Below are 72089 nucleotides of genomic sequence, written 5' to 3'. Positions count from 1 at the left end.
GCTATAAATTTCATTCCAAACCCTGTTCTTGCTACATCCCATAAGTTTTAATAAGCTGTATTTTTTAAATTTTTCTTTAAAAAATTGTTGGCCTTAATTCTCACCCAAGGATTTATTTATTTATTTATTTTGATTTTAGAGGAGGGAAAAAAGGAGGAGAGAGGAAAGGAGAGAGAGAAACAGAGAAACATTGATGCAAGAGAGAAACACTGTATGTGCCCTGATCAGGGATTGAAACTACAACCTTGGTCTATCCAGATGACGCTTTAACCAACTGAGCTACCCGGCCTGGGCTTGTTAGGAGCTATTTTGATTTGTAAGTGGGGGGGAGGGGGAAACTCACTTAAAAAACAACAGCAATTATCTATTGTTTATAATTTTGCAACATCTGTGTCCTTTTTTAAGATCATACAACAAAATAAAAGAAAAGAAAAAGAAAAACAATCTTGAGTTCTAAGATATCTACAATGCATATAGGAGAAAATGTAAAGATGATAGGTACATTCTCATCCCACCTTATTGTTATCTTTTTCTTAAAATGACAGATAGCCCAATTCATCTAAAGACACCTGGCAATTATATAATTCTCATTTGCCTGTGTTTTCCACACCAGCTTAGAACTGTCAAAATAATTCTATGGAAAGATTTTTTTCTATAAAAGGGAAGAGAAGGAAGAGGATCTTACTTTCAGGAAAATTTAACAAATATATGAGTCTTTTCAGTATATCTGGCAAAACTATTTGTCATAAATAAATTATGTTCATAATATTTTTCTTTTTATTTTTTTCTTTTTTATTTTTTTTAATTTTTTAAAATATATATTTTTATTGATTTCAGAAAGGAAGGGAGAAAGAGCTGGAAATATCCATGATGAGAGAGAATCATTGATTGGCTACCTCCTGCACACGCTCTATTGGGGATTAAGCCCACAACCCAGGCATATACTCTTTTTTTTTTTTTTTTTTTTTTTTTTTAATATATTTTATTGATTTTTTTTTACCCCCTCCCTCCCTCCTACACATCCCCTCCCTCCCCAGAGTTTTGTGTCCATTGGTTGCACTTATATGCATGTATACAAGTCCTTCAGTTGATCTATTATCTCCCCCAGATCTTCCTCCCGTCCCCACTGTAACTTGACAGTCTACTTGTTGATATACTGTCTCTATATCTATCTTATGGTTCACCAGTTTATAATGTTCTTTATTATCCACAAATGAGTGAGGTCATGTGGTGTTTCTCTTTCATTGATTGGCTTATTTCACTCAGCATGATGTTCTCCAATTCCATCCAGGATGCTGCAAATGATGAGAAATCCTTCTTTTTTATGGCAGCATAGTATTCCATTGTGTAGATGTACCATAGTTTTTGGATCCAATCATCTACTGACGGACACTTAGGCTGTTTCCAAATTCTGGCTATTGTAGATTGTGCTGCTATGAACATAGGGGTGCATATATCCTTTCTGATTGGTGTTTCAAGTTTCTTGGGATATATTCCTAGAAGTGGGATTACTGGGTCAAATGGGAGTTCCATTTTCAGTTTTTTGAGGAAACTCCACACTGTTCTCCACAGTGGTTGCACCAGTCTACATTCCCACCAGCAGTGCGCGAGGGTTCCTTTTTCTCCGCAACCTCGCCAACACTTGTCGTTTGTTGATTTGTTGATGTTGGCCATTCTGACAGGTGTGAGATGGTACCGCATTGTTGTTTTGATTTGCATCTCTCGGATAATTAGTGACTTTGAGCATGTTTTCATGTGCTTTTTGGCCTTCCTTCTGTCTTCTTTTGAAAATATTCTATTTAGGTCCATTGCCCATTTTTTAATTGGATCATTCATCTTCCTTTTATTTAGTTGTATAAGCTGTTTGTAAATGTTGGAGATTAAACCTTTATCAGTGGTAACATTTGCAAATATGTTCTCCCACACAGTGGGCTTTCTTGTTGTTTTGTTGATGGTTTCTTTTGCTGTAAAAAAGCTTTTTATTTTGATGTAGTCCCATTTGTTAATTTTCTCTTTAGCTTCCATTGCACTAGGGGTAGTATCAGTGAAGAAGTTTTTTTGGCATACGTCTGAGATTTTGTTGCCTGTGGATGCTTCAAGTATTTTTATGGTTTCCCGTCTGATGTTTAAGTCCTGTATCCATTTTGAGTTTATTTTTGTGTATGGTGTAAGTTGGTGATCTAGTTTCATTCTTTTGCATGTATCTGTCCAATTTTCCCAACACCATTTATTGAAGAGACTGTCTTGACTCCATTGTATATTAGTGCCTCCTTTGTCAAATATTAATTGAGCATAGTGATTTGGGTTGATATCTGGGTTCTCGATTCGATTCCATTGATCTATATGTCTGTTCTTGTGCCAGTACCAGGCTGTTTTGAGAACAGTGGCTTTGTAATACAGTTTGAAGTCTGGTATTGAGATACCTCCTACTTTACTCTTCTTTCTCAGGATTGCTGTGGCTATTCGGGGTCTTTTATTGTTCCAAATGAACTTTTGGAGAGTTCTTTCTAGGTCAGTGAAATATGCCGTTGGTATTTTAATGGGGAGTGCATTGAACTTATAGATTGCTTTAGGAAGTATGGACATTTTGATGATGTTGATTCTACCAATCCATGAACATGGTATGTTCTTCCATCTGTTTACATCTTCCTCTATTTCTTTTTTCAGTGTCGTGTAGTTTTCCGCAAATAGGTCCTTTACTTCCTTAGTTAAGTTTATTCCTAGGTATCTTAATTTTTTTGGTGCGATCGTAAATGGAATTGCTTTTTTAGTCTCTGTTTCTATAAACTCACTGTTGGTGTATAGAAATGCCATAGATTTCTTGGTGTTAATTTTGTATCCTGCTACATTGCCAAATTCATTTATTAAGCCAATTAGTTTTTTAATGGAGTCTTTTGGGTTTTTTATATACAATATCATGTCGTCTGCAAATAAGGATAACTTTACTTCTTCTTTTCCAATTTGGATGCCTTTTATTTCCTCCTCTTGTCTAATTGCAATGGCTAGTACTTCCAGTACTATGTCAAAGAGGAGTGGCGATAGTGGGCATCCCTGTCTTGTTCCTGTTCTTAGAGGGAATGGTTTTAGTTTTTGCCCATTGAGTATGATGTTTGCTGTGGGTTTATCATATATAGCTTTTATTACGTTGAGGTATGATCCTTGTACTCCCACCTTGTTAAGAGTTTTTATCAGGAAAGGGTGTTGGATTTTATCAAATGCTTTTTCTGCATCAATTGATATGACTATATGATTTTTATCTTTCAACTTGTTTATGTGATGTATCACGTTTATTGATTTGCGGATATTGTACCAACCTTGCATTCCTGGTATAAATCCTACTTGGTCATGGTGTATGATCTTTGTGATGCTCTGCTGGAGCCGATTTGCTAGAATTTTGTTGAGGATTTTGGCATCTATGTTCATGAGGGATATTGGCCTGTAATTCTCTTTCATTGAGTTGTCTTTATCGGGTTTTGGTATTAGGGTGATGCTGGCTTCATAGAAGGAGTTTGGAAGTGTTCCTTCCTCTTGAATTTTTTGGAATAGTCTGAGGAGGATAGGTTTTAGTTCTTCCTTGAATGTTTGGTAAAACTCTCCTGTGAAGCCATCTGGCCCTGGGCTTTTGTTTGCTGGAAGCTTTTTGATGACTGTTTCAATTTCTTCCCAAGTCACTGGTCTATTGAGATTTTTAGATTCTTCCTGATTGAGTTTTGGAAGTTTGTATTTTTCTAGGAATATGTCCATTTCCTCCAGGTTGTTCAGTTTGTTGGAATAGAGTTGTTCGTAGTATTTTGTAACAATCCGTTGTATTTCGGTGGGGTCTGTTGTTATTTCACCTCTTTCATTTCTGATTTTGTTTATTTGGGTCCTCTCTCTTTGTTTCTTGGTTAGCCTGGCTAGAGGTCCATCTATCTTGTTTATTCTTTCAAAGAACCAGCTCTTGGTTTTGTTGATCTTATGTATTGTTTTTTTGGTCTCTATGTCGTTTATTTCTGCTCTGATTTTTGTTATTTCCTTCCTTCTGCTTACACTGGGTTTTTCTTGTTGCTCCTTTTCTAACTCTTTGAGTTGTAGAGTTAGATCATCTGTTACTATTTTTTCTAGTTTTTTGCAATAGGCTTGTCAGGATATGAACTTCCCTCTCAAAACTGCTTTTGCTGTGTCCCAAAGATTTTGGATTGTTGTGCTTTCATTGTCATTTGTTTCCAGGATGTTTTTAATTTCTTCCTTGATTTCTCTGGTAACCCAGTCCTTGTTTAATAGCAAGCTGTTTAGTCTCCATGTGTTTGATTTCTTTGGATTATTTTTATTGTAGTTAATTTCCAGTTTTATGCCATTATGGTCTGAGAAGATACTTGATATGATTTCTATCTTCTTGAATTTGAAGAGACTTTGCCTATGTCCCAAAATGTGGTCTATCTTTGAGAATGTCCCATGTGCACTTGAGAAGAATGTATATTCTGTGGCTTTGGGGTGGAGTGTCCTGAAGATGTCAATTAATTCCATCTGGTCTAGTGAGTCATTTAGGATTGATATTTCTTTGCTGATTTTTTGTTTAGATGATTTGTCGAAGGGTGACAGTGGGGTATTAAAATCTCCTACTATGATTGTATTGCTATTAATCTCTCCCTTAATGTCCTCTAGCAGTTTTTTAATGTATTTGGTTGCTCCTGTATTGGGTGCATATATATTTACCAGGGTTATTTCTTCTTGTTGGATTGTTCCCTTTAGTATTATGAAGTGGCCTTCATTATCTCTTGTTATGTCCTTCACTCTGAGATCTAATTTGTCAGATATAAGTATTGCTACCCCAGCTTTTTTTTCATTTCCATTTGCCTGGAAAACTTTTTTCCATCCCTTACCCTCAGTCTGTGTGCATCTCTTTTTCTGAGGTGGGTTTCTTGTAGACAACAGATGTATGGGTCTTGTTTTCTTATCCAATCTGTTACCCTATGTCTTTTGATTGGAGCATTTAATCCATTTACATTTAAGGTTATTATTGATAGGTACTCATTTGACGCCATTTTTATTCTATACCCGTGTTCCTTCTTCACTTCTTATTTCTTTATTTTTACAGTAGACCCTTTAGCATTTCTTGCATTGCTGGTTTGGTGGAGATAAATTCCTTCAGTCTTTTTTTGTCTGTGAAGCTCCTGATTTCCCCTTCAATTTTGATTGATAGCCTTGCTGGGTACAGTATTCTTGGATTCAGACCCTTCCTTTGCATGACTTTGTATATTTCATCCCATTCCCTTCTGGCCTGATAAGTTTCTGTTGAGAAATCAGTTGCTAGTCTGATGGGGGTTCCTTTGTATGTAACTTTCTGTCTCTCTCTGGCTGCTTTTAAGATTCTTACTTTGTCGTTGTTGTTTGCCAATTTAATTATAATGTGCCTTGGAGTCTGTCTTCTGGGATTCATTTTGCTTGGGACTCTGCGGGCATCTTGGATTTGTGTGGGTTTTTTCTTTTCTATTTCAGGAAAGTTTTCTGTCATTATTTCTTGAAATACTTTTTCCATGTCTACCTCAGTTTCCTTTCCTTCTGGAACCCCTATTATTCGAATATTATTTTGTTTTGTTTTGTCCCAAAGCTCCCGTAGGCTCTCCTCCTGCTTTTTAATCTTTTTTTCTAGAAGTTGCTCTACTTGGGTATTTTTTTCCATCTTATCTCCTAGCTCACTGATGCGGTCCTCTGCTTCATCTAGTCTACTCTTGATGCTTTCTATTGAGTTCTTCATGGTAGCGATGTCACTTTTCATTTCTTCTTGGTTCTTCTTCAGTTCCTCATGGCTCTCCTTCATTTCCTCATGGTTCTTTCTCATTTCTTCTTGGCTTTTGTCAAATTTCTCTTCCATTCTTTTTAGCCATGCTATGATCATTACTCTGAATTCTTGCTCTGGCAGGCTGCTTACCTCTGGCTCGTTTACTTCCTTTTCTGGTGATGCCTGCTTTTCTTTCAAGTGCGGACTATGTTTTTGTCTCCCCATGGCCTCTCTTTTCAGGATGTCTGGTTATGTGGTATTCCTTCTCTTCCTCAGTTAATGTATTTGGCACTTCTGATTCTCGGACCAGACAGTCTTGCAGTTCCCAGCTTTCCACTGCACCTCAGTTTTGTAAGGTAATCCTTAATTTTTAGTAGACTATATCTTAGATATTTGTGTCCATTTATTTTTGATTAATTAAAAGACAAAAGAAAAGAAAGGAAAAAAAAAAAAAAAAAAAAAAAAAAAAAGAAGGGCAGTTTGTAATTCAGCTCTTAGGTTTCAGTGTTTCCGGTTTGACCTCCCAGTCTTTTTGGTTGCTCCGGCCTTCTTTCTCTATGGCTCTAGCTGGCAGGGTGCCAGCTGGCTCCCAGACTATCTCTTCTGGCTCCGATCCCTTGTTTCCAGGGAGGCACTTTCTCCCTGCAAATTCCCCGGATATGCCCAACTAGGCTGATCTTCCCTAGTATTCCGAAGCTAGGGGGTGAAGGGGATCAGGCGCCGAGGTGTCCAGATGTTCCGCCCTTGGCGGGACAGCCGCGATTCTTAACACTCTGTCCCGTGTCCCCTGGCTTTTTAAAAAAAAAAAAAAAAAAAAAAAAATTCCCGCTTCTGGGGAAGCTTATGCCAAACCCAGCACTAGATGTCGCTGCAGCCTTCTTAGGGCTCAGCTTTGCGGGCGCTGCATGGAGGCAGGGCCGGAACTCCCCGGCTACTGTGGCAGCCTGCACCGCGGGACCGCGATCTCTCAGGCTTTCCCCGCAAATTCTGACCTTTCCGTGGGTGACCGAAGAACTCCTTTGAATCCACACGCCAGCGCCAACTCGGGCGTCTCAGCTACTGGATGGACCTCTCCGCAGTGGGCTTTCCAGGCCTCAGAGAAGCCACTCCTTTCTCACAGCGCCGCCGCCGCCGCTGCTTCTGCCGCCGCCGCAGCCGCCGCGGCCGCCGCTGTGGCTGTGTTGGCCACCGGCTGGAAATCCTGTCCAGCGGATCGCTGCCTAGCTTCCTTGAAACCTCTGCTGCCCCTCAGCTGCCAATCAACCCTCCCTGAGCGACTCAGATGTTACTTTTATCTGTTCTGGGACCAGAGTCAGAACAAGTCCGACTGTTCGGTCGCCATCTTCAAGCTCCGCCCCTTTTTCTTTTTCTTTTGAAATAAGTATGAATTCATAGAAGTTCACAGAAAATGCACAGAGGACTCCTGTGCCCTCTTCCTCCAGTCTCCTCCAGTGTTAATATCTTACACAACTACAGCACAGCATCCAAGTCAAGAAATTGATATTGATATAATCTATGGAACTTATTTAAATTTCACCAGTTACTTTGTGTGTGAGTGTGAGTGTGTGAGTACATGTGTCCCTATGCTATTTTTTTCATATGTGGAATCTTGGATAATCACAATCAACATGTTCAACTGTACCCATCACCACAAGACTCCTTTCTGTCACCACTTTATAGTTACAACCATCTTCTCCTTCCCATCCCTAACCCTAACCCCTGGCAACCAATATCCTATTCTCCATCTCTATTATTATGTTGCTAGAGGCCTGTTGCACAAAATTTGTGTGTGGGTAGGGTCCCTAGGCCTGGCTGGTGATCAGGGCCAATGGGGCCTTCCGGCTGCTGGCTGGAACCTGCCTTCATTTTGTGCTGCCCCCTGCTGGTCAGTGCACATCATAGTGAGTGATCTGATTCCTAGTCTCCCAGTCACACTCCTGAGGGGACACTTTGCATGTTAGCCTTTTATATAGAGAGATTTCACAAATGTTAAATAAGTGGAATCATCCAACATGTATACTTTTAAGATTGGCTGTTTTCATTTGGCATAATTTCCTTGAGGTTCCTCCGAGATGTGTGCATCCACAGTTTGTTCCTTTTCCATTGCTGAGTAGTATCCCATGGTATGGACACTCCATGGTTTGTTTAACCTTAGTCACCCATTAGAAGAAACTTGGACAGTTTACAGTTTGTGGCTATTAGGAATAAAGCTGCTATAAACATTCATGTACAAGTTCTTATGTGGAAATAAGACATTTCTCTGGGATAAATACCCAAGTGTGGATTTCTGGGTTGTATGATTAGTACATCATTAATTTTGAAAAATATTGCTGGGCTGTTTTCCAGAGAAACTGTAATATCTTACGTTTCTATCAGCAATGCATGAGTGGTCCATTTTCCCTGCATCTTTGCCAGCATTTGGTGTTATTGCTATTTTTAATTTTTGCCATTCTCATATGTGTGTGCTGATATCTCGCCATAATTTTAATGTGCATTTCTCTAATGGCTAACAATGTTCAAAATCCTTTCATGTGTTTATTTCCCACCAGTATATCCTCTTTTGGTGAAAGTATCTGTGTCTTTTTTGTGTGTGTCATGTCCAGTTTTATAAATAGATTATCATTTGATGTTGAGTATTGAAGGTTATTTATATATTCTAGATAAACAGTTTTAAAAATATGTTTTTATTGATTTCAGAGAGAGGAAGAGAAAGAGAGACATGTATGACAGAGAGAGAGAGATGTAAATACTGATGAGAGACAAACATCAATCGGTTTCCTCCCACACGTGCCCTGACTGGGGATCAATCCCAAAACCTGGGTTTGTGCTCTAACCAGGAATCGAACTAGCGACCTTCTGATGGATGGGATGATGTATCAACAACTGAGCCTCACCACTGGGCTAGATTAAGACTTTGTCTGATAAGTGATTTGAAAATACTCTCTCCTAACCCCTAATTTGTCTTCTTTTTTTAGTCCTCAATCAAGGACATGTTTTTATTGATTTGAGAGAGGGAGGGAGAGAAAGTCAGAGAGATAAAGATAGAGATGATAGATAGATAGACAAATAGCCTCCCATTCTAACCCTGACCAAGGATCAAACACAAAACCTGACCAGAAAGCAAAACCGCCACCTGTTCGTGTACGGAAAGAACATGTTTGGGACAAAACTCCAACCGAGCCACACTGGCCAGGATTCTAATTTGTCTTTTCATCCTTTGAATAGGGCCTTTTGCAGAGGAAACATTTTTTATTTTAATGTGGACCAATTTATCTAATTTTCTCTCTTATAAATTAGGCTTTTTGTGTGAGGTCTAAGAACTCTTTACCTAGTCATAGGTCTTAAAGATTCTCTTCTGTGTTCTTTTCTACTAGTTTTACACTTAAGTTCATCATTCATTTTTATTTCATTTTTATTTTTAATTTTTGCATAAAGTGTGAGGTTTAGGTTGAAGCTCTTTTCTTTTCTTTCTTTCTTTCTTTCTTTCTTTCTTTCTTTCTTTCTTTTTTTTTTTTTTTTGGCAATTATTCCAGCACTACTGCTTGAAAAGGCTATTCCTCCTCCATTGAATTACTTTTGCATTTTTGTCAAAAATACTGGGCATACTTGTGGGTCTATTTTTGGGTTCTCTATTCCATTCAATTGATCTATGTGTCCTTTCTCTCATTCAATGCATTACTATCGATTACTGTGATCAATACTTTATTTTATTTTTCCCCATCACCACTTATTTCTCTCTAACCCCCATTCCCTTCCTCTGCCTTGATCAGTTTTTAATATGGATCTTTCCAAATGGTATCTATTTTTTCCTCAAAAAATACTAAAATTAACTAATAATTAGATGCCATGAATGTAACTAATTTTCTGATTTCTCTCCTTATTCTAGTAGGACACTGAGTCAACTGTGATAAAATTTTATCTTGTCCATCTGGATTCTTGGTTTATCCAGACAATCAAGAGGTTCTTCTTGTAAGTGCTAATGGCATGTGATATATTAAATCTGGGATTTTTCTCAAGTCCATTGAATTCATAGAACCAAGAGTTCATACACAGAAGCACTTAGAATCATCTTTAGCACAATATAAGTGCTCAGTCTATATCAGTTGACTTGTGCTGGTTACTTTATAATAACTTGTTTTTGTTAGGTATTTAGAGAGGAGAACAGACTGGAGAGGGAAAGAGTTCTCATTTCTTCATTATTTAAATTTGCTAGAATCTTAACAAAGCTGCAAAGTAAACAAGAGTACATTACTGTTATCTTAGAGAGGAGGAAGCTGAGCTTCTTGGAGAATGACTGACTGGCCAGGGTTATAAAGATTAGTGCAGTTCCTTTTGTTTGGGGAAGGGTGTGTGGAGAGTTGATTTAGGCAAATAAGTAAGAGGCACCTACAACCAAGTTTATATCCTTCCCAGGAACTGTGGACTCTGATGGGGCTAATTCATCCAAGCATAACCTTTTTAGGTAGAATGAGGTTGAAAGGAAAAATATTTATCCATGTGTCCTTCCTGCTTTGCTATTCAGAGAAGCTTTCCCAGTTAAGATCCCTCTTGGTCATGTTAACGGAAAATCCTGTTCTCTCTTCTGAGTCTGTTTTGTTTTGTGGTTGTTTTTTTTGTTTGTTTGTTTTTGTTTTTTTGAAGTTCAAAGAGTAAAAGGATACTAACTCTGTCCAGAGTACCTGTCCTGTTTACTCTCACTTCATCCTGAAACTGGACAGCTCAGGAAAAAGAGCTGTTTGGCTTACTGTTGGCACTGTTGTTGAGTCTCAGTTCCTCTTAAGGAGAGGCCAATAGACTGTCCCGTCCACCAACCTGGAGACAGTTGCTGAGGCACGTGAGAAGCGCAGTCAGGGAGAATAGGTTTTCTGTTGTCTTCTCTGTCACCAGAGTGCTGATACGTGGTGACTCCTGGCTGACCTCTATTTCAGCCCAGAACAGGCATGTCTTTCTCCCAACAGTGCTGGCTCCTTCCAGCCTACTCTTTATTGAAATATATTTTTATTATTGTTTTCAGAGAGTCGGGGAGAGGGAGAGAGCTATACTAGTAAACATCAGTGATGAGAGAGAATCATTGAGGTGGAACCAGCAACATGAGCATAAGCTCTGACTAGGAATCAAATTGAGACCTCCTGGGTCATAGACCGATGCTCAACCACTGAGACATGCTAGCTGGGATCCAGCCTCCTCTTATATCTTAGTCTTGCTTCTCCACCTCTTAATAAGGCTCTCAGCCTTAACCAGGCAGGAAGCATCAAAATGTGACTGTGACCCAGCCAGCATGGCTCAGTGGTTGAGCGTTGACCTATGAATTAGGGGGCCAGGGTTCGATTCCCAGTCAGAGTTACATGCCTGGATTGTGGCTCGGTACCCAGCGTGGGATGTGCAGGAGGCAGATGATCAATGGTTCTCTCTCATCACTGATGTTTCTCTCTCTCTCACTCTCCATTACTCATCTTTCAGAAGTTGCTGATGTGAGAGTGGGTTTGGCAAGGACAGGAGGGACTATGAAAGTGACCCGCACTCATAAGACCCAAAGTAATATGCCCCAAACTAGAATAATGTATTTATCATGCTCTTTACTTTCTGTATTTTATGCCAGTTTGACATCTTGGGGCCCTGCTGGCTGAGGAGAGAGTGTCCCTCCTGGGGCTAATACGTGGAGACGGGAGTAAACAACATGCCTGTTATATGCAAGCCGGCCAGTCCAGAGCCCAGACTCGCGGCCACCTCGTTCAGCTACTCACACACTGTGCCAATATTTTTCCTGGCCTATGTCACCACAGGGCCAGGCATCAAATGCCTGGAGACCACCCCGGTGGCCCAGAGCCCACTGAACTTATTCAAACTAGCCGATCCACCCCTTTCCCCTGGAAATCACAATGAAGTCTGGGGCCCATGCTGTCCTCACTTCTGCCTCCTGACTCCCCTACATGGCCCTACCTACATGGTGTGATGGGCTCGTCCTCTTCAGATCGCCAACAATAAAATCTTCTTTCAATGACATTAGCTTCTCTGTGTCATCATTCAGTCACCTCCATGGATTAGAACCCCCGCGTACAGCCAAGAGAGATAGGCGCTTCTCCTCAGCCATGCCACTGAGCTCCCATCGTCAGGAAACCGCTCAGTGGAACCAAGACCCTTCACAAAATCCCACAGTTTTAATGCAGAGCCAGAAAAACCCCTCAAAGTTTTCCAACTTCAAAGCCCAGGTTTTAAAAAATATAACCTGACCCTGAGTCCCTTGACCTTCTCAGTCTTCACTCTGGAAGGATTGCTCTCAGTTATAATTCATTCGGGCTCCTGCAATGGTCGGAATTGTGTCTCCCCCAAACCCACGTGTTGGAGTCAGTGTGACTGTGTTTGGAGATTGGGCCTGAAAGGAGGTGGTAGAGGTTAACTGAGATCCTAAGGGTGCCGTCCCCATCCAGTAAAACGGGTTTCCTCTCCAGAAGCGCCTTGTTTCTATAAAATGCCAAAATGGTTTTTTAAAATATTTTTTTATTGATTTCAGAGAGAAAGGGAGAGGGAGAGAAAGAAAGAAACATCAATGGTGAGAATAATTGATTGGCTGCCTCCTGCATGGCCCCCACTGGGGATCTAGCCTGCAACCGAGCATGTACCCTTGACCGGAATTGAACCCGGAGCCCTTCAGTCTGTAGGCTGACGCTCTATCCACTGAGGCAAATCGACTAGGACCCAAAATGGTTTTTGAGAGCATTTAATTTGGGCCTTTATCCTAGGCCAGTGGTCAGCAAACTGCGGCTCGCAAGCCACATGCTGCTCTTTGGCCCCTGTAGTGTGGCTCTTCCACAAAATATCACATGTGGGCGTGCCCATACAGTGTGATTAAAACTTCGTGGCCCATGCACAGAAGTCAGTTTTCAGGTCTCAAAAGAAATTTCAATCATTGTTCTGTTGATATTTGGCTCTGTTGACTAATGAGTTTGCCGATCACTGCCCTAGGCTATCAATTGATGATTATGACTAGTGATATGTTAATGCTCTTGGTACACAATAGTGAAATAGTGCCTTCTAGTGAATTGCCAATTAAATGCTTTTAACCTCACTGCTACCCCCAAATTCACAAACTGAAATGAGTGATTCAGCAATATGTTCGACATTTATTGTTTACAGTTTTACACAGTAAGCTTTAGAATGTGGACTCTCTTGCTTCCAACTATTATAGTAACCATTAGCTAAGGGAACCATTAGTAAGTCATTGAACCTCTGTGCCACATTTTCCTCATCTGTGAAATGGGCATAGTGACAGTGCCTTCTTGTTAGGCTTGTGAAGATTTAAAGAGCAGCGAGCACGCGTGCGAGTAACTTTCGGCACTGTGTGTGTCAGACACTGCGCCAGGTACTGACTGTCCCTCGATGAACAATAGAGCTTTTCCGGAGCTTAGTGGCTGGCTAGGAAAGTGTGAAGTATTGCACAGCTTCTTGGATTCTAGCCATTCCAAGCAGCACATTTGGATACACAAAGAGAACTCAGGGCCCCTGATGGCTAAGAGATCACATCCCGGACACAAAGATACCCTCTGGCAGAAGCACCGAGTGTGACGGTCTGATCAGGTGAGATCAGTGACTGTCCTTTAGACCCAGAGGTGCTGTTTTGACAATGGTGCTGCCCATAGCTGTTAAGGCTTAAAAAGATCACAAAAGTTGCTTGAGCAACTGTGGCAGACTGTGCTATTATTGTTCAGGAGAGTCATTGCCCCTCCCTGGGAGAGTATTGATGGCACGCTTGGCCAGGTGACTTGCTTTAATCAATAAAATGGGAGCAGAGTGGCATTTGTCACCGCCAGGCAGAAGCTTTGAAAGTCAGTGTACAGTTCCCTCTTTTCCCTGCCTCCGAGGAGATGGAAGCATGTCAAGGTGAAGCTCCCCGCAGCCTGGGTCTCTCTGAGTGAGACCACACTGAGCAGGGCGTCCTTTGCACATAGCGTGCACGGGTGACAGTAGTTCTTTACTGTTAAAGCCACTGCGGGTGTGGGGTCCTTTGTCTGGTTGCTGCAAAGGCCAGCAAACCCTGCCGCACTGATCTTTCAACCTCAGGACATGATGCTGCCCCCACATTTTTTGTTTGTTTAATGTCTTTAGCGGCTCCATTGATGCTTCCAGTCTTGCTGATCCTTTGGAGGGAATGCAGAGCAGAATGAGCACAGACCTGGAGCCAAACCCTGAGGTCAAGGTCCACCCCTCTCCCCACTACTATCTAACTATGTGATCTCCATCAAATCAATTCATCAATCTGAGACTTGGTTTTATTTATTTATTTTTACAAAAATAGGAGCAATATCATATAATCTGCTCAATATACCCCATGTTTGTTCTTATGAAGTTTAACACTAATGTAGAAAATAACTTAATTCTTGCCAAAACCGGTTTGGCTCAATGGATAGAGCGTCGGCTTGGGGACTGAAAGGTCCCGGGTTCAATTCCGGTCAAGGGCATATACCTTGGTTGCGGGCATATCCCCAGTAGGGGGTGTGTAAGAGGCAGCTGATCGATGACTCTCTCTCATCGATGTTTCTAACTCTCTATCTCTTTCCCTTCCTCTTTGTACAAAATCAATAAAATATATTTAAAAAAAAAAAAAGAAAAGAAAAGAACTTAATTCTTAAGAACTCATAGGCAGGGCTGACCCTAAACCTGTGAAACTCTCAGCCCAAACCACCCGCTGAGTGACAGACATGACCACAAGAGTCAGCGCTCCTCACAATGTCGGTTTGTGTGGGGAGGTCAAGGTCTTTAGCTGGTATATCCGTACTCAGAAAACACTTGTCCATCCCAAGGGCCATTCAGAAGGAAGAGACTTGACAATTTTTTTTTTTTTTTAATTTTTCGATGGCCACATTTTCTTATGCCAAATAATATTAGTGTCTCAGGGACAAGAGCTTAGACCCAACCAGAGTTCTAATTGGAAGAATACAGAAATAACTGTGTTTATCCCAAGTTGTTCTTACAAATGCTTCATCATCACATAAATGGTTAGTAATACCCTGAGGGTTCCCCTAGCCCTGGAAGGCTGAGAACCAAGTAAGAGCAGGGGCGGTTAGAATGTCCTTCCCTGTCATTCTTTCCCGAGTATACTCCTCCTCAGTCTTCCTTCCAGGAAACCTTGACAGCACAGTCTGATTTAGATGCATTCACTTATTCAATCATTCCTTTATCAGGTATTTATCAAGTGACTGTTATGTGTTCTGGACAGTGTGAAACAGAATAGATAAGTCGCTGCCCACAAGGAGCTCCCATGATGTTCTGTGATTCCACAGGTCCCTGCACGAATCTCTATCCTAGTCTCAGTGTACAATATTCATAGGGTGAGACTACAAGATCCTGGAAGATAGGAAGAAAAGTATCTCATTAGACTTTGTATCTTCAGTGCCTTGCTTGGTGCCTGGAATACAGAAGGTGTTCACTAAAAGTTTCTTTCAAATGAACAAATATCAGGAATTAGAAAAGCAGGCTTTCCTATTTAATTCTCCCCCCCAAAAAAATCTGAAAAGTAAAGGATTAGTCACACCCCACTACTGATGGCAGCTATTAACTGGTTCATTTTGTGAAAACTTATAACCAGAGTAATGTAGCTTTAGGTGCTGCTCTGCAGTTGTTGAGAGACTTAAAGATGATCAGGGTTTGAATAAATGCAGAAAAGTAACTGCACTCTTCTAGCTAATATAAAACTGCTGGGAAGTGCTTTGCACAGAGTATGTGTGAGGAGGCACTGCCTACTAAGAAATAATCCCAACATGGCCAAGGCTGAGCGTGGGAATGTGGCCATGTGGGCAACCTGGCTGCTTCAGGAACAGCCTGTAGTTTCTGTGTTGTGCAGAGGAAAATGTTCAAAGCGGAAACTGGAATGAGCAGAGAGAAAATGAAACCAAAGTGCATAGAATTCTCCCTTTGAAGATATTTTCTTCTACTCATCCCATTCCCATGAGAAGGGCCATTTAGACCTAATCGTTGAATATTGCAGCAGTGTGGATAGTAGACTATCTGTGGAGTGAGAAATGTTTTCCCCAAAGGCACTGCTAGTTCAGAGGTTGGAGAACTAAAAGGACAAGAGGAGAAGGGGTCAGGGTGTGGAGACAGGGCCGGCCAGGCTTGTTAGTGTATTCACGGTCTTGGTGACTGGTACTCCTCCCCATTTCTAAGGTATGTGGTGTACCTTACACCGTGTTTAACTACAAAGGAGATGAGACATACCTTTATTTAGTCATTTATTATGCAAATATTTATTGGATACCTACTGTTTGTTGGGTATCTATTTATGCTAGGTACTTTTGTAGGAGTGAGGCAGACACAGACCCAGCCTCCTTTAGCTTACATTCTAATGGGGGGGAAAGATAATCAATTACATTAATGAGATGATTATAGATCGTAGAGGCCCAGTGCACAAAATTCTGCACTCTGTGGGGGGGTCCCTCAGCCCGACCTGCACCCTCTAGCCCAGGAGCCCTCAGGGGACGTCCAACTGCCGGCCCAGGGGGAGTGGGCCTAAGCCGGCAGCCAGGCATCCGAAACATTGCCGCGGAGGCAGGGAGGCTCTGGCCACTGCCACTACACTCACCGCTCACCAATCGTGAATCCGGCTTCTGGCTGGGCAGCGCTCCTTCTGCTGGGCAGCAATGCTCCTGCATTGAGCATCTGCCCCCTTTTGGTCAGTGCACGTTAGAGTGACCAGTTGTTCCGCCGCTCAGTCCACTTGCATATTAGCCCTTTATGCCTGTGGGATCTGGCTGAAACCAGCTCTTCAACATCCCCCTAGGGGTCCTAGATTGCAAGATGGTGCAGGCCAGGCCAAGGGACCCCACCGGTACATGATTGGGGCTAGGGAGGGACATGGGATATTGGCCAGTTGGAGAGAAACTGTAGGAAGGCTCCAGGGCATGTCTGGCCTGTCTCACTCAGTCCCAATCAGCCAGACCCCAGCAGCAAGCTAACCTATTGGTCAAAGCGTCTGACCCCTGATGGTCAATGGATGTCATAGCAACTGGTTGGCTGGTCGACTGTCTGCCCCCTGGTGGTCAGTGCATGTAATAGTGGGGGGTTGAGTGGCCTAGCATATCATTAGCATATTACACTTTGATTGGTTGAATGGATGACCGGATACTAAGTATGTGGGAACCCTTAACACGACCCGCATGATTAGGGCCCACTCAGGGTCCGGTTTCTGGAGGAGGCCACACACTAAAATGAAGAAAGAGACTAGAAAAGAGTTAATTTGGGACAAATGGGGGGCCAGGCGGGAGTCAACCTCTAGTGGGAAGACTCTCTAGGCTCTGGCCTTGCTATCCCTTTTATTGAGGCTGCTATGGAATACACCCAGTACCCTTAAGCAGCTTTGGGAAACACCCATAGCACTTAGGCAGGTTGTAAGTGGATTATCATATCAGTAAGGATTTATATGATTACAAATGGGGAAGTTGCCTCAATTAGATAGGGTGTGGTTGGCTCTGACCTTTCAGAGCTTCAAGGTTGACCAGCCTCTTTCTATTAGTGAGACAATGATTGGTTTCTGGCATCTCTCCCGTTTCCTTCTTTTAAAAAATCTTGCATCTGCAGACCAGAAATAAACATGTAAGAACAATAAAATGTTTGAGTCCAAATTTCAAAGTCTAAGAGTTCTAAGTCCAAGTTTCAATGTCCAAAAGTTCTGAATCCAAAAGTTTTTCATAATTGCATGTCTGCAATGATATCTGGATGGTGGCAATGCAGGTCCGACTGTCTCTTTTTTGGTCCTGGGCAATCTGCAGCGTCGCATAGCTGCTGACTGCTGGCATGGCAAGGCATCGTCAGCTTCAGCGTCTTTGATGTCTGGACTTTCTCCTCTTTTCTTCAATTTAGGTGGAGTATTCCTGCTAATTCCTCTCTGTTGCAGGAATCCACATGGTCTTAGAGTTGTTTTTCTGAAGACATGCAAACATATCTCGACCAAAATTAATAAAGGAATCTTTTCTATAAATTTTACTTGGGGAGGAGGAGACAAGATGGCGACGGAACAGACGGACTTGTTCTGACCCTGGCTCCAGAACAGATAAAAGCAACGTCTGAGTCGCTCAGGGAATATTGATTGGCAGCTAAGGGGCAGCGGAACTCTAAAGGAAGGTAAGGAAGGGTCCGCTGGACAGGATTTCCTGACCAAGCGGCCAGCACTGCAGTGGTGGCGACCTCTCCCGGAGCTAAGGGCTCGGAGGGAAGGTTGCGCCATCTTACCAGGAAAGGAGGATCTTCTCTGAGGCTTGGAAAACCCACAGCAGAGGAGTCCATTGAGCAGCTGTGACGCCCCAATCGGCGCAAACACGCCAAGGGACACGGGACAGATTGTTAAGAATCGGGGCTATCCCACCAAGGGCGGAACATCTGGACACCTTGGTGCCTGATCCCCTTCACCCTCTTGCTTCTAAATACTAGGGAAGGACTGCCCAGTTGGGCATATCCTGTGGATTGCAGGGGGAAATTGCCTTCCTTGAAACGGGGAATCGGAGCCAGAAGAGATAGTCTGGGAGCCAGCTGGAACTCTGCTAGCTAGAGCCATAGAGAAAGAAGGCCAGAGCAACCAAAAGACTAGGAGGTCAAACCAGAAACACTGCCACCTAGGGGCTGAATTACAAACTGCCATTTTTTTTCTTTACTTTTAATTAATCAAAAATAAATGGACACAAATAACTAAGATATAGCCTACTTAAAATTAAGGACTACCTTACAAAACAGAGGTGTAGTGGAACGCTGGGAACTGCAAGACTGTCTGGTCCGAGAATCAGGTGTGCGAAATACAATATCAGAGGAAGTGAATGACCACTATTGGACATTTTTAGGCTAATTTTACTATTCTTTATTTTATTTTCATTTTTTACATTTTTTTATTTAATTTTCACTTTTTACATCTTTTACTCAAGAAATGAATTTTTTTCTATTTTCCTTACTTGATTTTACCTTTTCAATTATTACATTTTTAAATCTCAATCATCACTATTACAACTGTTATTTTGCAATTTTTGTATCCTTTTTCTTCTTTTTCTTTCTTTTTTTTTTTTTTTCGCTCCAGTACCATTTTATTTTTTCTTTATTTGACATTGGGAATAATCTTCATTCTATTTTAATCTCTACTAAAGCATCATTCAACCCTATCTCAACTCGACCTTTACACCATCACTCTCTTACTAAACTTTAACCTTTTAGTCTCCTGTTTATCCTATCCCTTTCCGGCTCTAGTTTTTCCTCTATTCTTTCTGTATACCCCCTGCTAAAGCTCTCACTATACATATAGACCTAAGCTCCAACCCTGATCCAAGTGTATAAATACCACTCTCTGCACTATATTAACTAGTTAAAAAAAACTTACAAACTGTTCTCCTCTCTATCCTTTTGTCATTACGTGAATGTTGATTATCGTGAATTTTTATGCTTTTTAGTGAAATTGCTATGCGTATTCCTGTGTTGTTATTGTTGCTTTGTATTTTTAAAAAAATCCTTTGTTTTAGTTTGGTTTTTACTTCTGTATATCATAGCCTTACTTAATAATAGTGGATATTGTAGTTTGTATTAATCTCCAAGTATTGTTGCTAGCATTGGCTGGGATTAGTGATTGTTCTATGGGAATTTTCTCCATATATATCTATATATATATATATATATATATATATATATATATATATATATAGTTTGTTTCCAATTTCTCTCTTAGTCTGTTTCTTCTTCTTCTTCTTCTTCTTCTTCTTCTTCTTCTTCTTCTTCTTCTTCTTCTTCTTCTTCTTCTTTTCTCTCTCTCTCTCTTTTCTTTTTTCCCTGTTTTCCAACTTCATTTTGTCATTACTTTTTTTCTTCTTTTTCTATCTCTTTATCCCTCTTTTTCTTTTTTTTTCTTTATTTTATTTTTACCTTTCTTCCTTCTCTCCTATCCCCTAATTTGCCTTTCTCTAGTGGTCACCTTTATTAGAGGTTATTAATATCGTAAATACATTCCTGTTAAGTGCCTCTTGTGTTGTACCTGGTAGTGTGGCATTTTGTGCCTTTACATCAACGCAGGAGAAGGAACACCACATAACCAGACATCCTGAAAAAAAGAGAGACCATGGGGAGACAAAGAAATAGCCCGCACATGAAAGAAAAGCAGGCATCACCAGAAAAGGAAGTAAATGAGTTAGAGGCAAGCAACCTACCAGAGCAAGAATTCAGAGTAAAAATCATAGGATGGCTAAAAAGAATGGAAGAGAAATTTGACAATAACCAAGAAGAAATGAGGAAGAACCATGAGGAATTGAAGAAGAACCAAGAGGAATTGAAGAAGAACCAAGAGGAATTGAAGAAGAACCAAGAAGAAATGAAAAATGACATCACTACCATGAAGAACTCAATAGAAAGCATCAAGAGTAGACTAGATGAAGCAGAGGACCGCATCAGTGAGCTATTGTAGAAGACAAGATGGAAAAAAATACCCAATTAGAGCAGCTTCTAGAAAAAAAAATTAAAAAGCAGGAGGAGAGCCTACGGGAGCTTTGGGACAATACAAAACAAAATAATATTCGAATAATAGGGGTTCCAGAAAAAAAGGAAACTGAGGTGGACATGGAAAAAGTATTTCAAGAAATATTGACAGAAAACTTTCCTGAGATAGAGAAGATAAAACCCACACAAATCCAAGATGCTCACAGAGCCCCAAGCAAAATGAATCCCAGAAGACAGATGCCTAGGCACATTATAATTAAATTGGCAAACAACAACGACAAAGTAACAATCTTAAAAGCAGCCAGAAAGAGACAAAAAGTTACATACAAAGGAACCCCCATCAGACTAGCAACTGATTTCTCAACAGAAACTTATTAGGCAAGAAGGGAATGGGATGAAATATACAAAGTCATGCAAAGGAAGGGTCTGAATCCAAGAATACTGTGCCCAGCAAGGCTATCAATCAAAATTGAAGGGGAAATCAGGAGCTTCACAGATAAAAAAAGACTGAAGGAATTTCTCTCCACCAAACCAGCAATGCAAGAAATGCTAAAGGGTCTACTGTAAAAATAAAGAAATAGGAAGCGAAGAAGGAACACAGGGGTATAAAATAAAAATGGCATCAAATGAGTATCTATCATTAAAAACATTAAATGTAAATGGTTTAAATGCTCCAATAAAAAGACATAGGGTAACAGATTGGATAAGAAAACAAGACCCATACATCTGTTGTCTACAAGAAACCCACCTCAGAAAAAGAGATGCACACAGACTGAGGGTGAAGGGATGGAAAAAGGTTTTCCAGGCAAATGGAAATGAAAAAAAAAAAAGCTGGGGTAGCAATACTTATATCTGACAAATTAGATCTCAGAGTGAAGGACATAACAAGAGATAATGAAGGCCACTTCATAATACTAAAGGGAGCAATCCAACAAGAAGAAATAACCCTGGTAAATATATATGCACCCAATACGGGAGCACCCAAATACATAAAAAAAACTCCTGGAGGACATTAAGGGAGAGATTAATAGCAATACAATCATAGTAGGAGATTTTAATACTCCACTGTCACCTTTTGACAAATCATCTAAACAAAAAATCAGCAAAGAAATATCAATCCTAAATGACTCATTAGACCAGATGGAATTAATCGACATCTTCAGAACATTCCACCCCAAGGCCACAGAATATACATTCTTCTCAAGTGCACATGGGACTTTCTCAAAGATAGACCACATTTTGGGACATAGGCAAAGTCTCTTCAAATTCAAGAAGATAGAAATCATATCAAGCATCTTCTCAGATCATAATGGCATAAAACTGGAAATTAACTACAATAAAAATAATCCAAAGAAATCAGACACATGGAGACTAAACAGCATGCTATTAAACAAGGACTGGGTTACCAGAGAAATCAAGGAAGAAATTAAAAACATCCTGGAAACAAATGACAATGAAAACACAACAATCCAAAATCTATGGGACACAGCAAAAGCAGTTTTGAGAGGGAAGTTCATATCCCTACAAGCCCATTGCAAAAAACTAGAAAAAATGGTAACAAATGATCTAACTCTACAACTCAAAGAGTTAGAAAAAGAGCAATAAGAAAAGCCCATTGTAAGCAGAAGGAAGGAAATAACAAAAATCAGAGCAGAGATAAAACGACATAGAGACCAAAGAAACAATACATAAGATCAACAAAACCAAGAGCTGGTTCTTTGAAAGGATAAACAAGATAGATGGACCTCTAGCCAGGCTAACCAAGAAACAAAGAGAGAGGACCCAAATAAACAAAATCAGAAATGAAAGAGGTGAAATAACAACAGACCCCGCCGAAATACAAAGGATTGTTACAAAATACTACGAACAACTCTATTCCTACAAACTGAACAACCTAGAGTAAATGGACATATTCCTAGAAAAATACAACCTTCCAAAACTCAATCAGGAAGAATCTATAAATCTCAATAGAACAGTAACTTGGGAAGAAATTGAAACAGTCATCAAAAAGCTTCCAGCAAACAAAAGCCCAGGGCCAGATGCCTTCACAGGAGAGTTTTACCAAACATTCAAGGAAGAACTAAAACCTATCCTCCTAAGACTATTCCAAAAAATCCAAGAGGAAGGAACACTTCCAAACTCCTTCTATGAAGCCAGTATCACCCTAATACCAAAACCAGATAAAGACAACTCAATGAAAGAGAATTACAGGCCAATATCCCTTATGAACATAGATGCCAAAATCCTCAACAAAATTCCAGCAAATCAGCTCCAGAGGAGCATCACAAAGATCATACACCATGACCAAGTAGGATTTATTCTAGGAATGCAAGGATGGTACAATATCTGCAATTCAATAAACGTGATACATCACATAAACAAATTGAAAGATAAAAATCATATAGTCATATCGATTGATGCAGAAAAAGCATTTGATAAAATCCAACACCCTTTCCTGATAAAAACTCTCAACAAGGTGGGAGTACAAGAATCATACCTCAACATAATAAAAGCTATATATTGTATGATAAACCCACAGCCAACATCATACTCAATGGGCAAAAACTAAAACCATTCCCTCTAAGAACAGGAATAAGACAGGGTTGCCCACTCTCATCATTCCTGTTTGACATAGTACTGGAAGTACTAGCCATTGCAATTAGACAAGAAGAGGATATAAAAGGCATCCAAATTGGAAAAGAAGAAGTAAAGTTATCCTTATTTGCAGATGACATGATATTGTACATAAAAAACCCAAAAGACTCCATTAAAAAACTAATTGACTTAATAAATGAATTTGGCAATGTAGCAGGATACAAAATTAACGCCAAGAAATCTTTGGCATTTCTATACACCAATAGTTAACTTGCAGAAACAGAGACTAAAAGGGCAATCCCATTTACCATTGCACCAAAAAAATTAAGATACCTTGGAATAAACTTAACTAAGGAGGTAAAAGACCTATACATGGAAAACTACACGACACTGAAAAAAGAGATAGAGGAAGATGTAAACAGATGGAAGAACATACCATGTTCATGGATTGGTAGAATCAACATCATCAAAATGCCCATACTCCCCAAAGCAATCTATAGGTTCAATGCACTCCCAATTAAAATACCAACGGCATATTTTACTGACCTAGAAAAAACTCTTCAAAAGTTCATTTGGAACAACAAAAGACACCAAATAGCCACAGCAATCCTGAGAAAGAAGAGTAAAGTAGGAGGGATCTCAATACCAGATTTCAAACTGTATTACAAAGCCACTGTTCTCAAAACAGCCTGGTACTGGCACAAGAACAGATATATAGATCAATGGAATAGAATTGAGAACCCAAATATCAACCCAAATCACTATGCTCAGTTAATATTTGACAAAGGAGGCACAAACATACAGTGGAGTCAAGACAGTCTCTTCAATAAATGGTGCTGGGAAAATTGGACAGATACATGCAAAAGAATGAAACTGGATCACCAACTTACACCATACACAAAAATAAACTCAAAATGGATACAGGATTTAAACATAAGACTGGAAACCATAAAGATACTAGAGGCATCCACAGGCAGCAAAATCTCAGACATATGCCAAAAGAACTTCTTCACTGATACTTCCCCTAGGGCAATGGAAGCTAAAGAGAAAATAAACAAATGGGACTACATCAAAATAAAAAGCTTTTTTACAGCAAAGGAAACCATGAACAAAACAACAAGAAAACCCTCTGTATGGGAGAACATATTTGCAAATGTTATCACTGATAAAGGTTTAATCTCCAGCATCTATAGACAGCTTACACAACTTAAAAGGAAGATAAATGACCCAATTAAAAAATGGGCAATGGATCTAAATAGAATCTTCTCAAAAGAAGACAGAAGGAAGGCCAAGAGGCACATGAAAACATGCTCAAAGTCACTAATTATCCGAGAAATGCAAATCAAAACAACAATGCGGTACCATCTCACACCTGTCAGAATGGCCAACATCAACAAATCAACAAACGACAAGTGTTGGCGAGGTTGCGGAGAAAAAGGAACCCTCGTGCATTGCTGGTAGGAATGTAGACTGGTGCAACCAATGTGGAGAACAGTGTGGAACTTCCTCAAAAATCTGAAAATGGAACTCCCATTTGACCCAATAATCCCACTCCTAGGAATATATCCCAAGAAGCTAGAAACAACAATCAGAAAGAATATATGCACCCCTATGTTCATAGCAGCACAATTTACAATAGCTAGGATTTGGAAACAGCCTAGGTGCCCATCAGCAGATGACTGGATCCAAAAACTATGGTACATTTACACAATGGAATATTATGCAGCCATAAAAAAAGAAAAATTCTCATTGTTTGCAGCAACCTGGATGGAATTGGAGAACATCATGCTGAGTGAAACAAGCCAGTCAATGAAAGAGAGACACCACATGACCTCACTTATTTATGGATGATAAAGAACATTATAAACTGAAGAACCAAAAGATAGATATAGAGACAGTAAAGCAACAAGCAGACTGTCAAGTTACAGCGGGGAGGTTGGGGAGATCTGGGGGAGATAAAAGATCAACCGACTTGTATACATGCATATAAGTACAACCAATGGACACAAAACTCTGGGGAGGGAGGGTATGTATGGGAGGGGGGGCATTGGTATATGTACAAAAATAATAATTTAATAATAATAAAAAAAGAAAAAAAAGAAAAGAAAAAATAAATTTTTAATGATTTTAGAAAGAGATGAAGGGAGAGAGAGAGACATCAATCAGCTGCTTCCCACATGCTCGGACTGGTAATTTAACTGGTTGGCTCACAGGATAAAGCTCAACCAACTGAACCACATCAGCCAGGGACCAAGTTTTGGTATTTTTAAAAACTACTTTGCTGTGCCGAAACCGGCTTGGCTCAGTGGATAGAGTGTCGGCCTGCAGACTGAAAGGTCCCAGGTTTGATTCCAGTCAAGGGCATGTACCCTGGTTGTGGGCACATCCCCAGTAGGTGGTGTGCAAGAGGCAGCTGGTCGGTGTTTCTCTCTCATCTATGTTTCGAACTATCCTTCTCTCTTCTTCTCTGTAAAAAATCAATAAAATATATTTTTAAAAAAACAACAAAAAAACTACTTTGCTGATTTTAATGCATAGAGTTTTAAAATGTTGACCTACATAATTATATTCCTCCTCTTCCCTTAACATTCAATCTTCTATAACTACATCTATTATATTTCAAAGCATTCATAAATATAATATCTACTAGGGGCCCAGTGCACAAATTTGTGCTCCTTGAAAGGAACTGTGGGCCACGAGGCTGCAGTAGGTACAGGAGTGGGTCTCAGTCCATCCTCTGCGCCCCAGCCCAACCCCTCCTTGCCACAGCCCCTGGTCCCCTTTCTGCGGCAGCTCCCCTCCTGCCAGCAGCCCCCCTCCTGCCAGAAGCCCCCTTCTTATGCTACTCTTCCCACGTGCTGATAGTGCTGGCCCAGCCCTGCTCACACACCCGCTGACAGTGCAGAGCAAGTGATTGGGGCTGGCACCAGCAGCGGGTGTGAAGGGTGGCTGCTGCCCCAACCGCCCCTCAGGAGCAGGGGGAGGTGGAGAAGCCCTCAGGGGTGATCAGGGCCTGCAGCTGAGAGCAAGGGCCTGCTCCAGCGCCAGCTGTGGGTGTGAGCAAGGCCAGCGCTGCCAACAGGTGTGAGTGTTGGGCACGACTGCAGCACGTGGGAGCAAAGAATTTTCAGTGACCACCAGAGACTCATCCCAATGACAGCTACTGGCACCCCACCTTGGTCTGGTGCCCCTACTCACCTGCTCCACCATCCAGGGCCCTCCATGTCCCACACACGCCCCATAGTGGTCATCGCATGTCATAGCGACCAGTTCAGTTTTTTAGTTGTTCCACCTTTAGATCTATTTGCATATTAGCCTTTTTTTATATATAGGATTGAAGAGTAAAGATATATTTAGATGATGGGATTAGCAACAATTGGTAAAAAGTTGGATATACTAGTGTTAAAAACTGATGCTTAAACCATTGGTGTCATTTATCAAGATAAGAAATACTGGAATCTATAGATTACTTTGGGCAGTATGGAGATTGTAATGATATGAATTCTTCCAATCCATGTACAGGGTATATTCACCATTTGTTTGTATCTTCCTCTAATTCTTTTTTCAATGTGCTATAGTTTCCTGAGTACACATCTTTTACCTCCTTAGTTAGGTTTATTCCAGGTATGCTATTTTTTGTTGCAATGGTGACCTTAGAGCATGATAAAAAATGGAATGTAAGGGCATTAAGACCTAACTTTAAATTCCCATTCCTGGAGTCTAGCTTTGAAGAAAAAAGGTTGGTAGCTATAGGAACATACACTCCCTAAAGGGCTGGTAGAGTCCGTTTTAAGTTTGAAGAGGCTCAAATATGTTCTAATGCAGAATGGAAAGCAACCAAAAGAAGGAAGAGATTAAGATTGAATCTAGAGAGCAGGGCTAGAAGAGTGTTCTTGAAAAGCCAGAGCTCTCAGGAGAGCAACTCCTTTCTCCTTGAAGAAAGGACATCCCTTTCTTTAGAAACACTGCGGAGAACCAGAGATGGATGCGACACCAACATGTCTGATCCCGGAATTCTAGCAGAGTTCTCTGCTTCTTTTTCAGGAGTGGAAGAGGAATAGAAAATAGCTTTATAAGAACAATAAAGATGGTTGAAAATAGTCGTTGTGGAAAATTGGAGTGCGAATTGACCAGGGATCTAAAGTATAAGCACATGGCAGTTTGTAGGACCATTCTTGTGAAATGAGGGTGGGAAATAAAGGATTGGCTAAGGATTGGCTAAGAGGAGCCTTAGCCATGCTGATGGGGAACCAAAGATCAAAGTTTGACTAGAGTTCCTCGTTGGGAAGGAATGGCCTGGCTCCCGTGCCCCTATTGTGCGCAGTTGGTGGCTGGGTGGTGAGAACAGTATAAACTCCATATGAAACTGGTGGATCTGCAGCTGGAGAGATCTGAGCAGCACACCTTCAAGGTTGCCACACCCCTAGATAAATGCCCCTAACTTCTGGCTCTTACTGGTTTCTCTTCTGTGTCCACAAGGCTGACTTTACATATTTCAGTCTATTGTCAAGAAACAATATAATTGAGCCTAGATATGTTTGTCTCAGTGGATAGAGGGTCCCTATGGCTCAGTGGATAAAGGGTCCCAGGTTCGATTCCAGTTAAGAGCATGTACATTGGTTGTGGGCACATCCCCAGTAGGGTGTGTGCAGGAGGCAGCTGATTGATACTTCTCTCTCATCGATGTTTCTCTATCCCTCTCCCTTCCTCTTTGTAAAAAATCAATAAAATATATTTTTTTAAAGAAAGAGACAATGTAATTGAGTTATGTTCTTGTTAAGTTATGCATAGATTCTTCTCCTGTCTCCCTATGATAAATCTTGTCACCTTAATTAGGCTTTTATGTGTTCCCAAACTCCTATCCCAACATTCACAGACAGTTTCACAAGTGGCTAATCATATTCATTGTTTATAGATTTCAAAAATTTAACAAATTTATTTTTGGAGCACTGTATTGTTTTCCAATCACTGTCGACATCCACTTCCGAAATTAGTATGTTTTGTTTTCTTGCTTGTGTGCAAGCTGGAATAATTACTAAATAACTATGTATTTCATTTTATAGCCTCAAAGTCGAGCATGTTGAAAGAATAATCCTCTCTCTCTCTCTCTCTCTCTCTCTCTCTCTCTAAGTTTCCATTAACACACCTCAGTATGGATCTATCTTCACCACTCCACTGAACAGTCTTATAATTGTCCCAATCACATAAATGACCAATCTTGGCCTCCACTCAAAGCTACAAAGTTTCAATTATAGAAGATAAATGAATCACCTGAGAATATTTTCCCATTGATTTTTAGAGAGAGTAGAAACGAGGAGGGGGAAAGAGACACACAGAGAGAAACACCTATGTGAGAGATATTCATTGGTTGTTTGCTTCCCACACATGCCCTGAGCCTGCAACTGAGGTATGTGCCCTTGAGCTGACTTGAACTTGGGACCCTTCAGTCCGCTGGCTGATGCTCTATCCACTGAGCTGAACCAGCTTGGGTGGAAGCACAATTTCTATTGAATTCTGCCAGCATAGATTTTAAAATTGCACAGCATCCTCAGATGACCATTTTAAAAAATATTTTATTGATTTTTTACAGAGAGGAAGGGAGAGAGATAGAGAGCTAGAAACATCGATGAGAGAGAAACATCGACCAGCTGCCTCTTGCACACCCCTACCGGGGATATGCCTGCAAGCAATGTACATGCCCTCGACCGGAATCGAACCTGGGACCTTTCAGTCCGCAGACCGACGCTCTACCACTGAGCCAAACCGGTTTTGGCTCAGATGACCATTTTTAAAGGTAACATGTAGATAGAAATATGTGTTTGTATAGTATAGGGGAGGAAAAACCCTTATGTTTAAAAAAATTTTTTTTTTAATATTCCAGTAATGGATTAGACAAAAGTCATTAAAAAGTTATAAAAAATTCATCAGTTCATATAATCCCATATAATTAATTCTTATTCTGATTGATTTGGGGTTAGCAGTTTCAAGCATTTTCACAAAACATCAGAGTAAAATAAAAATTATCTGTGGTTGACAAAAGACTTAAAATGGTGTGGTTAGAAGTCTGATGAGACTTCTAAAATTTCTAGAAATTTTACATAATTTCTGAACACTTATATTAATAGCATATACCCATAAAATATAATTAAAGGAACTGTTAATATCGTTTTCATTTGACATGCTTCCCATGTAATTTAACATGTCAAATAAACCTGATTAGTTTAATATTTCTCTCTTTATAAGGACAGGGAACAAGTCTTTGAGATTTCCCAGAGGCCATTTGGGAAATCTCAAAGTCAGTTTAAGGTCAAGAATAACTTTTGTTAGAATTTGATTTTGGGAAGCTGTGAAAAAACATTGAAAGGTTTGAGCACTGATTAAACAGGATCATAGGTTAGTGTGAAACAATACTTGAGATATTTATTCAACCGAAGTGACAAAAGATTTCAAATACACAATCGCCTTTCGGCTAAGAACAAGTGTAATGTCCAAGGCAAATACAGGAAGGAACACACCAGGAAAAAATCTAATCTCTTTGAACGTTGAAAAGATTTGGTTTTCTGTAAGTAATCAAAGACCTGAAAAAGGAAGGACACGAAGTACAGGTGATTATCCTGAAAGAATTCAGGCACAGAATCCTTGTTTCCCAGGCAAGTTAGTTAACGGGTAAAGATAAATCTTTTTTTAAATTTTATTTTATTTATTTTAATTTTCCATCACCATTTATCCCCCCTATACCCTCTTCCACCTCCAGCACAGCCCTCCCCACCCAATTACCACACTGTTGTCCAGAGAAATCTTTTAATAGAGAGAGAAAATTAAATCCTAGTTTTGCACAGGCACACTATCATTATTAAAGCTTATCTAAAAAACCCTTTAATAAATTAACTCAGTTTTCACCAGCTTGACCACACAAGATAAGAATTCCTCCTTTTTTCCCCTCCCTTTTTCTTTCTCTCTCTCTTTTCCTCACTTCCTATACCTATTTAGGTTTTATCCTTTATCCTCTTTTTTTTTTTTTCTAGTCTTAAATAACCTTTAAATAACCTCTTAATTAGGACAAAATGACTCTTCTTCTTCTTTTTGTATTTTTATTTATTTATTTATTTATTTTTAATAAATCTTTATTGTTGAAAGTATTATTATATATATGTCCCTTATTTTCACATTACCCTCAACTACCCCCTCTTACCCCAATCCTTTACCACCCTATTGTCTATATCTGTGGGTTATGCATATCATATTCATATATGCTTAATGTATTCTCAGCCCAGCCAGTGTTGTTCAGTGGTTGAGCATTGACCTATGAACCAGGAGGTCACGATTTGATTTTGGTCAGGGCACATGCTCCTGTTGCAGGTTTGATCCCCAGTGTGGGGCATACAGGAAGCAGCCAATATTTCTCTCTCATCACTAATATTTCTATCTCTCTCCCTCTTCTTCATCTCTGAAATCAATAAAAATATTTTTTTACAAAATGCATCCTCATACTTCAAACCTTTTGCTGCCAAAAATAAATCTTAGTTTCCTTGCAAAAATTAAAGAAACAAAGAACTTAAAAAGTTAAACATGTGGCTTTTTTTCCTGCCATGTTAACATATATTAAGCAAATCATTTTTATTGTATGTTTTGTTCTTAGGTTGAAGTTACAATTTTATAATCTCAAATATATAGCAGGGATATGCGTATTTGACTAGCCTTAAATATTATAAATGCTCATATTTTCTCTAACACAATTAAAAAGAACTCTTTTACAAGATAGTTTTTTTAGAAATAATATCTGGAGGGAGAAAAATATTACATAAGTAACATACCTATAAGCACAGACAGATGCAAACAGAGACCTCAGAGCTTTTATTTTAAAAGCCATAATAATACAGGTCCAATAATACAAAACTCAACTAGCTTGTAAATGAATGGTTGGACCTAAGTGGTGTTTTTGGCAGATGGAACAAGTAAAGTTTACCTACTCAGATGACCAAAAGTCTTTACCAATAGTTGTGGAGAAGACTTGGAACATTTTTATTTGTCTTTAATAGTTAATCTTATGGAGTCTGTGGACTAAAATTTTGGTCAAGGGAGCCTATGGGAATATAAAGTAGCAGTTTGTTTTTTAAACGCCCCTCTACCCCCTATCTTGGGGGTTGCTTTAACCAGCACTTATCTATTAGGATGCTTACATTTTAAAGACATGAAAAGAATAATATTTCCACAGGACTGAGAAAGGAAGTAGGCTTTATCTAAGAAGAACTAAGGGACGTAGTTGCCTGTTACCAGAAATCTAGGGTACTAACTATTTAAGGTGCTTTTCTTTTTTAAAGTGTGAGTTCAATGAATTTTTTTCAGTGAAGGCCCATAATACAGGTGTCTCCCCAAAATGTATATACACTGTGAATAATTATAAGGGCAGAATACATTTTATTTTCAAAATGTAATAGAATATGCAGCTATCAGTTATTAAAGTGTGCATACATTTTTTTATTGTTGTTGTTAATCCTCACCCGAGGATATTTTCCCATAGATTTTTAGAGAGAGTGGACAGGAGCAGGAGAGACACAGTGACAGAAACATCGATGTGAGAGAGACAATTTATTGGTTGCCTCCTGCACACCATCGACCAGGGCTAGGACTTAGCATGATATTCTCAAGATCAATCCATGTTGTTGCCAATGGCAGTATTTCATCTTTTCTTACCACTGAATACTTTTCCATTTTGTGTATTTACCACATTCTTATCCAAGCATCTACTGAAGGATACTTCGTCTCTGTGTCTTGGCCACCGTGAATAATCCTACAATGAATATAAGGGTACATATATCTTTGTGAATAAATGTTTTCAAAATTCTTGAGTAGATACCCAGAAGAGGGGTTGTTGGGTTATATGTAACTCTATTAATTTTTTTTTGAGAAAACTCCATAACTGTTTCCATAGTGGCTGTGCAGTGTACATTCCTACCAGCAGTGAAGGGGGGTCTTTTTTTCGCCACAGCCTCTCAACATTTGTTACTAGTCTTGTTGATAGCAGCTATTCTAACAGGTGTGAAGTGGTATCCATTGTAGTTTTGATTTGCCTTTCACTAATAGTCAGTGAAGTTGAATATCTTTTCATATAGCTATTGGCCATTTGTATGTCTTCTTGAGAGAGGTGTCTGTTCAGGTCCTCTGCCTGTTTTTTACTATTATTGTTGGTTTGTTTGTTTGGTGTTGAGTTGTATGAGTTCTTTACATGTTTTGTACATTAAATATTAACCCCTTGTCAGAGCTGTTGTTTGCAAATATCTTCTCCCATTCAGGTCCACACCTCCTCCCCAAACCTCCCCTCCCCTCCACACACACTTTCTAAGACATTCTTTTATATCTATCTTGATCCCTCCCTCCTTTCTTTCCTTCCTTCTCTCTCTCTCCCTCTCCCTCCTTTCTTCTTTGCTTCTCTCCCTCTCTCTCTCTCTCTCTCTCTCTCTCTCTCTCTCTCTCTCTCTCTCTCTCTCTCTCTTCCTCCCTCTCCCTCTCCCTCTCCCTCTCCCTCTCCCTCTCCCTCTCCCTCTCCCTCCTTTCTTCTTTGCCTCTCTTTCTCTCCCCTCTCTTTTCTTTCTCCCTTCCTCCTTTCTTTCTTTCTTCCTTTCTTTCCCTCCGTCCCTCCTTTCCTTCTTTCTTCCTTTCTTTCCCTCCGTCCCTTACTTCCTTCTCCTCCTCCTCGTCCTTGTCCTCATCCTCCTCCTTTCTTCTTCTTCTTCTTCTTCTTCTTCTTCTTCTTCTTCTTCTTCTTCTTCTTCTTCTTCTTCTTCTTCTCCTTCTTCTCCTTCTTCTCCTTCTCCTTCTCCTTCTCCTTCTCCTTCTCCTTCTCCTTCTCCTTCTCCTTCTCCTTCTCCTTCTCCTTCTCCTCCTCCTTCTCCTCCTTCTCCTCCTCCTTCTCCTCCTCCTTCTCCTCCTCCTTCTCTTCCTCCTTCTCCTCCTCCTTCTCCTCCTCCTTCTCCTCCTCCTTCTCCTCCTTCTCCTCCTCCTTCTCCTCCTCCTTCTCCTCCTCCTTCTCCTCCTCCTTCTCCTCCTCCTTCTCCTCTTCCTTCTCCTTCTCCTTCTTCTTCTCCTTCTTCTTCTTCTTCTTCTTCTTCTTCTTCTTCTTCTTCTTCTTCTTCTTCTTTCTCTCTCTCTCTCTCTCTCTCTCTCTCTCTCTCTCTCTCTCTCTGTCTCTCCCAATAGAACATTTGTTTAGGATAAGAGCTTTCTTGAAAATTCTTTTATAATAGATGTGAAAGGCCAGATCTTCAAAGATGTACCTATTTCAATTATGACTACATACCAATAAGCCTTTTATGGCTTATTCATAGAGCTGTCTCCAAAGAGTGTACAAAAGATGCAGATTTCTCAAGATGCAGAGCCACTCCAAAGATAGCCCAAGAAAGCAAAGACTTCATTGTCACAGGTAGTAAAGACATTTCTATCTCCCACAAAGTGAGACACCTTAAAACACAGACCCATTCATTCGTGTTACTGGAAAGAAGATACTGGATTGAGAATTTTTCCAGCATAAACAAGGCCACAAAAGTAGACATCACAATGGTTCTTTATATACTTGGACTCTTTATTAAGATCAACTCTCCAGCTTGGCTGACATGGCTCAGTGGTTGAGTTTCGACATATGAATCAGAAGGTCATGGTTTGATTCCCTGTCAGGTCAGGGCATATGCCCAAGTTGCGGGTTCTGTTCCCAGTGAGAAGCATGCAGAAGGCAGCTGATCAATGATTCTCTCTCATCATTGATGTTTCTCTCTTTCTCTCTTCCTTCCTCCCTGAAAAAAAAAAAAAATATATATATATATATATATATATATATATATATATATATATATACTGTATATATATATATATTTTTTTAATTTTTTTAAATTGATTTTTTACAGAGAGGAAGGAAGAGATATAGAGAGCTAGAAACGTCGATGAGAGAGAAACATCGACCAGCTGCCTCTTGCACACCCCCTATTGGGGATGTGCCCGCAACCCAGGTACATGCCCTTGACCGGAATCGAACCTGGGACCTTTCAGTCCGCAGACCGACGCTCTACCACTGAGCCAAACCGGTTTCGGCTTTTTTTTTTTTTTTTTTTAATATAATAAATCTTTATTGTTCAGATTATTACAGGGGTTCCTCTTCCCCCCTCCCCCATAACTCCCCTCCACCAGATTCCCCACCCAACCCCATGCCCTTACCCCGCACTGCCTTCATCCATAGGTGTAAGACTTTTGTCCAGTCTCTTCCCGCACCTGTCAGACCCTGTTCCCCCTGAAAATTATCATTCCGCTCCCTTTCTATGTCCCTGATTCTATTATGTTCACCAGTCCATTTGTTCCTCAGATTTTTTATTCACTTGATTTTTAGATTCACTTGTTGGTAGGTATGTATATGATGTCTTTTTGTTGTTCATAGTTTTTATCTTTACCTTTTTCTTCTGAGTGTGTCCCTTATGGATCTGAGGAGTTGTAATATGAATGGTCTCACTCTGACCATTGGATACACTGGCTCACGAATCTCTAAGGAGGTGCTAATTTAGCCTCTGCCTGAGGTAACCCAGCAGAAGCTACTGAGAGATCTGCAGATTCCTCTTCTTTGTTTGGGCTTTGGAGGTGCCCAGATGAGGCCCAGCTGTGAAGCAGTGCGAGTTGCTATGGGCCTTGGGTCTTCTTTTGGATATTCTGGGTCTCTCTGACCCAGCTGCAGTTTGTTATGTGATTTTAGATTGCAAAGGGCCAAGCCATTCATATGCAAAAGCCTCTGCTCAAAGCTTGGGTGGGGAAGAGTCTCAGGAAATCCACAGGGCGGAGCAAACAGCAATGGCTGATCCTCAGCCCTGACCTAAGAGGCCCTGGGTCTCAGTGTTCCTCGGTAATTGCTGCAAGAACCTCTGAGAGAAAGCCACCCTTGAGTTCCGCCTGATGCCAGATAGACCAGTTTTTCCCCGTAGGAGTCTGGGTCCCCAGAGTCTTGCCTGGAACTGGAGTTCAGAGCCGTCAGGAGCTTGTGTCTCCCTCCCGATTGAGAGAGACAATTGCGTGCTCATTTTCCAGCCCTTTCCATGCGTGTACCCGCGTACCTCTGCACTTCACTTCCGCACCTCCTCTGAGTCTCAGTTGCTTTTCTCTTCTAGCTGTAGAATTTCCACTCAGCCAGCCTTCCTGTGGTTCTGGATGATGTCTGTTTTGTTTTCAGTTGTCGTTTTGAAATTGTTGTGCGAGGCAGCAATTTCAGATGTTTACCTGTGCCGCTGTCTTGGTTTCTCCTCCATTATTTCTTTTTGTTAATATAAGAATTACTATGAATTTTCTTCTGAACACTGTGTTAGCTGTATTCCATAGGTTCTGTATTCTAGATTTGTATCTGATTTTCATTGGTAATTGCATATAATGTCAATGTTGTGTTACTGGGTGAACTCTGATTAAGTGGCTTAGTCTTTTCTCATGAGACAGTTTAGTGTTTTCAGGCAGGGTTAGTTACCTGAGTGCTTTGGAACTTTTACACCCAACACACCCGAGGAGTACAGTCGCCTCAGAAATAAGTAGTAGCCCTATCCATAGTTATGTTATCTTCAGCTCTCACAATTATCTCAAAAAAAATTTTTTTTTTTTTAAAGGACATACTCTCCAGAAAGCTGGCACATTTAGACAAAGATAATGCTGCTTTTCAAGTCTTAGGTTCTTAGACAGCTGGCTAGCTGGCTGCCTGATGCAAGCTTACAATGAACGCCGCTCCCCATCGGAAAGTGGCAGAAACCAGAGAGTATTCTCACTGGTTACAAACCCAAGTTTTCAGTACATAAAATAAGACAAATGGAGATGCTCATCTTACGATTTTCATTTTTATTAAAAATGACACAAAAGACAGAGACAAAAGAAAACCTGTTTCTGGCAAGCTAAGAATCAGTAACTTATGAATGCCCCAAAGCAAATTTATAAGAGTCATAATTCAAGATCTATTTTTAAAAATGGTTTTCTCCTGCCATTATAAATTTGGAAAGGAAGACACAAGGAGAAAACTTCGCTTTTGACTAGTTCGATATGGGAGATTGACATGGTAAGAATTCTCACCTTCTGATGTCTGTTGTCACTTATCCCGTATCTCAACTGCAGTCCCTGGGGAGCGCAGACTATCCCAATCTTTTTTTTTTTTTTTTTTTTTTTTTAATATATTTTATTGATTTTGTACAGAGAGGAAGGGAGAGAGATAGAGAGTTAGAAACATCGATGAGAGATAGAAATCTATTAGCTGCCTCTTGCACACCCACTACTGGGGATATGCCCGAAACCAAGGTACATGCCCTTGACCGGAATCGAACCAGGGACCTTTCAGTCCCCAAGCCGACGCTCTATCCATTGAGTCAAACCGGTCTTGGCTATCCCAGTCTTTTAATGTCCCATCCTCATTGCCAGAAACTGTACAGGAGGAAAAAAATCCCTTCCCTTCCACCCTTTTAGGGTTTCAGCTGGGACTTAGTAACAAAAGACAGATTAACAAGAAAAAATAAACATGTTTATGAACATGCACATCTCATATATGCTTGGGGAGAAATGCAGGTTTGAGTAACTCCAAGAGGTGGCTAGCACTTGGGTTTTTATAGCATCTTCACCAAGAACAATACATTTTTAGAGAAATGACAAGACAGGAAAAGAGCCTTAGTCTTCCAAGGGCAGTGAACCATGGGAAGCTAAATATATCGGGAACTAACAGAAGATAACAGCCAGTCAGTCAAGTTTGTTATGTGCTGCCTCAGGGCTGACACACATCTATTATTGTAAGCTATTGAGTTCTGTACAATTTCCTGTTCTCCTTCAGGTACATAGTATAGAGAGCTTTTTGTGGGTCTGTTTCTTCGTAATTGCTTTCAGCTCAAAATAATCTTTCTGGCAAAGGGGCGGGTTTTCAAGCAGTATATTCTGCTATTCTGTAGATTTCATTATAAAGTTGCCCAACTTTATAATGACCCATATGTTTTAACATGGAAATCTGAGGTAAGGCATTGTTGATAAGGTGTTAGGGATGTTATTCACATAAGGCTTACTTATTTAAAAAATCACAGTAGTAAAAAACATTAAAGTAGACCGGCTGGCGTGGTTCGGTGGTTGAGCATTGATCTATGAAGTCATGGTTCGATTCCTGGTCAGGGCACATGCCTGGTGTAAGGGCTCGATCCTTCCTGAGGTGTGCAGGAAGCAGCTGATCAGTGATTCTCTCTCATAATTGATGTCTCTATTTCTCTCTCCCTCTCTGAAATCAATAAAAAATATTTTTAAAAAATTTTACAAAAACATTAAAGTAGAAATCTGGCTGGGTAACATCATGTTGGTGCTATATACCTATAAAACGACAGACAAGGTGTCACGTTCTTTTATGCAGAGTACATATAATAATTTTAAGTTGAAAAAGATGAAAACACCATGTGAATGCACACAAAACAATTTAATGAAATGAACATTAATGAAAAATCAGAGCTCATTTTCAGTTTGTGTAAAGTGTTCATTTGTGTTGTTTTTGGGGTTTTTTTTCTTTAGAGTTGCTCAAATTCATAAAAATAGAAGAAAGTTCCTGTTTTGAAAACAGTGCTAATACCAATTCTTTCTGAGCCAGGTCTTTAATAAACAATGTCATTTCATCAACTTCCTGTGGATTAATCCTTTTAACCTTTAGAAGTCACTGAACCAAAAAATTGTTCCCGTTTTCCACATATCTCAAGGGGTAGAGCCTCCAAACCACCAGGAGGAGAAGGAAGTGAAAAGGGGTTAAATACTGGGGCCAGCCTACCCTGGCCAGCTGAGCGGTCTGGCTTCACAGTCAACATGAAGGCTCTCCTGACTCTGGGGCTTCTCCTCCTCTCTGTGGCCGTCCAGGCCAAGGTCTATGAGAGGTGTGAGCTGGCCAGAACCTTGAAAAGACTTGGACTGGATGGCTACAAAGGAGTGAGCCTGGCAAACTGTAAGTTAACTCTCCATACTTCCAAATAGCCAGCTAGGTGTGCAACAGATACTAACGGAGGATGAATAATGAGAAGGGGGCTTTGTGTGAAGGGGCTTCTTAAAAAAGTTAGTTGAGGATTTGTATACTTAAAATGGTTTTAAATATATATCAACTTGTTCCTTTAGAACAAGAAATAGCAGATGAAGAGATGAGGGCAAGGAGTGCAAAATTCTGCACCATTCTAAATAAACTGCCACCCATTGTACTCTTTGAGTGTTACCAAGCCCGCCACTTGCCTCAGACTCAGGGGACATGCAGGCTGACTGTACATTTGCGCACCTGAGCAATCTCTGCCAGGTGTTCGGTACTTGACTCCAGCTATTTCCCATGTGGAACTTGGGCTCTGTGAGCCTAGAATAATGCAGCATTTTTCTCTTTCTTAATGCCCCTGCATGACATGAAGCTTTCATAGCAAAGTTTTGTTTATTTAATTATGTTGAAATCTCAATACAGGGATAAGTAGGAACCTATTTCCCCCTTAATCACTGTTTATGTCACGATCCCTGAAATGCAGCATGAAATGCCATTTCATTATTCTTGCTTGCTCTAGTTGATTAAATGTTTTCATTTTTTTCTACGCAACCCAAGATGTATTTGTAAAAAGTTACTTTGTATTTTAGTCCCTTTTTGTCAATGTTATCACTGTATGTTTAGGTTGAATTCAAACACTTCCCCTTAATAACTATTTTTGAATGCATGAGTGAATAGTTTGATGGATATATGGATGGACTATGAAACAGTCTTTCCTGTCCTGTATCCTTATACTTATAAAGTAAGTCATTAGTAAAATAAAATTAGCTATATAGAACTGATTATGGTGTGCAGTATAAGTCATATGGTGTTGCTATTTATTACTAAAAGCATGTTCTTTTCAGGGATGTGTTTAGCCAAATGGGAAAGTGATTACAACACACAAGCTACAAACTACAATCCTGGAAGCAAAAGCACTGATTATGGGATATTTCAGATCAATAGCCGCTACTGGTGTAATGATGGCAAAACTCCAAAATCAGTTGATGCCTGTGGCATATCCTGCAGCGGTAAGAGAAAGTAACGTTTAAGTGATGGCACAGGACCCAGCTGGTTATGCTTGCAAGAATAGAGATTCAATACAAATGAAAAGGTTTTCAAAAATTCAACAGGGACCTAGAAAAACTCCATCTCGCCCTGGCTGGGTGGCTCAGGTGGTTGGAGCATCATCCCATACAACAAAAGGTTTCAGGTTCGAGTCCTCAACAGGGCACATACCTAGGTTGTGGGTTCAATCCCTAGTTGGGGTGTGTATGGGAGGCAACCAATTAATGTTTCTCTCTTTCTCTCTCCTTCTTTCTCTAAAATTAACAAAAAACAAAACAAAACAAAACAAAAACACATATCCTCAAGTGGGGATAAAAAAAAAAACAGGTTGCCCTGACTGGTTTGGCTCAGTGAATAGAGCGTCAGCTTTCGGACTGAAAGGTCTCAGGTTTGATTCCAGTCAAGGGCATGTACCTTGGTTGTGGGCACATCCCCAGTAGAGGGTGTGCAGGAGGCAGTTGATCCAAGTTTCTCTCTCATCCATGTTTCTAACTCTCTATCCCTCTCTTTTCCTCTTTGTAAAATATCAATAAATATATTTATTTTTTTTTTAAAAAGAGGTGACTCTGACTTTAAAAAAAATAAAATCATAAAAATGAAAATATTGGAGAAGTATTATAAAATTGATATCGTTAAATTTCTAAATGTTAAAATTCTAATAGAAAAGATTATTCTTAGAATATTCTTTTGTATCCAGTTAATTTATTTTAAAAATATTTTGTATTATATAATAATCTGTGGTCACTGAATAAAAATTCTTACTATCAAGAGATTTATGACTACTAGTAACTTTTGGTATATATTGTTCTAGATAGAATATATATCAATCATATATGTGAATATAAAGCTATGTAATGTACAAATATACCTACACACAAACATGTACATAATGTGTGGTGTTTTTATGGTTATTTTTCATTATTATACTGACTTTGGAGAGAGAGAAGGGAGAGGAAGAAACATCAATGTGAGAAACATGGATTGGTTGCCTCCTGCACTCTCCCTACTGGGGATTAAGCCCACAATCTGGGCATGTATCCTGACCAGGAATCCAACCATGATCTCCTGGTTCATGGGTTGATGCTCAGCCACTGAGCCACACCAGCCAGGCACATGTGTTTTAACAAAAATGAAATTGTACTATTATACTGCTTTACAATTTGTTCTTTATCACATAAAATTATTTATATATTAACAAATTCCAGCCTTTATTATTTTAGCCTAAGAGAATAAAATGGGTAAACCTAAACTTAAAATGAAATGTCTGTGAAAGTTGTCTTCATTCCTCACCACCTGTTTTTCAGCTTTGCTTCAAGATGACATCACTCAAGCTGTAACCTGTGCAAAGAGGGTTGTCAGGGATCCACAAGGCATCAGAGCATGGTATGTGTAAGCGTTAAAGGGGAGAGCTTTTTTGCCCTGTGTTAGGAGAGAGGTGAGAGAAGATTTTCAAGGACAACAGTATGCTACTGAGAACTGAAAGTTTCAGCTTTAGACATATGCTAAACAAAGTATCTCTTAGAAGCAATCTATTTCAAGGGATTCAGAATATTTTTCTCTTACTCCTCCATTAATTTGGGGGATTTATAGAATTTTTAAGATTCTCTATATTCTACCAGTTCCTTGTGCTGTTTTGAAATGTTTGGAATGAGGTAAATGTAGAATGCACTTTGCAGTGGCTGTTCGGGAATGCATGTGACTCTCGTGGTCAGCATCCTATGCTGTAGCCAAGTCTTTGGGGGAGAAGTGAAGTATTTGGAGTACATATGTCCATTTAATAAATAGCAATACCTGGATCTATCAATAGCCTGTATTCCATATAGTGTTAAAATAGTTTGTCCTCACAAAGGATTTGATGTGCGTCTATCACAATGAAAATGTACTTTAACCTTATCGCCATTTTTTTACACCTTTCCCTACAGGGTGGCCTGGAAAACTCACTGTCAAAACAAAGATCTCACTCAGTATGTCCAAGGCTGTGGAGTGTAACTGAACAGCTTTCCTTCTTCAGCTCCTCTTGTCTCCTTTTCATATCAAGGGAGTAGTAGTTGAGTAAAAGTTCACACTTCTTTCAAATAAACAATGATTTTACAGAAGCAGGAGCAAAATATGGTCTTTCTTCTAAGAGGCTAATGTTATCTAAGGTGTTAATTATTGGGTAGTAAGTCTACAACATGTTTCAGTGTGCTGATGGAGCTAAGGCTGGTGAAAATTTACCTAAAATCTTATTACCAAATACATCTCCAGTACATTCAGTTCTTAATCAATTACTTCATCTTGAATGACACCAGTATTCCTCAATATTTGATAAATATGTAACAATAGACTATCTTAAAACACATTGACCTTGGACAAAATCTTAGCTGAGTAGGCATTTGATGTGTTCATTTGTTCATTCGTCTCCCAAACAGTAAAAGATAACCATTCTTTGTTCGGCAATATCAAATTGACAAAGGAACAGAATGCCAAATAGCTGAAAATGGACACAGCCTGCATTTAGAATATTGTTTTTATTAAGTGTGATTTTTGGTTTAAATGCTTTCTTAGAAATGTTACAACTTTAAAATGAACTCACAATTTATATATCAATCTACTTTAGCCCTTTAAAAAACTTTTTTATGTATCTTGCTAATCATGAAGGTATATATTAAGAAGGGTTAGATTAGCTGTTGCTGTTTCTTAATTTTATAAGCTTAGATTCATGCATAATGACTAAAGCTGGAGGCAGATGAGCTTGAAAGTATTGAAATAATTGCTAATTAACCACCAGTGTGAACTTATCATGTTACAAAAAAAAATAAATAAACATTTTTCACTAAAGCACTCATACCTTGTCTTTCTCAGAGTGAAAAAATATGTCTTAGCTCTCTTAATATATCTCACCTGTACCCAAACAGGTTATATTGCTGGGGAAAAAGCAACAACCCTCAGGCATGCTGACAAATCTAACTTTAAATTCATAACCACACCTGCCAGTGTTTCTCAATGATTTGAGCGTCGACCCATGAACCAGGAGGTCAGGGTTCAATTCCCAGTCGGGGCTCATGCTTGGGTTTTGAGCTTTATCCAAAGTAGTGGGCATGCAGAAGGCAACCAATCAGTGATTCTATCTCATCGTTGATGTTTCTCTCCCTCTCCTTCTTTCTGAAATGAATCAAAATACATTTAAATTCATAACAACAAATCTCAGATGGCCCTCAAGTCTGCCATTTTAGTCACCAGTCTGCAATCTTTCTGGATTGGTGTCTGTTGGGTGCCAAAAAAGAATTGGCATTAGTGACTCCATCTTAAAAGACACCTCCATCTTAGACACTGAGTTTCTGACCTACCAGAACTCATGCCCTGTGGGAAACTGTACTTCCAGGCATGCACCTGAATGGCCTAAGATACATTGTTTCCACAACCCATGACAGCTATTACTCCAGCTCTGCTTATCGAACATTCTGCAGTTGGGACACAGCTGCACAACAGAATGTTCTCTGTTGAAGATAAACTATTCTTGACATTTACGGTTTAGTTGCTTAGCTACCCGCTGATGTCCTTGGAGAAAACTCCCTCATTCTCCCTGACTATATCTACATCCTTATACCCTGCAATAAGGAGGCTTGATCAGAACTCTGTCTTACCTCCATTTCTTTGTGTCTCCTGTCCCTCTTTCATTCTCTGTAGGATTCTCCTCGCCCCACGCTGAATGCCCTGCTGGTTGGGGCAGGTGTCCCCACCCTCCAAAATGACTATTACTATTTTACTTCCCTTCCTCTCTCTTCAAAGCCGTAGCACAGGTGCCTGACCACTCACCTTCTGCCCATCTCTGCTCTCAGTATTGGCCGCAGAGAACACTGAAAAAGGAAACTATCTCATACAAAATTCTCCCCTAGGAAAGTGCCTAGGTCCGTGGTCGGCAAATGTGGCTCTCGAGCCACATGTAGCTCTTTGGCCCCTTGGGTGTGGCTCTTTCACAAAATACCACAGCCTGGGCACTTTTGAAGAAGTGGCGTTAGAAGAAGTTTAAGTTTAAAAAATGTGGCTCTCAAAAGAAATTTCAATCGTTGTACTGTTGATATTTGGCACTGTTGACTGATGAGTTTGCCGACCACTGGTCTAGGTACATTCTTCCTTCTTGCCCTGCTATCACCGGGAGGAAGGGCCTCTGCTCCTGCCGATGGCAGTGTCTCCACATGCAGTCTCCATCTCATCCCTCTCACTGCTCCAAGGTAGGCTGTTTCCTGCATCCTGGGTCTCTCCCTCTTTGCAATTGCCCCACCATTGTGCAAACTGCCCTGATAACGTCCATGACAAATAACTCTCTATTGAGCCTACATAGCCCTCTATCTCTTCTCCCTTTTGCAGCAACACTTCTGAGGTTAGATATCTATACTCACCAGTCCCACTCCTCACTTCCCATTTTCTTTTCGCTGTTTTTACCTGATGGTTTTTGAAAAGGCAAAAAAGGAATGAGTTAAAGAACACAGACTGAAGGATTGATTTTAAACTGGAAAAAGATTCCCTCTGATTGAGTAGTACATCCCTATCCGGTTTGGCTCAGGAGGTCAGCCTGCGCACCAAAGGGTCCTGAGTTCGATTCTGGTTTCGGTCAAGGGCATGTACCTTGGTTGCAAGTCCTTCCTTCCCAGCCCAGGGGCAACCAATTGACGTGTTTCACTCACATGGACATTTCTCTGTCTTCCCCTCTCTCTTCCACGCTCCCTAAACATCAGTGGATCCTCGGGTGAGGATTACCACAACCAAAAAAGGACAGATGGCCTTGGCCGGTGTGCTGGGGTTAGCGTATCAGCCTGAGCACAAGAGGATCGCAGGTTCGAGGGCCCTGGGGTCAAGGGCACTGCACTCATCTGAATGGTACTTAGTACCACAGAGAGGCAATGGGGTGGACGTCCAGTTATGCACCTTGGGTTGCAAACTGAATAGAAAAGGAAGGAGATAAATGAGAAATAAGCGGTTCAAGCACTGAGATCTGAATGCAAAGAAAAGCTGTGCGTGGGCGAGATTTCATGATCTTGATTTCAGAATTACTGTAGAACGCTTTAGCGGTGTGACAAAGGACTGCCCCCAAAAAGTTTTTGGAAAAAAATCGGGACTTTTTTAAAACGCCGCGGGACGCGGGACAAATTGTTAACAATCGGGACTGCGGGACGTCTGGTCACCTTACCCAAAAGCCATTTCTGAGCCACCTGGAAGCCAAGGTGTCGGGGCGGGAGACAGGCTAACGGGAGACCCCCACGCCCCCGAGGCCCCTGGAGATAGAAGGCCCCGCCCACCGCGCGGCGGCGGCAGCGGCGGCGGCGGCGGCGGCGGCGGCGGCCCGCGCGTGCGCAGTGCGCCTGTGCCGGTCGCGCCTGCGCACGGCGCCCCCGCGCCCCTCCGGTTCCGCCGTGCGCCCGTGGGCTGAATGGGCTTCGGGTTCCGCGCCGCCGGCGAGTGGCGGGCGGCGGCTCCTCCGTCTCCGCGAGCGCCGGCGACTCGCCCCGCCTCGGCCAGAAACCGTCCGTCCGGGCCCGCGCCGGAGGAGCGGCGCCTCTGAGGGCTGCGGCGACCCCGCCGGCCTCGGTCTCTTTCCTGGCGGCGGCGGCTTCTTCCGTGGGACAATATGTTCAAGAGAATGGCCGAATTTGGGCCTGACTCTGGCGGCAGAGTTAAGGTGAGTGCCCGCCCGCGCCCGCCGGACCCCCTGCGCGGCGAGGGGCGGGCCGCGGGCTCCCCCCGAGGTGTCAGGGCGGGGAGCGAGTCAGTCCCCGAGGGAGCGTCTGTGTTTGACGGCGCCCCACCTTCACGGCGCCACCTCCTCCTCCAGTCCCCCCAGAAAAACAAACAAACTTGGTGCTGGCTGGGGCGAGAACGCTGGACTCTGTTTCCCGGGAAACCAGCCTCTCCGAGGGCCGGGGCGTCCTGCTGGCTGCGGTCAGCGGTCACCGGTCGGGGAGGGCGGTGACAGCAGCAGGTGTCTGTCTGGGAGCGCCTCCGCCTGCCCGGCACCGCGGCTACAGCTTCACCTTCTCCGCCCGGCCCTGCAGCACCTTCCGCAGGCGGATCGCCCAGCGCATGTGCCCAGGTTCATGGTGTTGCCGAAGCTCCGGCCCAGATATTAACCAGGGCATGCAGGGCACTTTGCCTGGCACATGAGGGACATGGACATTGGCTGCTTCTGTCTTTAATCCAAGTTATCAGAGAGCCTATCGGAATGTTTGACATAGGGATACGTTTCCCTCCCACCTTCTCACATTCCCCTCAGCACGTTAATTTTTAAGGCAGGACCAACTGGTTCCCAATACAACACCTGTTTCTACCCCTTACGATTTTACTTATTCCAGAAAGGAATTTTTTCTTTAAAAAGACATAACCCACTTTTGCAGCAACCTAGTCAGTATAGGTTTTTAAAGAGTTCTTATCTGTCATATTGTTTTTACATAACTTTAACTCTGTACTGTGTTTACAACTATCATACATGGTGCTTTAATGTCATGTAAAGCAGGAGTCCTTCGAAAATGTCAAAAGCTTTTGAAATTTCATGTAAGGAGAAAGATGCTAGGTAAATTGATAAATATACACATTTCCCCCAGACTTTTTGGGCAAGGTTTTGAACTGATAGGAAAGTACTAGCAAACAATAGGTTAAAATAGATTTTGGAGAAGAACTCACAGGACTTTCAATACTTGTAATCATGTTAGTTTCTGAAAGTTTGTAAGTTTAAGTCCCAAGTGACTTGCGATTAGGCCTATAGCCCTCAAATGTTTTTCTACAAACACTGGCGTGATTTAGTCATGTGAAGCTTAAAACCAGTGATTTGCAACCTTTTTCGGCTCATAGCACAAATAAACTAATTACTAAAGTTCTGTGGCGCACCAAAACTGTATATTTTGCTGATCTGACCAAAAAAAAGGGGAGTGGGTATAATTTTGATTCATTCACACTGGGTGGCTTTTGTTGTATTGGGTGTTGTCATTTTTTTATTTGATAATCAAGAGAAAAGAGCTCATTGCCCCTGGCTAAATAGTTAGGTATCGCAGGTTTTTTAATTTCTTGCAGCATGGCAGTCGAAAATTGCTGCTTTAAACTTAGGGACTTACTTCTCCTCTTCACTCATTGTTATGTGGTTTTGTAGGCATCTTTTTCCAATTTAGATAAATTTTATCCAGGTAGGAAGTCTGTTGACAGATGAGCCCCGTTTTTATCATTGAGGAACTCTGCAAGTTCCTGCCAACACCACAGCAGCCATGGGATCTCTTAGCCACTCACCGAGTCAGCACTCCTTATACTCACTCATTCAGGCCTTGAACCTGGGGCCCCTTCTGTGGTTGCCACAAAAGTGTCAGTAGCACTTACTGTGATTATTTACGTTCTTAAACAAACAGCTTGCCTTCTTCTGGACTAACTTTAGGCTGATAGGTATTGAATTTATTTGTTACTTATTCAGCCACAATTAATAGTTTTCCATTTGTTCACTGCCTTCCCTCGTTTCTTTTTAGTTACATTGGCACAGCATTATCACATGTGTATATCTTGCTCTTTGACCTTCAGATACATTCTTACTGTTGAACAATTGATCTGAAATTCATTCAGCATTTTGTCTCCACTTGAAATTTTTTCTCTCCTTCATCATAATCTGTCAATATTCACTGCCTTTACACTCACCAGATGTGAGGAGAAACATGTATGTACATCTCAGAAATGAGCCCAAATGTAGGAAGCATGGCCATTGGCCAATAAACTAGCATCAGTCATCCAAGTGACATTTTATCAGTATCCAAATCCAGCTGTAATATTGAACATTTTTATTTAGATTACTTTTTCAAAGCCCGTTCCTAAGCATTAATATTTTTGAAATTATGGGTTTGAATTACTAGTTATAGTTATGATTCTTCTAATAGTGATTAAAGTAAACCCATAAATAATAAAATGCTTTTATTATGTTTGCTCTTATTCTACCTAAAATCTTCTTCCAAGCTGCCTTTAATACTTGTACCATGCTTTGGAAAACACTGCCATAAGCTGATAAATAGGACATTGTCATCAGACTAAAGGCCCATTGCACAAAAATCGTGCATGGGGGTAGGGTCGGGGGTAGGTGGTTTCCCCTCAGCCGGGCTTGCACCCTCTCCAATCTGGGAACCCTCTGGGATCCCAATCCCGATCCACTGGCTCCCAACCACTCACCTGCCTGCCTACCTGCCTGATGCCCCTAACTGCTCTTCTCTCCTGGCCTGATTCCCCCTAACTGCTCCCTGCTGCCAGCCTGATCCCCCTAACTGCTCTCCCCTCCTGGCCTGATCCCCCTAACTGCCTTTCTGCTCTCCCCTCCTGGCCTGATCCACCTAACTGCCTGTCTGTGCTCCCCTAACTGCCTGTCTGCTCTCAAATAGAAAGCAACCTGTTGGGACTCACAGATTGAGAACCGCTAGCAGGGTCACCTAAGACCATCAGAAAACACAGATATTTACATTACAGTTCATAACAGTAGCAAGATTACAGTTATAAAGTAGCAACGAAAATAATTTTATGGTTGGGGGTTCATAACATGAGGAATGGTATTAAAGGGTCACAGCATTAGACAGGTTGAGAACCCCTGGTATAGATGATTGCAGTTGGAGTTGGTGATCCTTACTGCAGGGCCTCATTTTCAAATTTGTGAATAAAGCGCCTTTTGTGTTTCTTTTCAGAAAAACTCTCAAAGTACTTAACAGGTTTTAAACATTTTTATTGATTTCAGAGAGAAGGGAGAGGGGGCGAGGTAGACACATCAATGATGGGAGAATGATTGATTGGCTGCCTTCTGCACTCCCCACACGGGGGATTGAGCCCACAACCTAGGCATGTGCCCTGACCAGGAATCGAACCTTGACCTTCTGCTCTGTAGGTCGATGCTCAACCACTGAGCCACATGGGCAGGGCTAAAATAGACATTTTCAATGTAGGGACATTGTAATTAATCTGTGTTTAGTTGTTTGTATTAATATGAAATGAGGATAATTGTCTAAAATTGATTTATTGAGAGAAATGATGTTATAAGCAAACTCTGGTTTTTTATTTTAATTTTTCAATTACAGGTGACACACAATATTATATTAGTTTCATGTGTACAACAAAGTGATTAGACATTTATATAACTTAGGAAGTGATCATCCTTATATATCTAAATAACCATCTGACACTATACATAGTACAGTACTGTTGACTATATTCCCTATGCAGTACTTTACATCCCTATGATTATTTCGTCACTGCCAATTTGTACTTAATTCCTTCACCGTTTTCACACTCCCTCCATTCCCTTCCAATCTGGCAACCATCAAAATATTCTCTGTATATGCTGGCACTGGTTTGGCTCAGTGGATAGAGCGTCGGCCTGCGGACTGAAGGGTCCCGGGGTCGATTCCGGTCAAGGGCATGTACCTTGGTTGCGGGCACATCCCCAGTAGGGGGTGTGCAAGAGGCAGCTGGTCGATGATTCTCTCTCATCGAAGTTTCTAACTCTCTATTCCTCTCTCTTCCTCTCTGTGAAAAATCAATAAAATATATATATATTTTTTAAACAAACAAAATAAATCAATAAAATATATATATATATTTTTTAAACAAACAAAATAAATCAATAAAATATATATATATTTTTTAAACAAACAAAAAAATATATATATATTTTATTGATTTTTCACAGAGAGGAAGAGAGAGGGATAGAGAGTTAGAAACTTCGATGAGAGAGAATCATCGACCAGCTGCCTCTTGCACACCCCCTACTGGAGGTGTGCCCGCAACCAAGGTACATGCCCTTGACCGGAATCGAACCCGGGACCTCTCAGTCCGCAGACCGACGCTCTACCACTGAGCCAAACCGGTTTCGGCCAATAAAATATATTTAAAAAATAAAAATAAAAAATAAAAAAATATTCTCTGTATCTATGAGTTTGTTTCTGTTTTGTTTGTTCCTTTATTGCACACATAAGTGAAATTATATGGTATTTGTCTGTCTCTATCTGACGGATTTCACTTAGCATAATACCCTCTAGGGTCCATCCATGTTGTTGCAAATGGTAAGTTTTTATTCTTTTTTATGGCTGAGTAATGGTCCATTGTATATATGTACCACTTCTTTATCCTTTCATCTATTGATGGACACTTAGGTTGCTTTCATATGATGGCTATTTTAAATAGTGCTGCAATGAACATACTGTATGTCTTTTTGAATTAGTGTTTTGGATTTCTTCAAACAAATACCCAAAATGGAATTGCTGAGTCCTTCTTTGTCTCTTGTTATAACCTTTGTTTTAAAGGTGGGAAGAGATCAACCAAAGAACTTGTATGCATATATGCATAACCCATGGACACAGACAATAAGGTGGTGAAGGACTGAGGCAGGTGGTGAGGTGGGCTAGAAGGGGGCAGACAGTGGAGGAAAAAAGGGGATATATGTAATACTTTTAACAGTAAAGATATAATTAAAATAAAAGAAAGTTAATTTTGTTTGGTATAAGTATTGCAACCCCAGCTTTTTTTGTTTCCATTTTCTTGAAATGTCTTTTTTCATCCCTTTGCTTTCAGTCTGTATCTTTCCATCTGAAGTGAGTCTCTTATATGCCTGCCATTTCTTAAAACAAACTTTCAGAACTCTTCTGTTTATTTGGATAATCATACAATATTAATTAGTGTTTAAAACTTTTCTTTCAGGGGGTTACAATCGTTAAACCAATAGTTTATGGCAATGTTGCTCGATATTTTGGAAAGAAAAGAGAAGAGGATGGGCATACCCATCAATGGACAGTATATGTAAAACCATATAGAAATGAGGTGAGTACTGTTCTTTCCTGTAACTTCTTTGTTTTGTTTTGTTTGTTTGTTTTTAATATATTTTATTGATTTTTTTACAGAGAGGAAGAGAGAGGGACAGAGATTTAGAAACATCGATGAGAGAGAATCATAGATCAGCTGCCTCTTGCACACCCCCTACTGGGGATGTGCCCGCAACCAAGGTACATGCCCTTGACCGGAATCGAACCCGGGACCTTTCAGTCTGCAGACCGATGCTCTATCCACTGAGCCAAACCGGTTTCGGCCCTATAACTTCTTTGAATCTACAGTTTGTTTTGCTTGAAAATAAATTGTAATATTATAGGGACTCTCTGTTTATAAAATTGTCCTTTTTAGAAAAGTTACCCACCCCAAAAGTTGAAAGAATAAAGTGAGAGTTGTCATTTTCATATAATTGTTCAGTAGAAAAGAAATTTTTTTTAAGTATATATTTTTATTGATTTCAGAGAGAAAGGGAGAGGGAGAAAGATAGAAACATCCATGATAAGAGAGAACCATGGGTCCACTGCCTCCTGCACAACCCCCACTGGGGATTGAGCCCACAACCCAGACTTGTGCCCTGACCAGGAATCGAACTTGTGACCCCCTGGTTCATAGGTCTATGCTCAACCACTGAGCCATGCCGGCCGGGCTCAGTAGAAATTTTCAAAAAATGTTTTCTAATTAAAATTAAATTACACTAACAAGAAATGTGCTATAAACACAGCACATCTTCCAATCACCATGTCTTAAGTTAGCCTAGTATTTAATCAGATGTTTCAAGAATAGTAGTTAATTTTTAAAAAAATATATTTTATTGATTTTTTTTACAGAGTGGAAGGGAAAGAGATAGAGAGCTAGAAACGTCGATGAGAGAGAAACATCGACCAGCTGCCTCTTGCACACCCCCTACCGGCGATGTGCCCGCAACCAATGTACATGCCCTTGGCTGGAATCGAACCTGGGACCTTTCAGTCCGCAGACCGACGCTCTACCACTGAGCCAAACCGGTTTCGGCTAGTAGTTAATTTTTAAGTGATAATTTAGTTGGTAATAAGACCATCAAAGGAGATAAAAGGCATAACTATATAATCTGGCTGCTGGTAATTTTGTTTTATTGCTGAATCTCTAATGCCTGGAATGAAGCCAGTTCATATTAGGTATTCAACAGATATTTATTAAGTGAATAAACTGTTCTTCTATTTAAATCCTTCAAAGTCCCTACAAAAGAATGGGAACAACTCAGATGTCTTGAATAAATAAAATATGGCATATCTATGCAATGGAATGTCATTAGGCAGAAAGAAAGAAAAAATATTGGTACATGCTGCCACCACATGGAGAAATTGAGAAACATTACGGTAAGAGAAAGAGCCCAGACACAAAGGCCACATATTCTATAATATCATTAAAAAATATATATATTTTATTGATTTTCTTTTTTTACAGAGAGGTAAGGAGAGGGATAAAGAGTTAGAAACATCAATGAGAGAGAAAAATCCATCAGCTGCCTCTTGCACACCCCCTACTGGGGATGTGCCCGCAACCAAAGTACATGCCCTTGACTGGAATCAACCTGGGACCCTTCAGTCCGCAGGCTGACGCTCTATCCACTGAACCAAACCTGTAGGGCCCTTTGATACCATTTTTATAAAATGTCCAGAATAGGCAAATCCAGACACAGAAAATAGATTAGTTGTTGCCAGTGGGTGGGAGGAAGATGGACTTAGGAATGAGTGCTAATGGTATGGGGATTCTTTTTATGTGATAAAAATAGTATTCTAAAATTGAATATAGTGATGGTTGTACAACTCTGTGAATATGCTAAACACTGAATGTTACCTTTTTTTTTTTTTAATATATTTTACTGATTTTGTACAGAGAGGAAGGGAGAGAGATAGTTAGAAACATCAATGAGAGTCATCCATCAGCTGCCTCTTGCACACCCCTACTGGGGATATGCCGGCAACCAAGGTACATGCCCTTGACCGGAATCGAACCCGGGACCCTTCAGTCCCCAAGCCGACGCTCTGTCCACTGAGCCAAACCAGTTTCGGCCTGAATGTTACATTTTAAGTGGGGGAATTATGTGGTGTGTGAATATGTCAATAAAGCTATTATTTTTTAAAAACAGCTTCGCCCTAACTGGTTTGGCTCAGTGGATAGAGTAGGGGTGTCGAACTCAATCAGAGAAGGGGCCAAAATCTAAAATCCAGCCTAAATCGCGGGCCGAATGGTTTACTGAACAGTCATAAACTGACAATGTCATAAACTGACAGCGGAGTGCAGTGATGACACCGCGGTGCGGGCCACATTGCAAGGCCTGGCGGGCTGGATTTGGCCCGCGGGCCTTGTGTTTGACACATGTGGGATAGAGCGTCAGCCTGCGGACTCAAGGGTCCTAGGTTTGATTCCAGTCCAGGGCATGTACCCAGTGGGGAGTGTGCAGGAGGCAGCTGATAGATATTTCTCTCTCATCGATGTTTCTAACTCTCTATCCCTCTCCCTTTCTCTCTGTAGAAAAAATCAATAAAATATATTTTTAAAAATACAACAAAAAACACCTTAAAGGACTACTGATTACCCTCATAAAGTTAAAACTTCTTATTTTAGAAGGCATGCTGTGGTCTTTTCTAATCCTATTTCAGCAGCATTATACCTTGTCTGTATTTGCTTCTTTATTTCCTTTTGCCCTACATTCTAATACTAAGTTACTTTCAGTTTCTCAAAGGAGGACTCTTAAACCCCTTACTTCCTTCTTCCCTCCCTCCATCCCTCCCTCCCTATTTTTATTATTTCCTTAGTCTTAGTTCAAGTGTATTTTCTTTAGAACTACTTTCTTGAACTCCAAAAACTGTTGCGTTAGATGCCTCTCCTGTGGTGTTATACCTCATGCCCTCAGGAACACAGATTACACTGAAATGCTGATTTCCTTTTCTGGCGCCTACTCCATAGACAGATCCTGAGAACAAGACCCTATTACCATTTTATCTGGTACCCAATGTTAGTACTCACTCATACTTGTAGAATAAAAATGAATGAAACTATTTCCAAAACAGTCTTCAAAGATACTTAGGAAAATCTGCCTCAGAAAAAAATGTTCATACAGATGATGTGTTGAAGAATTGTGCACCTAAAAGCTGTATAATTTTGTTAGCTAGTGTCACTCTAATAAATTCAATAAAAAGGGGGAATGTTCACAATATTATATTAAGTAATGAAAGCAGATATTAATATATCATTATAGAATGATTCCAATTTAAAAATATTGGATGCAAGCCGAAACTGGTTTGGCTCAGTGAATAGAGCTTCGGTCTGTGGACTGGAAGGTCTCAGGTTCGATTCCTGTCAAGGGCATGTACATTGGTTGCAGGCACATCCCCAGTAGGGGGTGTGCAGGAGGCAGCTGATGGATGTTTCTCTCTCATCAATGTTTCTGGCTCTCTATCCCTCTCCCTTCCTCTCTGTAAAAAATCAATAAAAAATATTTTAAAAAAATAAAAAATAAAAATATTGGATGCAAGGTAATAAGCACAAAAAAATTTCTTAAAGAAAAGATATAAACATTTCTATTGTTTGGCTTATTCTCTCTTGCATTTTTCTATAATAAGGTATGTTTGAAAAAGACACATTAACTAAAAGAAACCCTTTTATGTGTAAGAACTAAGGAACATGCTCTTGTGCTTCAAAATAAAATTCAGAAAAGGAGGAGTTTTATATCCAACAGTTTTAGCTGCTTAGTTGAGATGACCTTAATTTTATATGATATAATTTTGTTCTTTGAAGTTGCTTAGTTTTTAAATTTGCTTTGGATAATATAGTTATTATAGAAGTATAGGAAGTGTACTATTGTTTTTATGGAAATATTTTGATTTAGAGAATTGTCTATAGATAAATATAAAAAAAATATTTGCAAAATAAGAGAATTGATATGTATATTTCTATCTTCTTCTATATTGATAAAAGGGTATTATGCTAATTAGACCCAGAGACCTTCCAGACATCCTTCTGGACAAAGCCATAGTGGCTGGGCTGAGGCAGAGGCAGTTAGGGGCGATCAGGCCAAGAGGGGAGGGCAGTTGAGGGTGATCAGGCCAGCGGGAAGGGAGGTGGAGTTGGGGGCAAGCAAGCTGGCAGTGAGGGAGCAGTTGGAGTCAATCAGGCCAGCAGTGGGGAGGCAGTTGCGGGGGAGCAACCTGGCAGGATGGGACAGTTGGGAGACAAAGGCTGGCGGGGATGGAGGGGCAATTGGGGGTGAGCAGGCCGGCAGGCAGAGTGGTTAAGGACAATCAGGCAGGCAGGCAAGTGAGCAATTAGGAGCCAGCAGTCCCAGATTGCGAGAGGGATGTGTGACTGTGGTTTAGGCCTGATCCTAAACCAGCAGTCGGACATCCCCTGAGGAGTCCCGGATTGGAGAGGGGTGCAGGCCAGGCTGAGGGACACCTTCCTCTCCTTCCCTCCCCCACCCCCAAATTTCATGCACCGGGCCACTAGTATATTATGAATTATGAGAGAATTCACTGACTTATTTAAAATAAAAAACCAAATCTCCTAGGTATAATTCATGTTTTTTGTGGGGTTTTAAAAGAAAATTAGATTCTATAATATTTGAGGGGAAATATATTTTATAAAATTAGGTACATATGCTTAGTTTATTTCCCTCCTAGTTTTTATGTGTAGATGGTAGAACTAATTAATTCCTCTGTATTTTAGGATATGTCAGCATATGTGAAGAAAATTCAATTTAAGTTACATGAAAGCTATGGCAATCCTTTAAGAGGTAGAGTATAGTTTTTTTTCATTTATAACATACAAATTTATAAAGAGTTAGGAAACTACATCATAATTTACAATTATAATTGTTGTATTTTTTCTCTTCTTCAGTTGTTACTAAGCCTCCATATGAAATTACTGAAACAGGATGGGGTGAATTCGAAATAATCATCAAAATATTTTTTATTGATCCTAATGAAAGACCTGTGAGTAATGGTAATCTTTGTAAATTTAAAACAGATTTTTTTTTTTTAGTAATTGTGAAATGTTACAATACTTAATGAAGAACATATTATGTGTTGACATTTTTATTCAGACTCACTTTATGTATGCTTATCGTTTGGTGTATTTTTTTAAAATATGTTTTTATTGTTTTTAGAAAGAGAGGAAGGGAGAGGGAGAGAAAGAGAAATATTGATCGACTGTCTCCTGCCTACTGGGGATAAAGCCAGAAACCTGGGCATGTGCTACAACAGGGAATCAAACAAGCAACCTTTTGGTGCATCGGACAACACTCAATCAGGGCTGGCATGGTGTATCTTGCATGAGTTAAGATTTTTCATTTTTAAGTGATATGCCTTCCAAGGCTTTTATTTTTCAATATAGGAAGAAGGAATAAAATGTGAACATTTATTGGAAACAAACCATGAAAATCATATGATTACTATAGAAAAAAATTATTTTTTTAATTTACAGATTTAAAGAGAGAAATGGGGAGAGAGAAAAAGAAGAAAACAAACATCAATTTGTTATTCCACTTAAGCATTCATTGGTTGCTTCTTGTATATGCTCTGACCAAGGATCAAACCTGCCACCTTGGTGTATTGGGACAATGCTCCACCAACTGAGCTACTCATCCAGGGCTACCACAGCAAAAATTTTAAATTCGTTAATAGTATTTGGTTATTAGTAATAAACAAATTGAGTTCATATGCTATGAAATGAGAGTATTCAGTTTTTTATAGTTAAAAGCCTTAGAAATAGTCTTGTTGCTTTTTCAAAGCAAAAAGTACTAGCAGCTTTACTTGTGAATCGTTATTGATAACCAACTTTTTCATTTTATGGTCTCTTATAAGATTTGTTGCTTGATACTGCAAAAAGTCCCTTAAACCTTTCACTTTGATCCCTTAGCGACTTTGTGAAATTGGTGATATCTTCATTTTAGATATGAGAATACTAAGGCTCAGAGAACAAGTCACAAACTCAAAAATACAGTTAGTTGTGGCAAAGCTAGTTTTGAACCCAAGTGTTGGATTTACACCTTACACTCTTCCTGTTACTCTTTCTTTTGACAAACCACTAAGCCTTCTTTTATTGATTGATTGATTGCTTTTTTAGAGAGAGAGGGAAACAGAAACATCGATTCCTTGTTCCACTTACTTATGCATTTATTGGTTGATTCTTGTATGTATTTGACTGGGGATCGAATCCACAACCTTGGTGTAAACCTGTTTTATTTTTAAACCTAGAAGGCCACAACTCAGTTATGGCTCTCTCATTTCACATTTGTGTGGCTGGTGGCTAATTTGTTTCAGGGCTTTAACAGTTCTCACCACTGATTTTCATCTTGATAGATTTCAGCTCATTCCTTTGGCACCAAATCTTTAGACTTTCATTATCAGATTAAATTTTTAAAACTATGTGGTTTTAAAGGAGTTGAGTATCACCTGGGCCAGGGGCTCAGAGGATTGGTTCTTAGCTGACTATATCAGAAGTACCTGAGGCGTTTTTTAAAATTTCAAATTGGCCCAATCCCCTGGAGAGTCTGATTCAGTAGTTTGGAGAAGGGCCAGCACCCCAGGTGATTTTGATGTAAAGTAAGATTTAGAACCCACTGACAGAGGCCATACTCTCCTAGATAGGAATTTCTTCATGATATCTCTGAAAGAAGAATCTCCTTTGGATTTGCTAACTTCAGTGTGGAGAATATTGACTTCTGTTGTAAGTGAAATATTCTGTTCAGGTTTGGCATAGTTCTAGTTTTTTGGTTTTGCTTTTTGTTTTAAATATATTTTTATTGATTTCAGAGAGGAAGGAAGAGGGAGAGAGAGATAGAAACATCAGTGATGAGAGAGAATGATTCATTGGCTTCCTCCTGTACACCTCCACTGGGAATCGAGCCTGCAACCCAGGCATGTACCCTGACTGGGAATCGAACCGTGACCTCCTGGTTCGTAGGTCAAAGCTCAACCACTGAGACATGCTTGCTGGGCATGGTGTGGGTTGGTTCTAGTTTTAAGAAAGCTCTACTTTATTTTAAGCTTCCTTGAACTTTTTATTGATAACTATTCATACATTAGTTTTCTTTTTTCCTGTATAAACATCTATGGCTCAAATATCTTGATACAATGATGAAGCACTGCTTTTGTCCTTAATCAAAATAGTCTCTTAAGTCCTGGCCAGTTTGGTTCAGTGGGTAGAGTATTGGCCTGTGGACTGAAGGGTTCTGGGTTTGATTCCAGTCAAGAGCATGTACCTCAGTTGCAGGTTCAGTCCTTGGCCCTGGTTGGGGCACATGTGGGAGACAATCAACTTGTGTGTCTTTCTCACATTGATGTTTCTATCTTTGTTTCTCCCTCTCCCTTCCACATTCTCTAAAAATCAATGGAAAAATATCCTCAGATGAGAATTCACAAATAAATAGTCTATTAAAGAGACTATAGCACAAAATTTAGCAAATATTGAGAGAGATAAGAAGTCAGTAGTGTTACTAGAGCAGAAGCTCTTTTTAACTTTGTAAGATTGCTTCTAATTCATTTTTATTTTGACAATGTGTGGCCTTACCTCTCTCTTCATCTGCTGTCCCCTCCTATTCCATTAGGAAAATACATCTCTGAAAGAAATCTTTATATCATATAATTTTATTATGAGCTGGCTCTTCAAGTCCACTCTTGGAAAAGTAAAGTAATATGTTCGTTTGCACTTCTGCAGTGATTAATTTTTTAAATAGGTTTCCATATAGATCTACATAGGCCTGAATTTTAAAAATATATATTTTTTACTTTTTAAAGAGAGAGGAAGGGAGAAAAAGAGAAACATTGATTGGCTGCCTCCTGCATGCCCCCTACTAGGTAGGGATGGAGCCCCAAACCTGGGCATGTGCCCTGACCAAGAATTAAACCAGCAACCTTTCAGTGCCCAACCAGCTGAACCACCCAGCCAGGGCTAGGCTTCAATTTTAGTCCCCAAAAACCATTGTAGTATTATTTTAGTTAGAATGAAACCGTTATACTTTTTCAATAGTTGTTTTTACTGAAAATATCATATAAGGGTTTATTTAAAATATAGAAGACACTGGTAACTTGTGATTTACTTCTGTTATCCACTAGACTATTATAGGACAAGCCATTGTTAAAGGAATGGTTGTTTCTAAAAGCAAATGCTAAAATTGTTGCCCTGGCGGGTGTGGCTCGGTGGTAGAGCATAGGCCTGTGCACCAAAGGGTCGAGGGGTCAATTCCTGGTCAAGGACATGTACCTGGGTTACAGGTTTGATCCCCGACCCTGATTAGGGCAGGTGTAGGAAGCAACCAGTTGATGTGTCTCTTTCACATCAATGTCCGTCTATACCCCCCCCCCCCCGCCCTTCCTTCCCTCCCTTCCTCGTCTTCCTCCCTCCCACCCTTCCACTCTCTGTCTAAAAACCAGTGGAGAAATGGATTAACAAAATAAAACAAAAGTAAGAGTAAAAGACATGTGTTTTATGTCTAGAAATAATCAGTAGCAAGTACAGGTGTTTTCATTGTTGTAAGGATCACCAAACACAGCTCAAAAAGTCTTTTGTACTAGTTTCCTAGGGCTGCCATAACAAAGTACCACAAACTGAGTGGCTAAACAACAGAAATTTATTCTAACAGCTCTGGAAGCTAAAAATTCAAAGACCCTGCCTCTCTCCAGAAGTGGATCCTTTCTTGCCACTTCTAGTTTCTGGTAGCCTCAGGATCCTTAGCCTGTGGCAGCATAACTTCATCTCTGTCTTCATTGTCACATGGCCTTTCTCTGTGTCTCTTCTTATGAAGACACAAGTCATATTGGATTTGGGCACACCCTAAAGAATTTTTCTTAATTTAATTTCACCTGCAAAAACCTTACTTCCAGGTAAGGTCACATTCACAGGGCTTAAGGACTTCATCATATCCTTTTAGGGGGAAAAAGTTCAACTCATAACATCTTTTTTTTTTTTTTTTAATCTTTATTGTTCAGATTATTACAGTTGTTTCTCTTTTTCCCCCGCCTTAGCTCCCCTCCACCTGGTTCCCACCCTGCCCCCCACTGTCCTCGTCCATAGGTGCATGATTTTTGTCCAGTCTCTTTCTGCACCCCCCACACCCCTTTCCCCCTGAGAATTGTCACCCACTCCCTTTCTATGCCCCTGATTCTATTACTCTGATCATCAGATTTTATTTTAATTAAAAAAAAAAAAAAAAAAATATATATATATATATATATATATATATATATATATATATATATATTATTGATTTTCTTTTTTATGGAGAGGAAAAGAGAGGGATAGAGTGTTAGAAACATCAATGAGAGACTCATCAATCAGCTGTCTCTTGCACACACCCCACCAGGGATGTGCCCGCAACCAAGATACAAGCCCTTGACCGGAATCAAACCTGGGACCTTTCCGTCTGTAGGCCAATGCTCTATCCACTGAGCCAAACCAGTTTTGGCCATCAGATTTTTTTATTCACTTAATTTTTAGATTCACTTGTTGATAGATATGTATTTGTTGTTCATAATTTTTATCTTTATCGTTTCTTCTTCTTCCTCTTAAAGAATACCTTTCAACATTTCATATAATACTGGTTTGGTGGTGATGAACTCTGTTAGCTTTTTCTTATCTATGAAGCTCTTTATCTGACATTCAATTCTGAATGCTAGCTTTGTTGACTAGAGTAATTTTGGTTGTAGATTCTTGCTATTCATCACTTTGAATATTTCTTGCCACTCCCCTTCTGGCCTGCATAGTTTCTGTTGAGAAATCAGCTGGCTGATTGTTATATGGGCACTCCCTTGTAGGCAACTAACTGTTTTTCTCTTGCTGCTTTTATTTTATTTTTTTAATTTTTATTTTTAAAAATATATTTTATTGACTTTTTACAGAGAGGAAAGGAGAGGGATAGAGTTAGAAACATCGATGAGAGAGAAACATCAATCAGCTGCCTCCTGCACACCCCTACTGGGGATGTGCCCACAACCAAGGTACATGCCCTTGACCAGAATTGAACCTGGGACCTTTCAGTCTACAGGCCGATGCTCTATCCACTGAGCCAAACAGGTTTTGGCTCTCTTGCTGCTTTTAATAGTCTCTCTTTGTCTTTTGCTCTTGGCATTTTAATTATGATGTAGCTTGGTGTGGTCTTCTTTGGATTCCTTTTGTTTGTGGTTCTGTGTGCTTCCTGTTCTTGTAAGTCTAATTCTTTCACCAGGTGGGAGAAGTTTTCTGACATTATTTCTTCAAATAGGTTTTCTCCACCTGCCAACTTTGAGCTCTGAACCTCTCTGGGGCTCCTCTAGAAGTGCTGGCTCCCACCAGTGATACAGTTGTCTTCCTTACGTTTTCAGGTTGTGGATTTCCCTGTTGTGGAATATCCATCAATGTAGTCACATGCTCTTGTCTATTCTATAAAGTTGTCAAATTATCTGCTTGGAATATGGCTTGTGATTGATGCATGGTTACTTATAATGATTTTTGATAAGTTTTGGAAAATTCTCTGAGGTCTCTGAATTGGTTTCTTCAACTTCAACATGAACTCTGATACTTTGCCAGCTGGGTTTTATTTTTCTAAAGTAATCACACATTGTTCTACAAAACTTCCTCTTTGATGTCTTACTACACCATTGTTTTTTTTTTAAACATGAAAACATGTTATGCCAAAGTGAATTACCACTGACTTTGTTACTTATGTAATAATCTTATAGATGATCAAAGAAATAATCTTACCCTCACTAAGCATTTTAGTATGTCATTCCTTTTGAAAGTATCAAATCTTTTTTTCCAGAGCAAATTTGTAAACTTTAATCTTCACAGAACAACTGTCATAATCTAATTTCACTTGTGTTAGTAAAAGAATTTATGTGTTAATGATTTTCCAGTTTAATTTCCAGAGCTATATCTTATACTATTTTTATATACAGTCACTCTCTAGAAATGCTTTGTAATAATCTTTACTTACCATCTTTGGAATGTTCATATTTAGATGTGGATGATAGTAATACCTAATAGGAAAATAAAAGTAAGAGAGTTTTGAGTTACTTGCCACCGTAAGTTGAGACAAATCCTGAAGTTGATATATTTACTAATTCAGTTATAGAAATGACAGTATTTCACAATGATGAAGGTAACCATTGCACAGATGTGATGTCTGTTTTTATTTCACAGGTAACCCTGTATCATTTGTTAAAGCTGTTCCAATCAGATACCAATGCAATGCTGGGGAAAAAGACAGTGGTTTCAGAGTTTTACGATGAAATGGTAAGATTTTTATAATGAGAGTTTTAAAGGCATTTTAAATTGTAGAACTTTGAAGTTATTGGGCCTTTTCTCATTTTATCTCATTAGATATTTCAAGACCCAACAGCAATGATGCAACAATTATTAACAACATCTCGTCAGCTAACATTAGGAGCCTACAAGCATGAAACAGAATGTAAGTGCCATGAGTTTATAATTAATACTGAAAATAGTGTTATGTAATGGTGAAAGGATCGTATGATTAGTAACTTTCAAATTCTTTTATTAATGCTATATATAGATAAAATGTTCAGAAGTTAAAAATTAAGTATTACGCCAAAACCGGTTTGGCTCAGTGGATAGAGCGTCGGCCTGCAGACTGAAGGGTCCCGGGTTCGATTCCGGTCAAGGGCATGCACATTGGTTGTGGGCACATCCCTGGTGGGGGGTGTGCAGGAGGCAGCTGGTCGATGTTTCTCATCGATGCTTCTAGCTCTCTATCCCTCTCCCTTTCTCTCTGCAAGAAATCAATAAAATATAATTTTTTTAAAAAAGTATTACTATAGAACATGTAAGAAGCATATTTTATTTATTTATTTTTTAAGATATATTTTATTGATTTTTTTACAGAGAGGAAGTGGGGAGAGATAGAGAGTTAGAAACTTCGATGAGAGAGAAACATCCATCAGCTGCCTCCTGCACACCCCCCACTGGGCATGTGCTGGCAACCAAGGTAGGTGCCCTTGACTGGAATCGAACCTGGGACCTTTCAGTCCGCATGCTGATGCTTTATTCACTGAGCCAAACCGGTTTCGGCAAGAAGCATATTTTAAATTGTTCCCAAAGTTAGGTCTACTTTCAAAAAGATAAAAGACAGCTTCTCACAGTCTCTGAAATACTGTCTTTTATTCCCTAATTACATTTAAACATAGCTATTTATTAATCTTGCCTAACCTGCTACTCAGTCATTTTCTATTCATTAGTCTTGCTAACAAAATCTGTGTGAAAAACCTTGCAAGACATAATTATACTTTTGTGTTCTGTGAACTAGTTTATTATTATTATTTTTTCAACCTATGCCATTTTACATAGTTTCAGATTCATACTAAGGTGGAAAGTACCAGGATGCCACTCTAATAATCATGATGTATATTCCCTCTAAGCTGAATTGGCATCTGAATACTGTACATATGACTCCATGCAGCTAATTTGCCTACAGTATTGATTACCTGTTATATGCCAGGCATTATTCTAGGGTCTGAGGATAGAACATTGTACAAACCAGATAAAAAGCTCTGCCCTCATGCCAAAACCGGTTTGGCTCAGTGGATAGGGCATCGGACTGCGGACTGAAAGGTCCCAGGTTCAGTTCCCCTCAAGGGCACGTACCTTCGTTGCGGGCACGTACCTTCGTTGCGGGCACATCCCCAAAGGGGGATGTGCAAGAGACAGCTGGTGGATGCTTCTCTCTCATCGACGTTTCTAGCTCTCTATCCCTCTCAATACCTCTCTGTAAAATCAATAAAATATATTTTTTTTAAAAATAGCTCTGCCCTCATGGAGCTTGCATGTATTATAGTAGGAAGAGAGATTTTAAATAAATAAAACAATAATGTGTACAATAGTGAATGGGTAGTATGCAGACAAATAAGGCACAGGTGAGGAAGCATCTTTGGTGAGAGGAGATGATGATGATTGGAGTTTTAAATATCAGGTCACAGAATGCTTCCTGAGGTTGTGGCCTTTGAGCGAATACCTGAAGGAGTGAGGAAGTGACCCTTGGAGCTGTCTGAGATAAGAATGTTGTCTGTAGAGGGAGCAGCAAGGGCAAAAGCAGGGTAAAAGGATGCAGGGCATGTCTGATGCAAGAAGGCCAGTGTGACTGGAAGGAACAAGGGGACAAGGAGTGGCATACGAGGCTCAGAGAAGTTAATAGGGATCATATAGAGTCTTATGAGTAACTGAGGACTCTATTAAGTGAAGAATATGTGAAGTCATTTGTGGGCTTGGAGCAGAAGAGAGAACATATAAGACTAACATTTTTTTATTTTATTTTATTTTTTTTAATATATTTTATTGATTTTTTACAGAGAGGAAGAGAGAGGGATAGAGAGTTAGAAACATCGATGAGAAAGAATCATCGATCAACTGCCTCTTGCACACCTCCTACGGGGATGTGCCCGCAACCAAGGTACATGCCCTTGACCGGAATCGAACCTGGGATCTTTCAGTCCACAGGCTGACGCTCTATCCACTGAGCCAAACCGGTTTCGGCAAGACTAACATTTTAAAGGATCAATCAGCCTGGTGGTGTCACTCAGTGGTTGAGCATCCACCTAGGAATCAGGAAGTCACAGTTCAATTCCCAGTCAGAGCACTTGCCTGGGTTGCAGGCTCCATCCAGGATGGGGACAGTGTAGAAGGCAGCCAATCAGTGATTCTTTCTCATCATTGATGTTTCTATCTCCCTCTCCATTCCTCTTTGAAATCAGTAAGAATATATTTAAAAAGATCATCTACCCTGGCTGCTGTGTTGAGAATAGACTGTAAAGCAAAAAAACCGGTTTGGCTCAGTGGATAGAGCGTCGGCTTGCGGACTGAAAGGTCCCAGGTTCGATTCTGGTCAAGGGCATGTACATTGGTTACGGGCACATCCCCGGTAAGGGGTGTGCAGAAGGCAGCTGGTCGATATTTCTCTCTCATCGATGTTTCTAGCTCTTCCTCTCTGTAAAAAAATCAATAAAATATATATATTTTTAAAAATGCAACAGCAACAAAGAGAAAGCAAATACAGAAGAAAACAAAAGGCATCAAACAGGTGTTGGCAAGGATGTGGAGAAAAGGGAATTCTCATGCACTGTGGAGGGATTGTCAGTTGGTGCAGATAACTGGAAAAACAGTACAGAGGGTTTTCAAAATCTTAAAACTAGAACTACTATATGATCCAAAAATTCTACTTCTGGGTATTTATCGAAAGAAAATGAAAACACTAATTAAAAATACACACACACACACACACACACACACACACTCACACACTCACACACACATTCACACACACATACACATACTGCCATGTTTATTGAAGCATTATTTATAGTACCCAAGATATGGAAACTACCTTAAATGTCCATTGATGGATGATGGATAAAGAAGATATGTTATTTATATATACACAGTGGAATACTATTTAGCCATAAAAAATAATGAAATTTTTTGCCATTTGTGCTGCCAAGTCCAGCACAGGGACCGGGTATGGTGCCAGGTGGCGACTGGGCTTATGGGGGGTGGGGTCACTTTGTAAATTATGTGTCTGGCCACTGTGCTATACACCGGAAACTAATATAATATTGAATGTCAACTGTAATTGACAAATAATAAAAAGTAAAAAAATAAAAAAAAAATAAAAAAGAAATTTTGCCATTTGTGATAACATGGATGGGCCTTGAGAGAATTATGCTAAGTGAAAAAAGTCAGACAGGGAGAGACAAATACTGTATAAAATCACTTATATGTGTAATTAAAAAAAAAGAAAGAAAGCAAGTTCAAAGATACAGAGAACAGATTGGTGGTTGCCAGGAGGTGAGGGGTAGGCAAAATGGGTGAAGGGGGTCAAAAGGTACAAACTTTTTTTAAATTTAGTTTTTTATATTTAAATTTTTTATTTTATTTATTTTTAGAGGGAAAGAGTAAGGTGAGAGAAAGAGAAACATCAACTTGTTCTACTTATTTATATATTTTTGGTTGATTATTGTATGTGCCCTGACTGGGGAATTGAATATGCAACCTGGACATATTGGGATGATGCTCCAACCAACTGAGCCACACCAACCAGGGCTAATTTTATTTTTTTAATTACAGTTTACATCCAGTACTAATTTGTATTAGTTTCAAGTGCACAGCCTAGTGGTTAGATAGTCATATACTTTATAAAGTATTTCCCTTGATGTTTCTAGTACCCAGCTGGCACTAAACATAATTATTACAATCTTATTGACTATACTAGTATTTCCTGTGCCCTGCTTTACGTCTCCGTGAAGTAAAACTTTTTTTAAAAATATGTTTTTATTTCAGAGAAGAAGGAGAGAGAGAAACATCAATGATGAGACAGAATCATTGATTGGCTGCCTCCTGCATGCAACCCAGGCATGTGCCTTTGACTGGAATTAAACTCCCTGGGACACTTCAGTACGAAGGCCAATGCTCTCCATCCAGTGAGCCAAACCAGCTAGGGCCAAAACTTTAAAAAAAAAAAAAAAAATAGAGAGGTGAAAACAATTTAGAAATAAAAGCAAAAAAGTACAGAGAAAAATATGGATTGTTTTAGCAATATAAAAATTTATCTGTGTTTTAAAATGTATCACAAAAAGAAAGTCACTAGCAATGAGCAAAATAAGAAAATATTATTGCATGTTTTGAATGTGCTAAATGTCTCACATATCTATAGTCTTCTTCCCTTGGTATACTTTGGGGACTGGTCCAGGACATCCAGAGGATACAATAATCTGCTGATGCACAAGTCCCTTATATAAAACTAGAGGCCCAGGTCACGAATTCGTGCACAGGAGGGGTCTGACTAGCCTGCCCCAAAATAGGGTGGTACTGATCTGGGGTGGGGCTGGCCCAGGAGAGGGGCTGCAGGCAGTTGGTCAGCCGTCCCCACCCCCAGGTTCAACTCCCAGTCGAACTCCTGGTCAAGGGGACAATTTGCATAATAACCTTTTATTACGGGATAGGGTGGTGTATTTGCATATAACTTATGCATATTCTCCTATATACTTTAAATCATCTCTAGATTATCTATATTACCTAATACAATGTAAATAATTGCTGAACTGTATTGTTCAGGGAATAACAAGAAAAAAAGTAGTCTGTGCATGTTCAGTGCAGATGTGGTCATCTAGGCCTGATTGCATATAAACATTAGTAACAACATAACATTTTCCCCCCGTATGTTAGGTCTACAGATGCAGAACCCATGGATACAAAGGGCCAGCTCTATTGATTAATCCTCATAACTCCTCAGAAATACAGAGTTTTAACTGTATCATACAGAGAGATGAGACTGAGGGAGACCTAGAGATGTCAGTATTCAGTTAATAAGGGGCCAGGGGTGTATTTGAACCCAAGTCTTTCAGATTTCAAAGGTGTTTTGTGTGGGTGTGTTTGTTTTTATTGATTTCAGAGAGAAAGGGAGAGAGAGAAAGAGATAGAAACATCAGTGATGAGAGAATCATTGATAGAATGCCTCCTACACATCCCACACTGAGGATAGAGCCCACACACAACCCAGCTGTGTGCCCTGACTGGGAACCATGACCTTCTTGTTCATAGGTCGATGCTCAGCCATTGAGCCTCACCAGCAGTGCTCAAGGTTTTTTTTGTTTTGTTTTCTTTTTTCTTCACCAAACCTTGCTTCTTCCATTAGAGATCATTTTATGCTTTTCTTAAAGCATAACTATGCTTTAATGATTATTAGCAGCAATTACCTGAAATGTCCACAGGATGGAGATGTTGGGTGAAAGTAGGCATTTCTCTTTGTAAAATGGAATGCTACACTAAGTGAAACATTTACATAGGTGAATTCTATTTTGCTTAGTGATAATTTCTTTAGTAACTTGTAATATAGGCAGCTTGAATGTTTTAAATATCATTTAATGTTTCTCAGTCATAATAGTTAATATGGCTTACTATGTACCAGATAGTTTTCTAGATACTTTATGAATTCACTTAAAATCTCCTCAAAAAAGAATATTGAGGTGTTATTTATTATAGAATCCATTTTAGAAATGACGAAATGGGCATAGAGATGATAAATTACTCAGAACAGCTAATAAATGGTAGAGCTGGAATTCAAAACTAGATAGTTACTGCTCTCTTTTTGGTTTATGTCAGTTTTACCTGTACATAAATGTAAGAACACTATATATTTAGTTAACTTATTAGCTGGATGTCTCTTGGATTGTATGCCCCCTTATTTCCAGATTAACATGTATATAGAGAAAAACAAGGATATTACATTATAAAATTCTAACTATAAATTGAAATATTAGTAGCCATAATTTTACTGTTAAAGAAAACATTTGAGATCCTCTCTTGGGAGTTCAGATTTTCTTTTCTTTTTTTTTAAAGTTTTGGTGAATTTTAAAAATATATATATATATTTTATTGATTTTTTTTTTTACAGAGAGGAAGAGAGAGAGATAGAGAGCTAGAAATGTCGATGAGAGAGAAACATTGACCAGCTGCCTCTTGCATACCTCCTACTGGGGATGTGCCTCCTACAACTAATGTATCAATACATGCCCTTGACCGGAATCGAACCTGGGACCTTTCAGTCCGCAGACCGACGCTCTACCACTGAGCCAAACCGGCCTTGGCTGGAGTTCAGATTTTTTTACCCACCCCTGTATGTTTAATGTTATATCTCTTAAGTTGCCCATGTTTCATCATGGGAACATTGACCTCAGGAAATGCCTCAGATATTACTCTATGACGTATTTTAGATGTGTAAGAAAAATGAAATAGTTCATTAAAAATGTATGTTTTTCTTAGTTGCAGAACTTGAAGTGAAAACCAGAGAAAAATTAGAAGCTGCGAAGAAAAAAACAAGCTTTGAAATTGCAGAGCTTAAGGAGAGATTAAAAGCAAGTCGTGAAACTATAAATTGTTTAAAAAATGAAATCAGGAAACTCGAAGAAGATGATCAAACAAAAGAGATGTAAATAGTTCTGAAGAGAACTGGGTAGGAAACTAAATTGAAAATAAGGTGGACTTGAAAGGGGAAATAGATTGCTTGTTGACCATCGGTTTCTCAGCAATGGGGTCAAAGTATTTGTACTTTTCAAGCAATATTTAATGTGAAACATGTATATAATATGAATTCTGTATGGGCATTTTAACCCATTTTAGGGTAAATTCTATGATGGTAAGCACAATTAAAAACTTTTTTTTATTACATTGTATAGCTTATCCTTTAGACAGGCATAGAAATTTGTTATAAAATGTAATTTATACACCGTTCATACTTCCCTGGTAGTTAGAATTAGTGGTAAAATTAATGTGTATATTTATGTTCTTACCTGCCTTCATCCTGATTTCCCCCCCCCCTCCTTTTTTTTTTTTAGTATTACAAGTTTATTTAAGTCATAAAAAGGATTCTTGAGGTAGGAATCACCAACTTATTCTTAGAGTAGAATTTCTATTGGATACAAAACTGTTACTATCATTTCCAACACGGTGTTTCTAGGACTGGCCTTGTATGAGGAGTGCTGCGTGCGTGAAGGCTGTGCTGGTACTTCCGCAGGAGAAGTTCGGTGCTGACCTCTGCTCCCCTCTCATTAGTCTTGTGTAATTCATTTGCCAAAAACTTTCTACATTCTGTTTCTTCTAAATAGAGTTGCCTATATTTTCCCCATTTACAGTATTAAGAAGTTTTCATGTTAGAGAGTTCAGATTCCAGATCTTTAGTTCTGAATTCAAACTGCCTTCTTATTGAAGCATTATTATTCTCTCTTAACTGCTCCAGATTTTCTTGAGCAGTTTATAGACATGCTTGTGTCTGTAAAAATAGATTGACTTGTTCTAATTTTTCTGCTACATCCTGTCGTGTTCTTTCTTCAATCTTCTGTTTATACTGTTCTTTACAGTATTCTACCATATTCATTTCCATGTTTTCTGAGATTTACTTCTTTTTGTTTCCACTTCTTTTATATTCCTTAGTTTTTCACATTTCTTTTGAATTGCTTTCATTGATAATAACTGTTTAAAACTTCTGTTAAAGTGTATTTTTTTTCCATCCAGGTATATATATATACATTTTGAAGATGCAGGTTGCATTTTTGCTGTAAGATCATCATTCTGGTAATCTCCTTTTCTAATTCATCTTTTTTTTTTTTTAATATATTTTATTGATTTTTTTTACAGAGAGGAAGGGAGAGAGATAGAGAGCCAGAAACGTCGATGAGAGAGAAACATCGACCACCTGCCCACTGCACACCCCCCACCAGGGATGTGCCCGCAACCAAGGTACATGCCCTTGACCGGAATTGAACCCGGGACCCTTCAGTCCGCAGACCAACGCTCCACCACTGAGCCAAACCGGTTTCGGCTAATTCACCATTTTTCTTCATTTCTTGATGCAAGCTATATTGTAGAGATAGGTTTAACTCAATATATTTCTTCAAATGTTCCTTTTCATGCTGAGAATGGTCCCGCTCCCTCTGAGCTCCAGCGCTGGGCGGCATCATTGGGTGAACCAGGGACATAAGGGGAGGAACTGGACTGTCTGACATTAGGGCAGGAATTCAGGGGTGGCTTTCTCCCAGACGGAGCTGCTCCTAGGGAGCAGGTTATTGTTCCTGATCATCCTGACACTTGTATTTGATGTGCCAGTACTCAGTAAGTACTCAATAAATGTAATTTACTGATTTCTTGCCTTGTAATATTTCTTCCTTTCTCTGATGCACTGGAGCTCTCTCATTGCAATTAATGTCTTAATAGTACTGTGATCACACATCTCTTATTGGCATCTATTGTAGTAACAGAAGATCTTTGAAGGCAAAGATCACATCTTAAGTATTGTTCTATCTAACTATCCTATAGTGTCACTAGTTTTCACATGGAAAAATTTAATCTCTCATCCTGTTCCAAGGACACACAGGAAGCACCAGTACATCACATTCACATTCATCCCTAATTTCTCTACCTTTCCTCAGCCTCTCCTGTTCTCATCCACATGGTGAACCCTCTACTTTGGAGTCACTTACTGTGATTTGAGCATTTAGTAGTACTTAATGGTTAAGGTCATGTTGCCTGAACTATTTTCGCAACCGAGGGACAACAGATAGGAAAGTATCTTGGAAAATGAAGTAACACCCTTGCCAGATAGCTCAGTTGCTTAGAGCATCATCCTGATACATTAAGGCAGCGGGTTTGATCTCCAGTCAGGGCATATACAAGAAGCAACCAATGAATGCATAAATAAGTGGATCAACGAAATGGATGTTTCTGCTGGGCCAGTGTGGCTCCATGGTTGAGCATCGACCTATGAACCAGGAGGTCATGGTTCGATTCCTGGTCATGGCACATGCCTGGGTTGTGGGCTTGATCCCCAGTTAGGTGGCCTGCAGGAGTTAATGATTCCCTCATCATTGATGGTTCTACCTATCTCCCTCTCCCTTCCTCTCTAAAATCAATAAAAATATATTTCAAATAAGTTAGTGAGGATGTGGAGAAATTGGAATCCTCATGTAATAGGGATGTAAAATGGGTACAGCCACTTGGGAAAATAGCTTGGCAATTACTTAAAGGTTAATCTTGGTTATCCTGATGACCCAGCAATTCTACTTCTAGGAATATACACAAGAGAAATAAAAACATGTTTACACAAGAACTTGTAAATGATGTAGCAGATTTATGCATAATAGCCAAAAAGGATACAACCCAAATATCCATCAGCGATGGATGAAATAAAGTGGGGCATGGCCATACAGTGGAATGTCATTCAGCCAGAAGGAAATAAGTGCTAATTTTGCTACAACAGAATGAACCTCGAAAACATGTAAATGAATGAAGCCAGACACAAAAGCCACATAATATATGATTTCATTTATAGGAAATGTCCAGAATAAGCAAATTCTTAAAAATAGAAACTTGATTACTTATTGCCAGGGATGGGACAAAGGGGATTTCCATTTGGGGTGAAGAAATGTTCTGGAGTTAGTAGTGAGGATTGCACAATCTTGTAAATATACTAAAAACACTGAATTATACATTTCAACATGGTTTTAATACTATTATATGTAAATTTTATCAAAAATTTTAAAATGTGACAAGTTTCGTTTAGAATTTTAAAGCAAACATTAAAAATACAAGGTTTTGACTTCAATTTCTCCATTCTTATACAAGTAGAAGAGAATATGTGTTTACCAAGGATTAATTACTGTTGAGATAAAGACTAAGAACAAGTAAAAGTCAGCTAACTAGGCAGCTCACTTCTTTAAAGAAGATCAAAGTGTACGTCTCATTTTTCTAAACAGTGTGGTAGGTAGGTAAGTAGAGCTGCTTTCCATATTTTGCATGTAAGAGATAGGAGATGAGTTATCCATCCAGCAACGTGACTCAGACCAGTAATTTACATCCTTTCTGCCTCAATAACACTTAATTCTTCTCATGTTCAAAGCATTAGCTCATGCCTAAATACTTCATAAATTTCTTTTCCTGGAGTAATTTAAGACTGGATCAAATTTGAACATCAGGTGGCATAATTATAAAACATTGAGATAAGAATCTGGCTGGCCATTAGTAACATGTAAGAAGTTCTGGTGGATGGAATATTAAAGAATAGTTATTTGAAATCTCTTGTATAAGACTTTCCTTAGCATTCCCACTAATGTCTCCAATTGGTTTTTAAAAAAATAGTAATCGTCTTTAAACTCTTGATATTGAAACCCAGGAAAATGAGTAATGAGAGGAGTAAATATTGTTTTTAGAATTTCAAAGAATTTTTTAAGTACAGCGAGAAACCCAGAAATCATAAAGTTCTGGATTCCAAATTGAGTTTAGGAATCTCCTGAGCTTTGCTTTCAAGTACAATAATGTGTCTGAGAAAAGCACCGCTAAGGGGTTTTGTCATACAAACGTCACAGTGTGCACGTGCCCAGACCTAGATGGTACTGTCTACACATACCTGGGCCATGTGGTTCAGCCTTTTGCTACACAACCCTGCACAGAATGTTACTGTGCTGAATACTGTAGGCAAGTGCAACACAATGGTAAGTATTTGTATATCTGCACTCAGAAAAAGTACACAAATGTCTGAGGCTGATGCCCGCATAACACAGCACAATTTTACTGCAAACATTTTTTTTTTAAGTAGAAAGTACACTCTAAAATGACCATAAGAACCGGCCGCTGTGGCTCAGTGGTTGAGTGTTAACCCATGAACCAGAAGGGCACATGCCCAGGTTTCGGTCTCGATCCCCAGTAGGGGGCATGCAGGAGGCGGTAGAGCAATGATTAAGGGGTTAGTCATCCAGCAACGTGGCTCAGATCAGTAATTTACATCCTTTCTGCCTCAGAGCAATGGTTCTCTCTCATCATTGATGTTTCTCCTTCACCCTCTCCCTTCCTCTCTCTGAAATCAATTAAATAAATAACATGACA

General features: G+C 39.8%; 2 protein-coding genes across 2 annotated transcripts; both read left to right on the top strand.

The window, feature by feature from the left end:
* The first annotated feature begins 37558 nt into the window (after nucleotides 1–37558).
* Nucleotides 37559–41716, top strand: LOC311619627 (lysozyme C). Its single transcript, XM_084878224.1, has 4 exons — nucleotides 37559–37769; nucleotides 38687–38851; nucleotides 40193–40271; nucleotides 40811–41716. The coding sequence occupies exons 1-4, from the start codon at nucleotides 37634–37636 to the stop codon at nucleotides 40875–40877; spliced, it is 447 nt and encodes a 148-aa protein (XP_084734350.1). The 5' UTR covers nucleotides 37559–37633; the 3' UTR covers nucleotides 40878–41716.
* A 2538-nt stretch (nucleotides 41717–44254) lies between these two features.
* On the top strand, nucleotides 44255–69352 carry YEATS4 (YEATS domain containing 4). Its single transcript, XM_084878921.1, has 7 exons — nucleotides 44255–44547; nucleotides 49569–49688; nucleotides 54402–54468; nucleotides 54573–54667; nucleotides 60852–60944; nucleotides 61032–61119; nucleotides 67479–69352. The coding sequence occupies exons 1-7, from the start codon at nucleotides 44497–44499 to the stop codon at nucleotides 67646–67648; spliced, it is 684 nt and encodes a 227-aa protein (XP_084735047.1). The 5' UTR covers nucleotides 44255–44496; the 3' UTR covers nucleotides 67649–69352.
* Nucleotides 69353–72089: the final 2737 nt, after the last annotated feature.

This window comes from Pipistrellus hanaki (assembly GCF_964339955.1).
Source record: "Pipistrellus hanaki genome assembly, chromosome: 3".
Classification (NCBI taxonomy): Eukaryota; Metazoa; Chordata; class Mammalia; order Chiroptera; family Vespertilionidae; genus Pipistrellus; species Pipistrellus hanaki.
The sequence above is the reverse complement of the archived record's forward strand: the minus strand, read 5'-3'. Positions and strand labels throughout refer to the sequence as shown.

Bases quoted from the DNA above. Each gene is read 5' to 3' on its own strand.
- YEATS4 (XM_084878921.1), top strand. From the start codon at position 44,497: ATGTTCAAGAGAATGGCCGAATTTGGGCCTGACTCTGGCGGCAGAGTT. The intron at 49,689-54,401 runs GTGAGTACTGTT...TCTGTATTTTAG, and splicing joins TAAAACCATATAGAAATGAG to GATATGTCAGCATATGTGAA. The intron at 54,469-54,572 runs GTAGAGTATAGT...TCTCTTCTTCAG, and splicing joins CTATGGCAATCCTTTAAGAG to TTGTTACTAAGCCTCCATAT.
- LOC311619627 (XM_084878224.1), top strand. From the start codon at position 37,634: ATGAAGGCTCTCCTGACTCTGGGGCTTCTCCTCCTCTCTGTGGCCGTC. The intron at 37,770-38,686 runs GTAAGTTAACTC...TGTTCTTTTCAG, and splicing joins AGGAGTGAGCCTGGCAAACT to GGATGTGTTTAGCCAAATGG. The intron at 38,852-40,192 runs GTAAGAGAAAGT...CCTGTTTTTCAG, and splicing joins CTGTGGCATATCCTGCAGCG to CTTTGCTTCAAGATGACATC.